General features: G+C 40.1%; 1 long non-coding RNA gene across 1 annotated transcript; it reads left to right on the top strand.

Moving 5' to 3' along the window:
* Positions 1-24,642: 24,642 nt before the first annotated feature.
* LOC308647904 lies at positions 24,643-26,681 on the top strand. Its single transcript, XR_014021726.1, has 3 exons — positions 24,643-24,901; positions 24,996-25,096; positions 26,611-26,681. It is a non-coding gene; the product is annotated as an uncharacterized lncRNA (long non-coding RNA).
* Positions 26,682-60,948: the final 34,267 nt, after the last annotated feature.

Here is a 60,948-nt window from a genome sequence, read left to right as displayed (position 1 = left end):
AGCACGATAGTCAGACCCAGGGTATCCCTCTGCTGACAACAGAGGGCCCTTGCACCAGCTACCAGGGGAGTTGCTACCTAAGGGCAAACAAATTCGCTGGGGGTCCTCAGCCCCAAGCCCTACAAACTTAGGGTCTGAGGGAGGCAAACAGAAAGGGTGTGCCCAGGCATCCATGGAAACAGGGCTCCCGGGAGCAGCAGACCCGGCGTGTAGCCAGTATTGTGGCGAGCTTCACAGGTGAGCGGGGCCTGGCTTGAGGAACCACAAGAGAAGGCCCTAGGCACTCAGGATTGGAGACCCGCACAGTCTGGGAAGAAGAGCTAAGAAACAGTGATTGGTTCCCACCCATCAAGAAGAGAAGCCTGGCCCAGTTCCCACCTACTGGAAGAGAAGTTAATTGAGCTCTATGACTGCATTTATTATTATTATTATTATTATTATTTTTTTAATGATTAGTATTGGTATTTTTTTAAATTTTATTTTCACTTTTTGTTGTTGATGTTGTTGTTGCTCTTCAACTTTCTTATTAATGGTTTCAATTTTTTAATTCTTTTTATTCTATTATTATTACTATTATTTTTTAAACTTTAATTTCCATTTGTTTATTATCATTATAATTTTTTTTGGTTTTAAATTTTTATTTTTTCATTTTTTCTTTCTTTCTTTTCACTTTTTTTCTTTTGTCTTTTCATTTCTCTTCAATTTTCTTATTCCCCCTTTCTTGAATTCTACCTGCCTACACTCACTCTCTTTAGTGACTTCTTCCCTTCCCTTCTAATACCTCTCCTCCCAAGCATCAAATAAATTTATAAGAGTAAACAGTAACTCAGCAGTCAAACAGAACAAGAAGTATCATGAGAATGAAAAAGCAAGGAAGAAAAGGAGTACAAACAATGAAGGACAGCCTAAATATTCAGGAGGACCTGGAATCATCAGAAAAATGGACATATAAAGAACTCAAGGAACACCTTAGACAGATGGAAAGGAACATTAAAGATCACATTGAAAATGAATTACATAAACAGATAAAAGAAGAAGTTAAGCATCTTTATCAGGAGATAGAGATTATGAAAAAAATCAAACAATAATTCTAGAAATGAAGGAAACGATAAACCAAATTAAAAACTCAATCGAGAGTATCACTAACAGAGTGGAGCAAGTAGAAGCCAGAACGTCAGATAATGAAGACAAAATATATCATCTTGAAAAGAGTCTAGCCAACTCAGATAGGCTGGTAAAAAATCATGAGAAAAACATCCAAGAGATTTGGGATAACTTAAAAAAACCAAACTTACGAGTCATCGGGATAGAGGAAGGCACAGAGATTCATGCCAAGGGAATGAGTAACTTTCTGAATGAAATAATTACAGAAAACTTTCCAGAAATAAAAAAGGAAACAGATATACAAATTGTAGATGCATACAGGACACTGAGCACACAAAATCACAGTAGACCAACGCCAAGACACATTGTTATGAAGATATCCAATATACAGAACAAAGAGAAAATATTAAAAGCTACAAGAGAAAAGAGGCAGATTACATTTAGGGGTAAACCAATAAGGTTAACAACAGATTGTTCATCACAGACGCTGAAAGCGAGAAGATCCTGGAACAACGTATTTCAAACACTGAAAGACAATGGATGCCAACCAAAAATTCTGTATCCAGCAAAATTAAGCTTCAGATATGACAACGAAATAAAAATCTTTCATGATAAACAAAAGCTAAAAGAATTTGTAGCCAGAAAACAAGCATTGCAAAGCATCTTGAGCAAAACTCTACACGAGGAAGAAATGAAAAACAATAACCAAAACCATCAGCGGTAAGTGCCTCGGTAAAGACAGAGGACAGGGGGAAAGCTAATCATGGAGAAACAAACTAAATTAGGAAAAAAAAGAGATAAATAATCAAACATGGCAGGAAGTACAAACCATATATCAATAGTAACTCTAAACGTTAATGGCTTAAACTCTCCAATAAAGTGACATAGCCTGGTAACATGGATTAAAAAAACAAATCCAACAATATGCTGCCTCCAGGAGACACATCTGATTGGAAAAGACATACACAGGCTCAAGGTAAAAGGTTGGGAAAAAATATACCACGCACACGGTCCTCATAAGCAAGCAGGGGTGGCCATTCTCATATCGAATAAAATCGACTTCAAGACTAAGTTAATCAAAAGGGATAAGGAAGGACATTATATACTGTTAAAAGGAACCATTCACCAACAAGACATAACAATTATCAATATTTATGCACCAAATAATGGCGCTGCGACGTTCATTAAACAAACTCTCCTCAAGTTCAAGAATCAAATAGACCACAACACAATAATCATGGGTGACTTCAACACACCTCTCTCACCATTGGACAGATCCTCCAAACAAAAGTTGAATAAAGAAACTATTGACCCCAATATCACAATCAATAACCTAGACTTAACTGACATATATAGAATATATCAACCATCATCAAGTGGATATACTTTTTTCTCAACAGCACATGGAACCTTCTCAAAAATAGATCATATATTATGCCATAGGGCAACCCTCAGTAAATATAAAGGGGTAGAGATAATACCATGCACTTTATCAGATCATAATGGAATGAAACTGGAAATCAATGATAAAAGAAGGAAGGAAAAATCCTACATCACATGGACAATGAACAATACATTACTGAATGATCAATGGGTTACAGAAGACATAAAGGAGGAAATCAAAAAATTCTTAGAGATAAATGAAAATAGAGACACAACATATCGGAATCTATGGGACACAATGAAAGCAGTTTTAAGAGGGAAATTCATCGCCTGGAGGTCATTCCTCAATAAAAGGAAAAACCAACAAATAAATGAGCTCACACTTCATCTCAAAGCCCTAGAAAAGGAAGAGCAAAACAACAGCAAATGTAGCAGAAGGCAAGAATTAATTAAAATCAGAGCAGAAATCAATGAAATTGAAACAAAAGAAACTATTGAAAAAATTAACAAAACAAAAAGTTGGTTCTTTGAAAAATAAATAAGATCGACAGACCTCTAGCCATGCTAACGAAGAGAAGAAGAGAGAGAACTCAAATTACTAACATACGGGATGAAAAAGGCAATATTACAACAGACGCTTCAGAAATACAGAAGACAATTAGAAATTATTTTGAAAACCTATATTCCAATAAAATAGAAGATAGTGAAGACATCGATAAATTCCTTAAGTCATATGATTTTCCCAGACTGAGTCAGGAGGATACACACAATTTGAACAGACCAATATCAATGAATGAAATTGAAGAAGCAATCAAAAGACTTCCAACCAAGAAAAGCCCAGGACCGGATGGGTATACAGCGGAGTTTTACAAAACCTTTAAAGAAGAATTAATACCAATACTTTTCAAGTTATTTCAGGAAATAGAAAAAGAGGGAGCTCTGCCAAATTCATTCTATGAGGCCAACATCACCCTGATTCCGAAACCAGACAAAGACACCTCAAAGAAAGAAAACTACAGACCAATATCTCTGATGAACCTAGATGCAAAAATCCTCAATAAAATTCTGGTGAATCGGATACAAAGGCACATCAAAAAAATTGTGCACCATGATCAAGTAGGATTCATCCCTGGGATGCAAGGATGGTTCAATATACGGAAATCAATAAATGTTATTCACCACATCAATAGACTTAAAGATAAGAACCATATGATCATCTCGATAGACGCAGAAAAAGCATTTGACAAAGTACAGCATCCCTTTATGTTCAAAACATTAGAAAAACTAGGGATAACAGGAACTTACCTCGACATTGTAAAAGCTATCTATGCTAAGCCTCAGGCTAGCATCATTCTGAACGGAGAAAAATTGAAAGGCATTCCCTCTAAAATCTGGAACAAGACAGGGATGCCCCCTATCACCACTTCTATTCAATATAGTTCTCGAAACACTGGCCAGAGCAATTAGACAGACGAAAGAAATTAAAGGCATAAAAATAGGAAAAGAAGAACTTAAATTATCACTATTTGCGGATGACATGATTCTATACCTAGAAGACCCAAAAGGGTCTACAAAAAAACTACTAGAACTAATAAATGAATTCAGCAAAGTGGCAGGATATAAAATCAACACACATAAATCAAAGGCATTTCTGTATATCAGCGACAAAACTTCTGAAATGGAAATGAGGAAAAACACTCCATTCACAATATCCTCAAAAAAAAAAATAAAATACTTGGGAATCAACCTAACAAAAGAGGTGAAAGACCTATACAATGAAAACTACAGAACCCTAAAGAGAGAAATAGAAGAGGATCTTAGAAGATGGAAAAATATACCTTGTTTATGGATAGGCAGAACTAACATCATCAAAATGGCAATATTACCAAAAGTTCTCTATAGGTTTAATGCGATGCCAATCAAAATCCCAATGGCATTTCTTGTAGAAATAGATAAAGCAATCATGAAATTCATATGGAAAAATAAAAGACCCAGAATAGCAAAAACAATTCTAAGCAGGAAGTGTGAATCAGGTGGTATAGCGATTCCAGATTTCAAATCATATTACAGAGCAATAGTAATAAAAACAGCATGGTACTGGTACCAGAACAGGCGGGTGGACCAATGGTACAGAATAGAGGACACAGAGACTAATCCACAAAGCTACAACTATCTTATATTTGATAAAGGAGCTAAAAACATGCAATGGAGAAAGGATAGCATCTTCAACAAATGGTGTTGGGAAAACTGGAAATCCATATGCAACAAAATGAAACTGAATCCCCTCCTCTCGCCATGCACAAAAGTCAACTCAAAGTGGATCAAGGAGCTAGATATCAAATCAGAGACTCTGCGTCTGATAGAAGAAAAAGTAGGCTCCGATCTACAGATTGTGGGGTCGGGCTCAAAATTCCTTAATAGGACACCCATAGCACAAGAGTTAATAACAAGAATCAACAAATGGGACTTTCTTAAACTGAAAAGTTTTTTCTCAGCAAGAGAAACAATAAGAGAGGTAAATAGGGAGCCTACATCCTGGGAACAAATTTTTACTCCTCACACTTCAGATAGAGCCCTAATATCCAGAGTATACAAAGAACTCAAAAAATTAGACAATAAGAAAACAAATAACCCAATCAACAAATGGGCCAAGGACATGAACAAACACTTCACAGAGGAGGACATACAATCAATCAACAAGTACATGAAAAAATGCTCACCATCTCTAGCAGTCAAGGAAATGCATATCAAAACCACCCTAAGATACCACCTCACCCCAGTAAGATTGGCAGCCATGATGAAGTCAAACAACAATGAGTGCTGGCGAGGATGTGGGGAAAAGGGTACTCTTGTACACTGCTGGTGGGACTGCAAACGGGTGCGGCCAATTTGGAAAGCAGTATGGAGATTCCTGGGAAAGCTGGGATTGGAACCACCATTTGACCCTGCTATTGCCCTTCTCGGACTATTTCCTGAAGACCTTAAAAGAGCACACTACAGGGATACTGCCACATCGATGTTCATAGCAGCACAATTCACAATTGCTAGACTGTGGAATCAACCCAGATGCCCTTCAATAGATGAATGGATAAAAAAAAATGTGGCATTTATACACCATGGAGTATTACGCAGCACTAAAAAATGACAAAATCACGGAATTTGCAGGGAAATGGATGGCACTAGAGCAGATTATGCTTAGTGAAGCTAGACAATCCCTAAAAAACAAATACCAAATGTCTTCTTTGATATAATGAGAGCAACTAAGAACAGAACAGGGAGGAAGAGCAGGAAGAAAAGATTAACATTAAACAGAGTCATGAGGTGGGAGGGAAAGGGAGAAAAAAAGGGAAATCACATGGAAATGGAGGGAGCCCCTCATTGTTATACAAAATTACATATAAGAGGTTATGGGGGGAATGGGATAACAAACATGGAGGGAAATGAATTACAGTAGATGGGGTAGAGAGAGAAGATGGGAGGGGAGGGGAAGGGGGATAGTAGAGGTTAGGAAAGGTAGCAGAATACAACAGTCACTAATATGGCAGTATGTAAAAATGTTTTGTGCAACGGATGTGATTCTGCAATCTGTATTTGGGGTAAAAATGGGAGTTCATAACCCACTTGATTCTAATGTATGAAATATGATATGTCAAGAGCTTTGTAATGTTGTGAACAACCAATAAAAAAAATGTGCTTATTTGTAGGCCCTTGGCCTTGAGTTTACTTGTGAATAAAATATGCCTCCCATCTCTCTTTCTTTCCTGCACCCATCAAGTTCCCAAGTGTCAATAAAACTCATTGTTAGGAGAAAAACAATTTTGGCAACAGAGAAGGAGAAGCCAAGCCATGGAGATGGGAAGAAAAGGAAAAATAATAATAAAATTTTTAAAAGGGCTAGTAATTGGCCATTAATCATGTGCCAAGAATTTTACAAGCAAGATCATCTTACTAAATTTTCACCACAGCCCTGCAAGAGAAAGTTTTACAAAGGAGAAAATTGCAACTCAGAGAGATTCTAAGACATTCCCGAGGTGGAAAATGAGGTTGAGTCAACTGGATAATATTGATCTTACCAAAGTGTCAACTAACTCAAAAATGGAACACTACCAAGGACTATTTGCATCTGAAAAGCAGAACACGTGACCAGAGTTTGAGATAACAAAATAAATCTCTGATGGTTTAATTAGTTCACATGACAAGCAGAGTGTGATAGATAAGTAGATATTATACTATGAGTTCTCCAAATAATTCAAGGAAAAAAGCAATCTGCACCGCAAGTCACATATATATTAGCAAGAAATAAAAACTGTAGAGGAGGATGTTATAAGAGCTAGACTGGTTTGATTAATGTAGCAGCTGGGAAATGTGCCTCTTAGACATCCTGCTTCAGAGGATCTGCTTGACCAAGACCCCAAGATACTGCAGCTGAGTTCATTGTCCTGAGAGCATGCTTCCCACAAGCTGGTTTTGCCAATGACTAAGTGGGCAATGATATGAAGGCAGGCCTGTTCCAGGAGACCTGGGCAGTTGTGTCTTAAAGACTGCCCACGGGCTGGGGATGTGGCTCAAGCGGTAGCGCACTCGCCTGGCATGTGTGCGGCCCAGGTTCGATCCTCAGCACCACATACCAACAAAGATGTTGTGTCCGCCGAGAACTAAAAAATAAATATTAAAAATTCTCTCTCTCTCTCTCTCTCTCTCTCCCCTCTCTCACTCTCTCTTAAAAAAAAAAAAAAAAAAAAAAAACCTTAAAGACTGCCCAGAAGAACTCTGGAAGCTATTTGAGAACTGCAGCACAGACTTTTCCTTTCCTTCCTCCCCCCTCCTTCCCTCACTGTCTTTATTCCCTGCCTCCTCCCCTTGGGCCCTGTATGTCAGCTGATGGGTTTGCCAGCCTCTGGCTGTCTCCCTTTTTCCTCCAATAAATCTCTTAGAAATCGAATTCCATCTTGGCATCCTTTGCTCAGAGAGCCTGGAATCATACACAATCGATAACGGGACTTTGCTAGAAGACTGTGGAGTGCTCCATAGAATCTGAGGTCCTCCTTAAGTACTGAGTGACAGGTGACCAATCCTAAGAATCCAGACACAGAGAATCAATGGACAGTCAGTCAAGGCACCCCCATCAGAATAAGCCAGTCCCGATCCCGATGCTTTTCTGCCCCAAAGGACAGGCTTGGACTGGTCTTGCTCAGGTCATGAACCCACTCTTGACCACTAAGGTTGTCTGCATGGGAGCAAAGCAGAGCTCAGAAGAGGAAGAGTGGAGAAAGAATGAAAAGGAACTGGATAGAGAAAATGATAATGTTCTTAGAGGAATAGCACCAGGTTCAGAATGTTTCTTGCTGAGTACTAAAGTATCAGTGTAGAATCTTGTTCCCTTGGCCTGTAGCAGATTATGAGAGTGCCTGCCCAGTACCCCCCACCCCAAGGCTCCTTTATCTGTCCCCACAACAGACCTAGAATTCCAGGAAATCATGCACCCTGCTCCCTTCCCAGCTGCCAATGACTGCAGGAAGCTAGGGTGTAAATGCCAGGCCCCCGTGTCCCTCCAAAGCCTCCCTATACTGTCTCCCATAGGTACCAGCTTCATGGAGCTCCACTCGCCCCCAGGGATCATCTACTTGATAACACCCTTGTTATTGGCTGTCTTCCTTTTCTTGTCTTCCACATTCATCTACCAGAGTTTCCTTCATCTCTCAATAAACTACATAAACCTAGATCCTTGTTCAGGGTTTGTTCTAGAAGAACCCAAACTACAATGTATAATGTGTCAATTTGATAAGATAATATACTGTTAGGATAATGAATGATTGCAATAATAATGATGATCTATAATGGCATGCAATAATGTGGGTAAATCTTATACACCTGAGAGGCAGTAAACAAAGCCACATGCAAAAAAGAATACAATATGTGAATACAATGTGTCATTCTATCTATATAAAGAATGAACCAACCCACCCCATCAGAGTCAGGATTGCAATCCCCTTGAGGGATGAGCATGTCTGTGCAGCATGAGGATGCCACTGGGAAATGTCTTCTTTCCGGATCCAGATGCTGGGTATAGAGGTGAGTTTAATTAGAGAAACTTCATCAAGCCACACAATAAAATACACTCACATGTCTGCACAGGTGGTAGACTAAAAATTCTTTAAAAAGACACAAAGAGGAAGAAAATGTTATTTTTCTATCCATACCAAGCTCAAACTGAATGTTTCTACCTCCAGTTTATGGTTTCAGAAGCGGGACAGACAGGTAAATACCAAAAGAGGATCATATTTTACATATTTCTGTGCTGCACAGAAAGGGATTGTGTGGAATCATACTTGTTTGTCACTTGGGAACAGAGACACAAAAATAAATTCTAGCTCAGTCCCTCCAATCCAAAGCAAGATGGGACTACAGGGGCAGAAACCCTGTGGTACTAGGAGCAATACTTCTGTCATTGGTGACTGATTTATTACCTAAGGACAGCTAATCACCCTTGAGGCACAGCCACACAGTCCCTTAGCTCAGTGTCAGGCAGGGAAATGTCAAAAGGATCCTCTCTTGGGCCTTTCCTGAGACAAGACTGAAGCAGCGTTCTCCTCCTGCCCTCTGGAGTGTCTCTGACAGCCGGTGGCTGTTCCTTTTGGGAAGGCAGCATGCTTTGGAGAGGGCACTCTCAATTCCCCACTAGAAAAGACCCCAAACTGAAAAGTACACATTTTGTCTTTAATAAAAAGTTCTAGATGTTCTCCAGCAGAGGGCGAAAGAGAAGAGCCAGCGAAGCCTGCAAACTGCGACCAAAGTCAAATTTAATAAACCACTGATACAGACTTCTTGTCCTAGGGTTTTTGACCCAACAGCTTCCAACTTTTGACCCCTTCCAACTCTCCACTTTAGAACACAACCTTCAGCCCTTCTCCACATCTGACAGAGCAGGACACAGGTCCTGAGACATGTTCCTAATAAAAAATATATATATATAAGTTGTACATAAATGATGGTTGTTGTCTGGGTGTGAGATACATTACTTGGCATCCATATAATTTTGTGGTGATCTATGGGGAGCCACACAATCTTCCATGGGTCACTAGTCTCTCTCTACATACTTCAGAGAAAACCTCCTTCCTTTACCAAGTCAGCCCATTTTTTCTTATTCTTATTTTCTTTGAGGGAAAGTTGAGAGCCCGATGGGAGGAGACAGTTATACAAGGCAATCCAAAATACTTGCACTGGAAGATTAACCCCATTCTTCACTTAATAAAGTGGGTTGTTCTGATACAACCAGATAATATCATTACTGTTATTTCAACTAGAAACGGTGTATTAATTGATAAGTTTTGCAAGAGGACAATTTGATGAATATTTTCCATTCGTCCTTCTATCTCCTCCCTTTTCCCATTCTCACCTCCCTCTCCCAGCCCTGTTTCTGTCCTCCAGCTCCCAATTGTGTTTAGTCCATGGGGCATCCTAGTAAGAGATGAAAGGGAGGGAACCCACTGGATTTACTTTCCTGTTTGCCTGGCTTCCTTCCTGTCTGTGTCCCTCCACAGAAGTTCCCATATCTTTCTGAAATGACTCTCTCCCCGTCTAGCTTCTGCCAAGTTATCCCTGCCCTTGTCTCTTCCAGCAGGGGATTGGGACAGCCCTATAATACTGATCTCAGGTTCCAGCAGTAGTAGGGCTTGTTCTTCTCCATAAATTACACCCACTCTCAACATAAGATCCTATCTTACCCCAGCTTTCCTGGAAGGCAGAGCCTCGGGCCATGAGGGAGTTCCATCTCAGAGTAGAGGAGTCAGAAAATGTGTTGGACAAGGAGGGAGAGGCATACCAGGAAACATGATGGAGCTGACTGCTACCAAGCACAGCTGATTGTTCTATTTAACAGGACTGTGCTCTGAAATGTAAGGAGGAGAGTCTACCTGGGGAGAGAAAGAGGAACAGATTAATTCACCAATGGGCTGGGGTTGTGGCTCAAGCGGTAGCGCGCTCGCCTGGCGTGTGTGCAGCCCGGGTTCGATCCTCAGCACCACATACCAACAAAGATGTTGTGTCCGCCGAGAACTGAAAAATAAATATTAAAAATTCTCTCTCTCTCTCCCCTCTCTCACTCTCTCTTTAAAAAAAAAAATAATTCACCAACTCCCACCTCTCATTTGTCAAAAATTAGCTCCACAAGGTATTAACTCCCCTGCACTTTCAGGTTGTATGTAATGGGCTCTGGGTATGATCATGTGGCATCCATAATTCAGTATCAAGCTCCAGGGCAGGAGGTAAAAGTTGTCCTGCAAAGTATGGGGGAGGTACTGGCAGATTGCACCAGTGCAGATAAACATCTGACAACTGGCTCTCCTATTTCTCTGATATAAACCACTCACTATTGACTAATTTCATGCTACCAACACCATGGCACTGAATGCAGACTTGGAAAAAGGTGAGTAACATGGTTTTTCATTCTACAGATCCAAGAGATGTAAATAGCCTCATGAACATGGATAATAGTAAAATGTTATTAAATAGAAAGAGGTAAGTTTTGAGTATTCATTACCTTCCTTTTAAAGATAATTTATTTAACTATAAATTTATGATTTAATTTTTAGTAATGGCCATGTTTAACTTTTGCAAGCCAGGAAGGACTTGTTTTACACATTACTAGTTGCACCTGCAAAAGGAAAGGGCTTAAAAAAAAGGGACAGCCCAAAGGAACTGAAGTGGCCTCCAGAGAGGAGTACCTGAAAAGAGACACTCCCCACATTATTATAAACTTGAGTATCAGGAGCCAGATGATGCAGGTGTACAAGTGTGGGGAAACTCATACACACTCTGCAGATGTCGGAATGAGGAAGGCTTTGCTTGAGAGGCACTAAGATACATCCAGGAGAACATAACCTTCCCTGTACATGTACCTTTTTTATAGGGCTTCCCAGGTTTTGATGGGGATTCCACACGTGCGAGAGAGGGACCCCAGCAAAGAGTTCTTGTGCAAACATTGCTCACTTTCAGTTACTTCAGATTCTTCCTCACTTTCCTCTCCAGCAATGGCTGGCAATTCCAAGTCAGAAGAACTTGTGCCTCTCTGTTATGTCAGTCAGCAAAATTCCCATACTTTGCATTTCCCAGAAATTTATTGCAGTCTCTTCATCAGTAACCCCTGGGTTTCTTTGGTTTTATAGGTTTATTATTTCTTTTTTGCACTATTGAACTTTTCCAGTTGGATGTTAGGAAGTATGTGGGATAAAAACACATGGAAGATCATTTGTTTTTATGTGATTTGAGTATTTTTAAGTGCTTATATGTGATTAAGTAAGACACATGAGTAAATTCCCATGAGTGTGATTACGTATGTCATTACGTTTGAGGGGAGAAAATAGAAAAATTAGTGACAATTCTTTTTTTTTTAAGAGAGAGAGAGAGAGAATCTTAATATTTTTTTTTTTTTTTTTTAGTTTTCGGCGGACAACATCTTTGTTTGTATGTGGTGCTGAGGATCGAACCCGGGCCACACGCATGCCAGGCGAGCGCGCTACCACTCAAGCCACATCCCCAGCCCAAGTGACAACTCTTGAATGCCCAAGTGATCACCTGTTTCTTGTAGATAGCATTAAAAAAAAAAAAACTTCTTGGCGAACTTAAAGTCTCAAACTTGATTTCTGACCTCAGGCAACTCACTGAACTTGATGTTTGTACTAAATACCCAGTAAATGGGCAGATGGCACTTATGATGGTAACACAAGATGCAATTACATTTTTAGTATTTTAAAATTGATTATGTAAAGTGTATTAATTTGGAAGACAGATTGAAAAGCTCATTTGTTCCCAAGAACTTATTAAGAATTTATTGTGCACATAACCCTATATTAGGATCTGACAAATTGAAGGAAAAAAAAGATTAAAAGAAAGGAGAGAGATTGCATTCCCATCTATAATTAAAAATATGCCTCATTTGAATAAAAGAGGGCATGTTAACTACTGATGAATATTATAAAGTATAATGATAAAATGGAAAAATAAGTAAAAACTTAAAGAAAACATTATGAAGGCATTATTAAAAGTATGGTCAACTTATGTTTACATCTTATTTTAAATGTCTAACTGAAAGGAAAGTGACCACAACACTCGGAGCAACCAAAAGATCTTTATTGCAGCAGTGCAACAAAGAGAAAAGAAGGAAGAAAGAGAGAGAGAGAGAGAGAGAGAGAGAGAAGAGAAGAGATGAACAGGGAGAGAGCAAGAGCAAGAGAGAGACAGAGAGTGCGCACAAGATAAAGAGAGCAAGAGAGAGAGAGAGAGAGAGAGAGAGAGAGAGAGAGAGCGCAAGAGAGAAAGCGCAAGAGAGAGAGGGGCCTGGCAGGAGGGAGTTTTTATAGCCCAAATCTAATGGGGCCTCTGGGTCTGCATGCTGCCTTGTTGGCCCAAGTGGGGTTGAGTGCTCAGCCTTGAGTGGGACTTGACACAAACAGGTGATAAAGGACCAGATAGAGGGGGGTTTGAGTGTGTGGGCTATCTTGCAGCCAACATCTGTTCAGCCTGCCCTGCAGACAACACAGTTCAGCCTGCTTTGCACCCAACACTAACCTTATCTTTGTGTTAGAGGTATTAGAGGTATTTTTAATGATCAGACTGACCTTCTTTTTTTTTCTTTCAATTTTTTAGAAAATAGAGCATTGAAGCTATAATAGTCAGTCTTCTCTAGAGAACAGAGTGAGTAGCTGATCTAGTGTAAGCCAAACAGAATAAAAGGAAATATATTATGAGAAACTGGCTCATATGGTCATGGAGGCCAAGAAGTCCCATGACCCGCTGCCTATAAGTTGTAAGTCCCATCTATGGACAGGAAAAGATGAGAAGAGGTGTCTCAGCTCAAGTAGGAAGACAGGGAAAAGGGGGAAAATCCCTCTTTCTTTTCTCTTTTGTTCTATTCAGATCCTCTGAAGATTGGATAATGCCCACCCACCTTGGGGAGGGCCTTGGCTTTATTCAGATCACCAATTTAAATGTTAATATCTTCTCTCTTCCGGAAACACCCTCAGACAGGCACAACCAGCAATAACATTATGTGGGCATCCCTTGGCCCAGTCATGTCAACACAGAGAGTGAACAAACACAGAAGCTATTCACCTGGAGTGATGCTCCCCCTTATAAATCTAAAGAAAGTGACTCTTGTCTATGGACAAGGTGTAATCTTAAAAGGTGGGAGATCAGATATGCAAAGGTCAGCAGACAGCACCTAGTGAACCCCAGAGGAATTACTTCCATAAAAATCCTGTTGTATTGGGGCTGGGGATGTGGCTCAAGTGGTAGTGCACTTGCCTAGCATGCGTGAGGCACTGAGTTTGATTCTCAACACCACATAAAAATAAAATAAAGATATTGTGTCCACCTAAATAAAAAAACTAAAAAAATAAATATTAAAAAAAGATCCTATTGTAAAAACTAAATCTTCAAATTATCGTGTCTTAGAAAATAAAGATCACATTATTGGAAGGATGTTGACAAGTCCATCTCATCCAAAAGTCCCCTCACCATAATTCAAGAGTGTAGCAGTAACTGGCCTGCACCTAGGAGCTGAGTCTCCTCCCTTCCTCCTGACCAGCACAGTGCCTACCACTTGAAGATCATTGAAGAGCTTATTAAAAGCAGTCAAATGAAAATATGTTCCTGTCTCTTACATTATCTGTTCTCATGTTAGGGCAAAGTGAGAAAATAAGCCTGAGCATTCAAATATGAAGTAGATTAGTTGGATCCTGGCAATACACACAAAGGTAGGAGCTATTTATTTTAACAGGAAAATTATAGGCTAGCATCTATGAAAGCATGTGAATTTAGGTTGTCTTATCAGTTCCTGGATGGCCTTCAGTGCATCCATAACCATGTGTTTTGCTGGGATGAATCATTTTCTAAAAATTGTAAACCACTGGGTACAGTGGCGCTCACCTATAATCCCAACTACTCAGGAAGCTGAGTCAGAAGGATGGCAAGTTCAAAGCCAGGCTGGGCAACTTAGTGAGACCCTGTCTTAAAATTTAAAAGTGGGGGATGGGGGGTGCTGAGGATATAGCTCAGTGGTAGAACACTCCTAGGTTCAATCCCCAGTACCAAAAATGTTTAAGTCATTTTAAAAAATTAAAACACTTTTTTTCCCTTCACATCATCCTCAAATCTAAATATTTGATTGCTTATTACTTTACGGACAGGAAACCCCAAGCCAAGAAATAGAGTATGTCTCCTACAACTTTTTTCAGGAAGAGCCCTAAGGTTTTGTGTGAATGGGGTTATCAGTTATCAAATTCCTCTCCTAGGTTTCTAAATTGAGACCACTGTCTGGTCTCCAAATTGAAGAATACAATTTCTTTCTGTGCAGTGAGTTTGTTGTTTATTGGTCCTATAACTTACTCAAGACCTCTCAGGCAGTAAGAATTAGAACCAAAGATTTCACCAGGGAGACAGAGTTCACCAAAGATATAACAGAACTTACATCCTTAAGCCTATGAACAAACTCAGGGTAGAAGAAGTAATTGTTCTTGATAGTAAACATTCTTTGGGAGGAAATAGAAGATGTAGCTCATTGAAATGGGCATAGTGATAAACCAGGATGATATTTTGAGATAAATACCTGCTGGTAGTACCTTGAGCTAGGACCAAGATTGCAAACAAATTTAGAAATCCCTCAATACCAACCATATCCATGAGCAACTGGGTTAGCAACTGTGACATAAATCCAAATATTGAGGCTTAAATATATTAGGGGCTTATTCTTTCATGGAAAAGAATTCAGGAAGTCAGCTCTCAAGTGCTGGTTTGGCAGCTCCCAGACTCCATCTATCTTTCTGCTTCTCCATCCTTAAGGTCACACAGTGGAAATGGGAGCTCCAGCCATCTTGTCTATGTTCTAGATCCAATCAGTGAAAGGAAAGAGCAAAAAGAAATAGGTCACATCCCTCCAGCTGAGTCAGCTCTCCTAAAAGAGCTTATTTATTATGAAAGTCCCAGTGACTTCCTCATGCATGTTCTTGGACATGCCTGGCTATAAGGGGATCTGTCAGATGTCATCTTCTAATGAGCATTGCTTCCTGGAATAAAATCCATGTTCTAAGACAAAAATGAAGAATGGATGTGGGATAAGCATATTGAGTGGCAGGCTCCATCTCCCCAGCCTAAGGAGTGTAGACTACTTTCTTAGTCCACAGGAAGTCGCTGGAGGATTCTCAGGAGAGAGGTGAGATGATGTGGTTGAGAAGGTGAAGATGGCAGCAGTGTGGAAGGGCGAGTGGAGAGGCAGGATCGGAGGGTGATGCTGTGTGGATGCACTTGGCAAAGGAAGTGAGCCAGTACTCTCGAACCCACTCACAACTGCCGGCAAACTGAGGAGTCGGACCATGTGGCTTTAAGAAATACCTTCCCTAAAGCTCTGGAAGTACTAGTCCCAGCAGTTAACTGAATGTTTTTAAATTCAATATGAAAAATGACATCTGCATGCATATAATTAGCAGTTTTAGCATTATCATACTGGGTGTCACTTTTTTTTCTTTAAAGAAAAAATAATAGTCCTTGTATAAAACTATCTTAATGCACTTTTTCTCCTGTCTTTTGCACTCATTTTTATACTAACATAGCATTTTACAATTGAATATTATTTCAAACCCTCTTAAATTTGAGCCACGTACAACTGAACTTGGATATTTTGTCACCCTTAGTGGGTTGGCACCAACTAATTTGTAGTCATCCATCCAAGAGATATTTAATATCAGTGAGATGTTTGTGAGCTTTATGGCTTGAAAAACAAAGCCCTACCAACACAAAACAAACACAGCAATAATAAATAAAGAATATGGGCTCATGTGCACATATTTTACAAGAAATCCTAGTAGAATTGTTGATCTGAAGTGACATCTGAATGCAGTCACGGTAATGCTCATTTAGTTCTTTCAACAGTTATATCTGGATTTGTAATATTGGGATTGCCAAGATATTTTTGTGTTTATGCAGACAAAGGGATGGAGTATTCAAAATTGGAATTGTTCTGCAAGTGGCATTGGCCTCCTGCCTTAGCTATTTACACCATGAATATTCAAAATTATAGGGTTTGTGTTTGAACTGCAAGAATTTTCTTTTATAAAGGGACACATAAGTGGTGTGATCTAGTTTATAATCATCAGCACCAAAAGTCAAAAGATTGGCACTATTGCAAGGAATGGCTTGCAATGTCCAGATTCAGGCCACAAAACCCTCTGAGGACTTTTGGGATAAGGTACTCCACGTTGGCTGCTTAGAGAAAGATAAAAAAATAAATTCATGAGATACCTCCTGCTTCCACTGATTCATTCCCTCACCTTAGAAGAACATATTTGCTTTAATACACACACACACACACACACACACACACACACACACACAGATGTAGTGTGTGTGTGTGTGTGTATGTATATACACATATATGTTACTTTCACATTTTAAGACTTAGTTCTCCTATGTAAAAACATGATTTCACTTCCAAAAATGCAGATGCTGAAATTTGTTTTTAAATATAATTCCCCATCTCCAAGTCTGGCTCTCTCTCAGAGAAAGGAAATCATTATACAACCTGTAATTGCACGTGACAGTAGAGTGTCAGTGAGTTCATAAGCACTTCCTTGTTTTTCAGGAATCACTTGGTAAGTTTATCTCTCACGTGATCCATGCAGGAAGAACCTGTTTTCCCTTTTACTTTGTCCCTCAACCAAGAATTTACCTTCCAAAAAAAACAAAAAACAAATTTCTTGCTGCTGTAGCAACCTTTTCTGGTACCTGAGCCCACTCCACTAATGCAGCTCAAGGCTTAGGTGAAGTCTGGTGGTTAATGACCGCAACATCCCATAATGCCAACAGTTGTTCCCTCGGTAGATAAATGTCCCAGGCATTTGGCTCATTTCTTTAGCAGCAGGTTTTTAAAATATTCTTGATAGACATCGTCTCCTTTGTCCAAATTATAATAAGTAGCTTTTCTTGGTCCATACAGAAATGTGTGTAGAGCAGATTTCAGCTCATGTCTTCAAACTATATTACCCTTACCTGTAGAGAAGAATCATAGCTTGAATTGGGCACTTGGACCTCCTTTATTTGCTGATTATCAATATTTAATGTTTCTCTCTGATGATGAATTTCTAACAAAATGTCTGTTTCCATTCAGTAAATTATAAATTTCAAAATCTGGCTGGGCAGTGGCAGAGTACTTGCCTAGTATATGTGAGTCACTGGGTTCAATCCTTATCACCATAAAAATAAACAAATAAAATAAAGGCATTCTGTTCATCTACAACTACAAAATACATATGTGTGTGTGTGTGTGTGTATAATAAAAAATATATATATATATATATATATATATATATATATATATATATATATATAATTAAAAATAAATAAATTTGGTGGTGCATGCCTGAAATCCCAGCATCTCAGGAGGCTGAGGTAGGAGGATTTCGTGTTCAAAGACAGCCTCAGCAACTTAGCGAGGCCCTAAGCAACTCAGTGAGACCCTGTCTCTAAATACAAAGTAGGGCTGGCTCAGTGGTTGAATGCCCCTGAGTTCAATCTCTGGTAACAAAATAAAATTTAAGAAATTAAAATAAATAAATAAATTCTAAAATTTCCACAGATGGATTAATGATGGGCTAACAGTTTTGCAGCTAGACAGATGGAGGTAGTTCTACAGCCACAGCAGCTGGGGAGACAAGGGTCTGGGTTGTAGGGCTTGCTCCAGGACATTTATTAGAAATAACAACAGTTAAAAAAGCAGCTCTTCATCTGAGTTCAATAGTGATTGTTATTCTAACAAAGACACAACCAGATTGGCCCATGAAAACAAGCAGAAATCAGGTGAATTTGGGGGGTCAATTTCTTGAATTCTGGTTTGGTGCTGCCCCTCCTCCATCACATTCCTGTCTGATTCTTCTATCTATAGGCTGTCTATTCATAAGGAATGCCAATGGGTGGCATCCTTTGGTTTTTCTTTAAAATCAACTAGCCCCTCCATAAAGCCATCCCAAAGTAACATACAACCCAAATAATATTGAGGTGCTTGCCATACTAAGCTAGCTCTAATATAAGTCTCCTAATTCCCTTCCAAACAGACAGTTTTCCCTAAACCCTGCCTGTTTAGAAATTTTGGATCAATGTCTGCTTAGATTAAGTTTATCCCAAGCTGAAAGAGGCTTCTCTATCACTCCAAAGTTGATGAATGAGCCTGCCTGAGGACCAGTTCCCCTGCCAGACATCTGGGTAGCAGATCTTTGGAAACCCAGAGACATCCAGCCCTTAAAAGTTTTATGATGACAAGAGCAATCGTCCAGAATGTAGGTGAAGAGCACCCTACCTGAATGTCAAGATGCCTTAAGGGAATCTTTCCTCTCTGCTAGACACCAGGCAGACCATAGATAGCCCCCTGCCTTAACCTCAAGACAGAGGACCAAGAGTACCTAATATGGGGACATTGAGTGGAATTCCTTGCCAGTCCATCCTTAGTAAGTGGTGACAGGAAACGACTGTCATCCTATCTGCAGTGTGCTATTAAGAGAACAATGAGAGTAAACTGCACAGGGAGAAAGAACCCCAAACAAGATGGTGGCATCTATTCATTTGGCAAATACTAACTGGATTCTGAGATGACCTTGGGCAGGGCAGGGAGGACCTCTAAATAGAAAAAGTCCTTGATCTTAAGGGGCTCATAGGTAGAAAGAGAGAGAACTCAGGTGTAACTGAGCAGTGTGGTAAACCAAGATAAGTAAAATTTCAGTGAGTAAAAACTGTGAATGAAGATGTGAGCCACATCTTGGCCTACCCATGTTCCACCTGCAACTGGTGGGCAAAATCATGTGATTTTTATCCTGGATTCTATTTGAAGCGAATATTAGGAGAGTTTATAAAGAACTTAGAAGGTTTATACATCTAAAGTACTTAAGATGTCACCTTTTTACCCCCAGTGGCCCATGGCACAGGTATCTTTCAGGCAGTGCCTATGGTTTTATCTGACACCTCCCAGGATCTAGGCCTCAGCAATTATATCCCCTCCCTTCCCTGAGATGTGAGCAACAGATGCATGGTCTCTTAGGCAAAGTCTTTAAGGTCAGATATGTTTTAAAATTTGAACAGTTCAGATTTTGGAAGGGTAATATGCAGCATGTACTATATGTGATCCACCAGCCCTTTTTGAGTTTGGGACCACAACCTCTAATAAAAGGGCTTAAAATTGCAGCATCTACACATTGCACACAAGTTTGTCCCAGCCCCACAATAACTTTGGTCCTCAGAATATTTAAGACTTCAAATTGCAGGAAAGGGACTGCGGAGCTATTTGATGTCCTATCTTCCCAAATTCTATCACATCACTTCAAGGCTCAATTTATTCCCCTTCTCTTTCATGACCTCTTCTCTGAATTCTGAAGGACTCGTGGGACTCATAGTCTACAACATAAAATGCAGCACTTGATACTGCTCTGTTGCTGAGGGCCATTGCCAAGTAGGAATGACGCATCAAAATTTCCTTGCTAGCGTACCCCATGTTAAATGGATTTCGCTGTTGACATTGCATGTAAAGTGACCTTGCTCAAGGACCAAGGCGGATCCGGGTTTAGAGCTGATCAGGTCTGAGGAAGTATCCCGGTGCTTGGGTTTAGGGCGTTCCCGGTTTAAGACAATAGGGGTTTTAGGGAAGTTGGAGGTTGAGGATTATTGCTGCTGGGATTAGGGTGTTCCTGCTGCCTGAGCTCCCGTTGAGTTCTCGTGAGATTCAGAAAGGATTTTGGAAAAAAAGCCTCGTGGAGTAGTTGAATTGGGCTGTGGCAGAACGGGATTGCCCCAGAGCGTGTGTGGAGGCCGGTGTGAGTTCGGGAATAAAGAATTGCTGTTTGAATCTACAAAGCTGTGTGGTGGCTCGTGATTCTGTGCCCAGCCAAGACATTGGCACTCTGTGTTGTTCCCTATTGCTTTTTCATGCATTGGTCCTGTCTTTTGTTGCAGTCTTATATAAATCTTTATGTTTCATGCCAGATGTTGCATTGGGCAAGGATTTCTTTCTTGCAGAAAAGACACATCCAAATTGAAAATTTAAGAACTAGATTTTTGCTTTCAAAAACTTAGGATTGGCCTCTGTTTCAGGATCAGCAGGATTCAGGAGCTCCATCAATCCATGAGGATTCTTTATCATTATTCTCTCTGTGTCTCTTTGTTCCATCTTTCTCCTGTTTCATTGGTGTCATTCTTAGCCAGGATCTCTCCAGATGGTAGCTTACAACAATTAGCTCAGCCATCCCCAGTGGAGACACCTTCTTTGTCTTAACAATTTCACAAAAATTCCCACTGTTTGCTCTAATCGACCAGCATGGTCCTGGACAAGTCTCCACAGCCAAAAACCAACCATGCTATCTTCGACCAACACTAAGCACCTGTTTCCCAAGGGAACAAGTGCTTTCAGACACTGTTGGTAGAATGGGAAATGGTATAGCCAGTCCCTAGGGAGGACTACATGTACATTTACTCTTTGGCAATGCAAGGTCATCTGTAGGAAGCCATCCCACCAATACAGTGGCAAAGAAACAGAATATGTATACACAAAGTTATTTATCATTCGTGATAACAAAAGATTATAAATAATCAAATATACATCAACAGGAGTTTAATATACTTTGGTATACCCATGCAGTGGAGTTGCTAAAAGGAGCAAAGACCATTATGATGGTTAATTTTATGTGACAACACAATTGGGTCATGGGATGCCCAGATATTTGGTTTGGAATAAACACGTGATTCTAGGTGATTTTCTAAGGGTGGTTTTGGTTGACTTTGACATTTCACTCAGTAGACTGAATCAACCTGATTTCCCTCTCTAGTGTGGGTGAGCCTCATCCAATCAGTTGATTGGATGCCTGCATTGAACAAAAAGGTTGATTCAGGGTGTTGGAGGATATAGTTTAGTAGTAAAGTAGTTGCCTAGCATGCACAAGACCCTGGATTTGATTCCAAGAACTGCCAAAAAAGAAAAAGAAAAAAGAAAAAAAAGTAAGAAAGATTTTCTCCTGCCTGACTGCCTTTGACATGAAACATCAACTTCTACCTTAGAGCACAAACTGAAATACTACTTCTTTATGGATCTCAAGTGTGCCAGTTTCTGAGTCTCCATCATGCTGATTTGGGGACTTGTTAGCTTCCATAAATGCCATTCCTTATAGCAAAAATAACTCTCTCTTCCTTCCTCCTCCTCCTCCTCCTCCTCTTCCTCTCCCTCCCCCATCCCTTCTACATCCAATTGGTTCTGTTTCATTGGAGAACACTAATGAATACAAATATCTACATTCACCACCTTGGAGAAGTCTCCAAGATACTTCATTAAATGAGGCAAGCAAGGTGGAAAGAGATATGCAGAATTTGTTATCATTTATCCAAGACAATGAAGGATACAAACACTTATACTATTTCATGTGTGTGTGTGTGTAGATATATATATATATATATATATATATATGAATGTTTCTCAATAATTTTCCTAAATTAAAATTAGAAAACTTTGCTTGATAAAGTATGTCAGGATCATTTCCAATTGGAAGAATTTATCTTGGAGCAACAAAAAATTTGCATTTTCTAGGATGTATTAATTCTGTTTGTGAACATTTGACATTGGGATAGTACAATAAAATATCTACTTCGTGGTTGCTGAGCTCCTTCATGTGGGTTACACAGATGCACTCAATTAGGCTTCCTGAACAATGAATGTGTCAATCACCTAACCTACCTAGGGAGTCTGATATTGTTGAAGTAATTCAGCCTGCAAAATGAGAAACTACTCAGATAGATATAAATCTATGCTATAAATTGAAAATATTGCTGGTTATAGGCAGGAGATGGGACAAGCAAGCAAAACAGTGGAAGATAATAAAACTTGGAGAGGCCGATTCAGAGGCATTTAGTTGAGGTTCAAGAAAGAATCTGTGTATTAGTGCAAGGACTTGGCAAAATTTACTCTCCATTTATTTTTGGAACAGAGTAGGCTCAGAAATCCAAATCATGCAAGTTTTGATATAAAATATCTTCTGAGAAATTGAACCATTTAAAGTTCTTCCCGCTGTTAAACTACTTTGCATCCAACTGCTTAAATTTCACTATAGACTTTCAAATTAGGAGGTTGCAAGGGATTAGTCTAGTGTTCTGCAGCAATCCATCATTCCACGTAACAAAGCATTTCATGATATATGCTTAAAAATATTTGCTGCCTCATTCGAAAATCCCTGCTGACACCTGCTCAAGATGGAAAAGTGACAGCTAATGATGGGCATCCAATCTTGCTTATCCACAGCAAAGTTGTAACAGGTGCTGCCAATGCCCCACTGGTGGGCAGAGTCCTTGAAGGCAGAATTACACCCTCTTGGTCCCTGAAAAGTGTATTTTGAAGATTATGCCCCAAGAAAAACCAGATTTGATTTACTTCAGGTATTGCTCAAGTCTGTGTGTGGATGTATGGGTATATTTATATACATATATGTATATTGTAACATATACATATTATAATATGTATATACATATTATATGTGTGTATATATGCACGAATATATGTATATTTATATACACACACACAAGTGTGTGTGTGTGTGTGTGTGTGTGTGCATACATTGTAAACATTACCTACTGTAGTGAATTTCAAAGAGGTAAATGGACTAAACCTCACTGACTGGACTAAACCCATCCACAGGGACCAGCAATTCCTTTGCAGTGATCACAGAGACCATGGAGGTAAAGACTCAATGTTATGGTTGGATGTGGAATGTTCCCCCAAAGACTCATGTATTGATGACTTGGTCCGTGATGCAGCAATGTTGAGAGGTAGGTCATTTGGGAAGTGATCGGATCCTGAAGGCTCTAACTATATCAGTGGATTAACCCATTGGTAACTGAATGTGTTGGGAGTCAACCCGGCTCCAAAGAAGAGCCGTCCAATGGTGAGCCCTGCTGGCTCACATGATCCTTACCCACCAATCAGAGCCCTGCTGGCTCACATGATCCTTACCCACCAACCAGAGCCCCACTGGCTCACCTGATCCTTACCCACCAATCAGACTAGCCCTACTGCTCACCTGATCCTTACCCACCAATAAAAAAGCACCCCATGCCAACTGTCAAACCACCCCCGGCTCTATAAATATGCAGAGCTATTCTTCAATAAACGGGCATTTTCTCCGATGGCAAGCCTTGATGGTTCTTTTTGAATGGACTACTGGGAAGTGGTAGAGGCTGTGGAATGTGAGACCTAGTTGAAGGAGTGGGTCCTCATAGGTGTGCCTTTGAGACTACAACTTATCTCTGGCCCCTTCTTCTCTTCCAGTTTTATGGTTACCAGGGGCTGAGCAGCTTTCCTCTGAAACAACTCCTGCCATGATGTTTCTGTCTTGGAACCAGGCAACCATGGACTGAAATCTCTAAAACCATGAGCCATAGTAAATCTTTCCTCCTCTACATTGTTTTTCTCAGGTATTTGTCACAGTGACAAAAAACTAACACATTTATTAAAGGAGGAAAGTAGCTCATATGTCACTCACCCAGTCCCCACAAAATTTCCATTTCTTTGCCCATTGGATGGGATAATCCTGAGGCAAGTTTCCAGGGGATATCATCCCCCTTTCCCAAAATGTTACCTAGTGTAGTGGTTTTCAAAGATGTAAATAGGAGCCTAACTGACTGGACTAAATCCATCCACAGTGATCAAAGAGACCTCAGAGGTAATAACTCAATGTTATGTTTCCCATCAACACACTGTGTTGGCTGCCTCCTCTTCCTTGTCTCACTTCTCCACTTCCCAGTTTGTAGTTCCTAGATAAACTCTGCATACTTAAATATTTGGGGGGATCTGCTATTCAGAACCCAAACCAAAACATGTCCAGAGACCTACTAACCCTTCTGCTAAATCCAGCAGCTCATAAAATGGAATCCAAGCCTTCTTTCTAGACAGTCATGCCAGAGGCAACAAAGACTGGTTAATTTTAGGTGCCAACTCAATTTGATTAAGGAATATCTAGAGAACTGGCAAAACATTATTTCTGGGTGTGTCTGTGAGGTTGTTCTCAGAAACTGGCATGTGAATGAGTGCACAGAGTCGGGAAGCCCTGCCCTCAATGTGGGAAGGCACCATCCAATCCGCTGGGAGTCTGGATGGAACAAAAAGAGAAAGAATTTTTTTCTATCTAGTCACACCTTAATTTTCCTGACTGTGGGCATCAGAGCTTCAAACTCTCTGGCCTCTGAACTTCAGGACCTAAATCAGTGACTCTTCGTACCTTTGGGACCTCTGACTGGGCTCTCCTGGTTCTGAGGCATTCAGACTTGGACTTGGCTTCACTACTGGTATCCTGCAGTCTCTGGATTGCAGATTGCCTGCCATGGGCTTCTTAGCCTCCAGCATCATGTGAGTCAATTCCTCTTACAAATGCCTTTTCTTATATCTTTATCTTATTTTGGTGTATCTCTCTGAATCCTAATATACCATATTAATGCTACAGGAATCAAACCAGAACTGTGGAGAAAGAATAGGGCCAACAGGGAAGTGGCTGCTGGATCCTATTGATTCGATTGTAGACAGAGGCTGAGATTCCCTATGACTGTGAGTATAAGCCCAATTGAGATCCACTGAGCCTAATTCAGATCATGCAGATTATAGCCTCCTGATAAGACTCTGTCCTCAGCAGAGGAGGGAAAACCAGTGGTTATGTGACTGCTACCAGGTCACCTACCAAGCCATAGCCAATCTGGCAATTTGTCTTTCTACATCCCTGTTCTGGACCTGTGTTTGTGTCACCGGATCACAGAGTTTCCCAAACCTTTCACAACTACCCAGCGTTTTCCTGGTGTTGTGATTTCCTGGTGTTGAGCACTTTCTCCAAAGTTCAGAAATGTTAAGGACGCGCTTGGAAACCAGTCCCCAGTTTCAGTGAAATTGTATTCTTCATTCTATTGTGTTCCTAGGTCACAGATAAACAGCTCTTTAGACCCCTGAGTCGCTTTGATCATTTAGCCTTTCATCCTCCATCTATACCCAGCAGCCTCGCCCCTCGGGGGCCTGCGTGAGTCCAGACTCTGTAACGTTAATCTGTGGATCTGTCTGATACACATATGCTTAGCTGGAGTCATAAATGCCTTCATTATCCCAGACCACCCAGCTAATATTTTATTTACAAGATGAATGCCCAAGCCATACAATGGCCTTGTTGTACTACACGCTTAGGCTGTGGTGAAGCCTAGCCATAATCTTCTCGTTCATAAAGGACCCACAGGGCTCAGGTTATCCTTACTACTTTTGTGAGCACTTGCAAAATCCTTTGGAAAACCAGCATAGTTTACAGCAGTATCTCATGCCACCCGTCTCCCCAGTGCCATTCATGGAGATTTCCAAACAGCCCCATGTACCACACACACACAGGGTGGCCGCCACCAGCACTGGTGCACGCCCACGTGCCAGGACTGTTTCAGGGGCCCAACCCATTGCTAGGGGAGGCTCTCCTTCTCTCCCCTACCTCCCAGACCCACTCCCCATCCCCTCTGCCTCTTCCATCTCTTTTGAAAGGAGTTTGTGCTCTGCTGCTCACTTAGAAATACAGGAAGTCTCTGTAAAATAATAGAGCCACTGGTCAAATGAAACTCCTGCAGGAATGAACACATTCTATCCTGCCTCAACATATCCTGGAGGAGAGCAAGGGGAGATGCCTGTGTGTTGTGAATGAATGCCCACCCTGGCAATTTATTTTTCCAGGGATAAAAATGCCTTTTTACTGCTCTAAACTATTGGTGAAAATTCTCAGTCTCAGGCACTGAGAATACCCTCTGTGGTATTGCCCCTGGCACAAAGATGTTCACAGTAGCCAGTGAACCAGCAAACATTGGCATCACCAGGAGCTGGTTAGAAATGAGGAATCCTGGATTCTTTCCTGTACTATTAAATCAGAATCTGTATTTTTAACAAGATCCCCAGGTGATAAGAACCTGAGAAGATCTGCTATAAAAAAATCACTGTTAAATATTCCGAAGAGAGAAAGTTAAAAGGCTGCTTGATATGGACCACCTTAGAAGGAGGAAAGGGTGGTCATTTCTATTTCTCAGGCTTTTTTTTTTCTCCCCCAGCAATTTCCAGCATTCTAGAATTCCTCAAAACAGTTGGTTCCCCCAGAAGCCTGGTGAGAATTATTCTGGAAGAAAATAAAGAATACATGAGATATGAAGCCTGTGTTTGGTGTATTCTTGACGGGGAGAATAGGAGACACAGGGAAAGCCACAGGTGACATCAACTCTCCATGACATCACTAAGAGCCACTCCAGGGTCACAAGCTCACAGAGGCCTAGAGGTGACAGCTTTAGCAATTTTAAAATACCTCAGTCACATGCCACACCGATGTTTCTATTTAAGGCATTTCCATTTTGTACAAGCACATTTCATTCCTTCTCTTTTTAGACCTGTTTTTCCAGAATATGCACGTTTTCCCAAGGAAACACATTCAGCTTGAGCTGCCAACAAAATAGAAAGGAAACCTTTCCATTCCTACGGCATCATCTCTGCCTTAGTGATACGACTCAGGAGTAGTCAAGTTCATGTCCCTACTCTGGGTTTTCTTGTTTGATCTGCTTCATTGGCTTTATTAGTTCCCTCTAGACCATGGTTCTATTCTGGGGAAGATTTTGTCCCCCAGGGGACATTTGGCAATGTTTGGGGATGTTGTTTGAGGTTTCACATCTGCAGATAAGAAGATGGTACTGGCCCATAGTGGGCAGAGGCCAGGGATGTTGGTAACTGAACTACAATTCACAGATCAGTTCCACAACCAAGGATGGTTTGGCCCAAAATGTCAAAAGTGCTAGAGCTCAGAAATCCTCTCTAGCCAGTTCTGGCTGTAACTACATTCCGTAGCCATCCTAACACTTATTCCACAAGAGGTCTCTCCACCTGACCTGTCTAGATACTGGGATTTAATAACCATCCTGTCTCATTTATTAAATGCTTCATCTATTCCAGGAATTGCTATATGTGTTTTTTTGTGAATTTTCCAAAAGCTTGTTATGCTTTATAACAACCTTGGGGGCTTCTGCTACTACCACTGTCATTATTATCATGCTCCACTCAATAGATAAGGAAACTGAGACTCAAAGGGGAATAGTTTGTATGAGGAAATGGTTGAAGCCAGGATTTGCATCCAAGCAGATTGCCTCCAGAGCCTGCTTTCTTAACACAACACAATTTCAATAACTAAATATTTGCCAATGCATTCAGGGTGACAGAAATTCCATGGCTAGAGAGTTTGTTCCAGACCTCAGGAACCATAGACCTGTGAGTGTCCCTCTCAGGACAGCATATTCTTTTACAAATATTGCTTTGTCCCCAAGATCTAGGTGAATCGTGGGAAATAGGAGTGAAAAGAACCAGTGTTCATTTGGGAAAACCTAGAGGGCAGAAACATTACAATGTCTCTGTGAGAATGTTTCCCATTCCTTTAAATCTCAATATATAGCAGTAGCCTACAAATGGGTGGGAGTAACAGAGTTGGAGCCAACACAGTTAATGTTTGCTAATGCAAAAGATAAATAGCCTTATGTGTTAGTTAGTTAGTTCTCCATCACTGTGATGAAATACCTGAGATAAATAATATTCAAGAAGGAAAGGTTTATTTTGGCTCTCACAGTTTCAGAGGTTTTAGTCCATGGTTGTTTGGCCATGTTGTTTTTCACCTGTGGGAGTGTGTGGACAAGGAAACTGCTTACATTATGGAAGCTGGGAAACAGAGAGAGGGTGAGTGAGTGGGGATTGGGTTCCAAATATCCCCTTCAAGGGCACATACCCATTTACCTAACTTCTTTCTACTAGGCCCCACCTCCTAAAGGCGCCACCATCTCCCAATAGCACCATGGGCTAGGGACTAAGCTTTTAACAAGATCCAAACCGTAACATCCAACATCTGGAAACAGGGCCTATGAAAGTGGAGGATGAGTGAGCTGTGGTAATTCTCTTCCTACTGTTTGAGGAACAAAATACAATGCCGTCTGATTTTGGCAGATCTGAGAATCCCATTATTTCTAGTAGAGCTAATCACACTTGAGGAAAAGGTGGGAGAGAAACAGTTTTCTTTAGTCATCATGAGTTACAAAAACCCCAGCTCAAGTTTCACCAGTCACACGGCTAAAGGCCCATTCCTGCCATCTCGTCCTTGCACCCCAACTATCTCCCCATCACACAGCAGCCAAGGCAGTGCTGACAACCAAATGCAGTGTGTAGTGATTCAATCATCCACCAGATTTTTTGGACAGAAATTGGAGTTCAAGTATTTAAATGATTTAATGTGACTAATTATTTTATCTATTACAGGTAGAATTTTTTTGCTAAGCCATTTTATCTGAAACTGATAAAAATGTAAGCAGCACCAATCAAATGTGAATCAGCCATCTATAGACAAATTCCAGGAACTAAGTGCTAGGCATTCTTTATATGCTTATCTTATTTAATCTTCACAACTTGCCGTTTAATGGGTGAAGAAATTGAGATTCAGAGAGTGGCAGAGCTGAACCCAAGCCTGGTCCTAACAACAAGGGCTCCTTAAAATATTGTTCTGCTCTTACCTATCAAGATAAGTTCTTGTGTTTTAGGCTTTATTGCTTAGAGATACTAAGTCTTAAAAGGATTAGAGTCTGTACCTGTTTTAAAGTCTTTTAAATGATTGCTTTGTAACTGGTTAAATAGCTGTCATTTTAGGTTACTACAATATAGGGGACACCCTGAATATACATAACCAGAGATGCATATATCTTAGAACTGTTGGGAGGACTGGGGAAGATGGCGGCGAAGGGAGTGCATCATTCCCGTGTACCGCGTCACTGTTCGGAAGAATGATGAGTTAGAACAGCTAAAAACTATCTTGTTAGGAATTTCTAGCAAAACTGGGGTGCTCCAAAACCTAGTGGAAGGATTTTCATCGCACGAGGATCAGCTACAGGGGCTCAAACGCGAGCGATTTGTCCACACGGAGGGTCACGCTGCTTATTCAGCAAATCGCCCCGTGGCTAGAATCTGCGGCACGCGCTGGGAAGCAAGAGATAGCAACGCAAAGATACAGCGCTGCGGATTCTGTGGGCTCCTGCCAGCTGTGCAATCACTGTACACAGTGCTGAATTCTGGGTTTGAGACGGGGGAAGGAAGCGGTCCAGTTCGGTTCTCCACCAGTCAGACCACAGAGGAAGCCAGCAGCCACCATCTTGGAGAGTTGACGTCATCATCCCTGTTTTCGACTGATCACAGCTCATTCAACCATAGAACAGGTAATTTCAGGCTGCCATTCGCCTGTGTCTCGCAAATTACTCAGGCGCAGTGCTAAAGAACCCGCGGAAACTGCTTCTTGGGGCCTGCTCCTATCAGAGCATGCACAGAGCCCAGAGCGGCTGGGTTCTGGCTCCCGGAACTGCTCTGGCCCAGGGCTGAAGAATCCGTGGAAACTGCTTCTTGGGGCCTGCTCCTATCAGAACATACACGGAGCCCGGGGCGGCCGAATTCTGGCTCCCGGAACTGCTCTGGCCCAGGGCTAAGGAGCCCGCGGAGGCTGCTTCTTGGAGCCTGCTCCTATCAGAGCATGCACGGAGCCCAGAGCGGCCGAGTTCTGGCTCCCGGAGCTGCTCTGACCCAAAGCTGAGGAACCCGCGGAGACTGCTTCTCGGTCCGGATCCTGCTGAGTGCTGTGGGGGCCAGAGGGGCAGAGCAGAACTGCAGCCCGCGTCCAGAACAGCCCCAGCGACCCGCCGGCGTGGTATCACTTCACCCCAACTGCGGTGGGGGCTGAGCAGAGCTGCCGCCCGAGCCCACAAGGTAGGCAGACCACCGGCTGATCAGCAGAACAGGCCCAGCAGCCTGCCAGCGTGGTAGACACGTCACACCAATGGGAGTAGGGGCAGAGCAGGGCCACTGCCCGCGCCCGGAGTGGGCCTAGTGACCCGCCGGCGTGGTATCGCTTCACCCCAACTGCAGTGGGGGCCAAGCAGAGCTGCCGCCCAAGCCCGCAAGGTAGGCAGACCTGCGACCAACCAGCGGGACAGGCCCAGCGGCCTGCTGGCGTGGTAGACACGTCACACCAATTGGAGAAGGGGCAGAGCAGGGCCGCCACCCGCGCCTGGAACAGGCCTAGCGACCCACCGGCGTGGTATCACTTCACACCAACTGTAGTAGGGGCCGAGCAGAGCCATCGCTTGAGCCCGCAAGGTAGGCAGACCTGTGACTGACCAGCGGGACAGGCCCAGCGGCCTGCCGGCGTGGTAGACACGTCACACCAATTGGAGTAGGGGCAGAGCAGAGCTGCCGCCTGCGCCCAGAACAGGCCTAGCGACCCGACGGCGTGCTAGACACGTCCCACCAATTGGAGTAGGGTCAGAGCAGAGCCGCCACCCACGCCCAGAGCAGGCCCAGCAACCCGCCAGAGTGGTAGACACGTCACACCAATTGGAGTAGGGGCAGAGCAGAGCCGCCTCCCGCGCCCGGAACAGGCCCAGTGACCCCCCGGCGTGGTAGACACATCACCCCAATTGGTGTAAGGGCAGAGCAGAGCCGCTGCCCACGCCTGCAAGGTAGGCAGACCTGCGACCGACCGGCAGAACAGCCCCAGGGGTCTGCGGGCGTGGTAGACACGTCACACCAACTGGAGGAGGAGCACAGCCGCTGCCCGCCCTGCAAGGGAGACTTTTCAAATATACAAGAGCAATATAAATATATAGGGGGAAAATTTCAAAAACACAACAGTTTCACCAAGCAGAAAGAAACGCGAGCAGTATGAAACGACAAGGAAAGAAAGGACCACAAGCAATGCAGGTCAACACAACTTTAGAAGAGGTAATAGCTGCAGCAGATGGAATGTCAGATAAAGAATTCAGGATATACACGCTTCAGATGATCTGGAGTCCCAAGGAAGACATTAGACAGCAAAATCAGTCAATGAAAGATCACTTCGACAATGAATTACATAAACAAATCCAAGAAGCAAAAGACCAACTATACAGGGAGATAGAGGTAATAAAAAACAAACAAATAGAAATCCTAGAAATGCAGGAAGCAATAAACCAACTTAAAAACTCAATTGAGAATACTACCAGCAGAGTAGAACACTTAGAAGATAGAACATCAGACAATGAAGACAAAGTATTTCAACTTGAAAAGAACATAGACAGCTAAGCAAGACTGTTAAGGAACCATGAGCAGAACATTCAAGAAATATGGGACAACATAAAGAGACCAAACTTAAGAGTCATTGGGATACAGGAAGGTATAGAGGTCCAAACCAAAAGAATGAGCAATCTATTCAATGAAATAATACGAGAAAACTTCCCAGACTTGAAGAATGAGACAGAATCCCAAATCCTAGAAGCCTACAGGACGCCGAATGTGCAAAATCATAAGAGATCCACACCTAGACACATTATAATGAAGATGCCCAGCATACAGAATAAGGAGAGAATTTTAAAAGCTACAAGAGAAAGGAAGCAGATTACATTTAGGGGTAAACCAATCAGGATAACAGCTGATCTTTCAACACAGACTCTGAAAGCTAGAAGATCCTGGAATAACATATTTCAAACTCTGAAAGAAAATGGGTTCCAACCAAGAATCGTGTATCCAGCGAAATTAAGCTTCAGGATGGAAGATGAAATTAAAATCTTCCGCGATAAACAAAAGTTAAAAGAATTTGCAGCTAGAAAACCATCTCTTCAAAACATCCTTGGCAAAACATTTCGGGAAGAGGAAATGGAAAACAACAATGAAAACCAACAGTGGGAGGTAGGAGAGTAAAGGGGGGGAAATAATCAAAGAGGAAAACAAACCATGTTTAGTAACATAAATAAACAAATATGGATGGAAGAACAAACCATATCTCAATAATAACCCTAAATGTTAATGGCTTAAACTCACCAATTAAGAGACACAGGCTAGTAGAATGGATCACAAAACAAGACCCAACAATATGCTGCCTACAGGAGACGCATTTGATAGGAAAAGATATACATAGACTGAAGGTGAAAGGTTGGGAAAAATCATATCACTCATATGGACTTCGGAAACAAGCAGGAGTGTCCATACTTATATCAAATAAAATAGATTTCAAGCCAAAGTTAATCAAAAGGGATAAAGAGGGACACTACCTACTGCTCAAGGGAACCATACACCAACAAGACATAACAATCATAAATATATATGCCCCAAACAACGGTGCAGGTATGTTCATCAAGCAAACTCTTCTCAAGTTCAAGAGTCTAATAGACCACCATACAATAATCATGGGAGACTTCAACACACCTCTCTCACCACTGGACAGATCTTCCAAACAAAAGTTGAATAAGGAAACTATAGAATTCAATAACACAATTAATAACCTAGACTTAATTGACATATATAGAATATACCACCCAACATCAAGCAGTTACACTTTTTTCTCAGCAGCACATGGATCCTTCTCAAAAATAGATCATATATTATGTCACAGGGCAACTCTTAGACAATATAAAGGAGTAGAGATAATACCATGCATCTTATCTGATCATAATGGAATGAAACTGAAAATGAACAATAAAAGAAGGAAGGAAAAATCATGCATCACTTGGAGAATGAACAATAGGTTACTGAATGATCAATGGGTTATAGAAGACATCAAGGAAGAAATTAAAAAATTCTTAGAGATAAATGAAAACACAGACACAACATATCGGAATCTATGGGACACATTGAAAGCAGTTCTAAGAGGAAAATTCATTGCTTGGAGTTCATTCCTTAAAAAAAGAAAAAACCAACAAATAAATGATCTCATATTTCATCTCAAAATCCTAGAAAAAGAAGAGCAAAACAAGAGCAAAAGAAGTAGAAGGCAAGAAATAATTAAAATCAGAGCTGAAATCAATGAAATCAAAACAAAAGAAACAATTGAAAAAATTGACAAAACTAAAAGTTGGTTCTTTGAAAAAATAAATAAAATCGACAGACCCTTACCCATGCTAACAAAGAGAAGAAGAGAGAGAACTCAAATTACTAGCATACGGGATGAAAAAGGCAACATCACAACAGACACTTCAGAAATACAGAAGATAATCAGAAATTATTTTGAATCCTTATACTCCAATAAAATAGAAGATAGTGAAGGCATCGATAAATTTCTTAAGTCATATGATCTGCCCAGATTGAGTCAGGAGGATATAGACAACCTAAACAGACCAATATCAATTGAAGAAATAGAAGAAACCATCAAAAGACTACCAACTAAGAAAAGCCCAGGACCGGATGGGTATACAGCAGAGTTTTACAAAACCTTTAAAGAGGAACTAATACCAATACTTTTCAAGCTATTTCAGGAAATAGAAAAAGAGGGAGAACTTCCAAATTCATTCTACGAGGCCAACATCACCCTGATTCCGAAACCAGACAAAGACACTTCAAAGAAAGAAAACTACAGACCAATATCTCTAATGAACCTAGATGCAAAAATCCTCAATAAAATTCTGGGGAATCTGGTTCAAAAACATATCAAAAAAATTGTGCATCATGATCAAGTAGGATTCATCCCTGGGATGCAAGGATGGTTCAATATACGGAAATCAATAAATGTTATTGACCACATCAATAGACTTAAAATTAAGAACCATATGATCATCTCGATAGATGCAGAAAAAGCATTCGACAAAGTACAGCATCCCTTTATGTTCAAAACTCTAGAAAAACTAGGGATAACAGGAACATACCTCAACATTGTAAAAGCAATCTATGCTAAGCCTCAGGCTAGCATCATTCTGAATGGAGAAAAATTGAAGGCATTCCCTCTAAAATCTGGAACAAGATAGGGATGCCCTCTCTCAATACTTCTGTTCAACATAGTTCTCGAAACACTGGCCAGAGCAATTAGACAGACGAAAGAAATTAAAGGCATAAAAATAGGAAAAGAAGAACTTAAATTATCACTATTTGCAGATGACATGATTCTATACCTAGAAGACCCAAAAGGGTCTACAAAGAAACTATTAGAGCTAATAAATGAATTTAGCAAAGTGGCAGGATATAAAATCAACACGCATAAATCAAAGGCATTCCTGTATATCAGCGACAAATCCTCTGAAATGGAAATGAGGAAAAACACTCCATTCACAATATCCTCAAAAAAAATAAAATACTTGGGAATTAACCTAACAAAAGAGGTGAAAGACTTATACAATGAAAACTACAGAACCCTAAAGAGAGAGATAGAACAAGATCTTAGAAGATGGAAAAATATACCCTGTTCATAGATAGGCAGAACTAACATCATCAAAATGGCGATATTACCAAAAGTTCTCTATAGGTTTAATGCAATGCCAATCAAAATCCCAACAGCATTTCTTGTAGAAATAGATAAAGCAATCATGAAATTCATATGAAAAAACAAAAGACCCAGAATAGCAAAAACAATTCTAAGCAGGAAGTGTGAATCAGGCGGTATAGCAATACCAGACTTCAAACTATACTACAGAGCAATAGTAACAAAAACAGCATGGTACTGGTACCAAAACAGGCGGGTGGACCAATGGTACAGAATGGAGGACACAGAAACCAATCCACAAAACTACAACTATCTCATATTTGATAAAGGGGCTAAAAGCATGCAATGGAGGAAGGATAGTATCTTCAACAAATGGTGCTGGGAAAACTGGAAATCCATATGCATCAAAATGAAACTGAATCCCTTTCTCTCGCCATGCACAAAAGTTAACTCAAAATGGATCAAGGAGCTTGATATCAAATCAGAGACACAGCGTCTGATAGAAGAAAAAGTTGGCTACGATCTACATACTGTGGGGTCGGGCCCCAAATTCCTCAATAGGACACCCATAGCACAAGAGTTAATAACTAGAATCAACAAATGGGACTTACTCAAACTAAAATGTTTTTTCTCAGCAAAAGAAACAATGAGAGAGGTAAATAGGGAGCCTATGTCCTGGGAACAAATCTTTACTTCTCACACTTCAGATAGAGCCCTAATATCCAGAAAATACAAAGAACTCAAAAAATTAGACAATAAGATAACAAATAACCCAATCAACAGATGGGCCAAGGACCTGAACAGACAATTCTCAGAGGAGGACATACTATCAATCAACAAGCACATGAAAAAATGCTCAGCATCGCTAGCAGTCAGAGAAATGCAAATCAAAACCACCCTAAGATACCATCTCACTCCAGTAAGATTGGCAGCCATTAGGAAGTCAAACAACAACAAGTGCTGGCGAGGATGTGGGGAAAAGGGTACACTTGCTCATTGTTGGTGGGACTGCAAATTGGCGCAGCCAATTTGGAAAGCAGTATGGAGATTTCTTGGAAAACTGGGAATGGAACCACCATTTGACCCAGCTATTCCCCTTCTCGGTCTATTCCCTAAAGACCTAAAAAGAGCATGCTACAGGGACACTACTATATCGATGTTCATAGCAGCGCAATTCACAATAGCAAAACTGTGGAACCAACCTAGATGCCCTTCAATAGATGAATGGATAAAAAAAAATGTAGCATGTATACACAATGGAGTATTACTCTGCATTAAAAAATGACAAAATCATAGAATTTGGAGGGAAATGGATGGCATTAGAGCAGATTATGCTAAGTGAAGCCAGCCAATCCCTAAAAAACAAATGCCAAATGTCTTCTTTGATATAAGGAGAGTAACTAAGAACAGACTAGGGACAAAGAGCATGAGAAGAAGATTAACATTAAACAGGGATAAGAGGTGGGAGGGAAAGCGAGAGTGAAGGGAAATTGCATGGAAATGGAAGGAGACCCTCATGGTTATACAAAATTACATACAAGAGGAAGTGAGGGGAAAGGGAAAAATAATACAAGGGGGAGAAATGAATTACAGTAGAGGGGGTAGAGAGAGTAGAGGGGAGGGGAGGGGAGGGGAGGGGGGATAGTAGAGGATAGGAAAGGCAGCAGAATACAACAGACACTAGTATGGCAATATGTAAATCAATGGAAGTGTAACTGATGTGATTCTGCAATCTGTATACGGGGTAAAAATGGGAGTTCATAACCCACTTGAATCAAAATGTGAAATATGATATGTCAAGAACTATGTAATGTTTTGAACAACCAACAATAAAAAAAGAACTGTTGGTCTGAGCTTTGTCTAAATGTAATGTGAAAGTTTATCAGCAAGGTAAACCAATAAGTGTTCAACATAGGAGGGCCACACTGCCATTTGAAGAACTGGCTTATGTCTGTGCCCTGACCAATTCTATTTCTGATCTTTAACACTGTTTCCTAAATGTATGACAGATTTAAGTCTATTTTTTTATTTTATTTTTGCTGGTACTACTAACAGTGTACACATGTGATTAATGTTATTATACATTAGGGATTCTGAATTTTACTAAGTTAATATTAGCTAATACAAGGACATCTATGTAATTGTGATATTAGATATATTCAAGTATATACTGTTCTTCAAGTATACATACCTTTTAAAATGTAAAGCGTACAGCATTTTACCAAATTGGTGTTCTCCAAACTAAAATCATCTATAGCAATAGTTTTCGTCCACCTTCTATAGAAATAGCCAATTTGGTTGGTATTTTTGTCATTTAATGCTTTATAACTGGATAAAAGTAACCTGTTATAAGTTACATAAAATTTCGTGTTACTTTTTTTTTTTAGCGGGGGGCGTTATCAGGGATTGACACAGGAGCACTTGATCACTGAGCCACATCCCCACCCCTATTTTGTATTTTATTTAGAGACAGAGTCTCACTGAGTTGCCTAGTGCATCACATTTTGCTGAGGCTGGCTTTGAACAAGCAATCCTCCTGCGTTAGCCTCCTAAGCTACTTGGATTACACTGTGCCCGGCTATGTTACTCTTTAACTGGGATGGAAACTTAAATATATTTTTGAAAGATAATGAGGATAGTCTGATTTGTTTAAGCTTAGAGATCTCTTACCCTTTCTGTTTGATTCATGTTTCAGACATAAAAATTATATCATGTTAACAGATATTCAGATAGACTCAAGAAATAATACATGATAACTTTGTAGAATGGTACACTTTAAAAAAGGCATAGATCAGCTTCAGAAATAAAATACTTTAAGATCTGTAGGAATTGGAGAATATCATGCTAAGTGAAGTAAACCAATCCCCAAAAAAACAAAGGCCGAATATTCCCTCTGATACGTGGTTGCCAATCCATAATGCAGGGAGGCATGGGAAGAATGGAGGAACTTTGGGAAAAGGAGGAAGGGGAGGGAAGAGGGGATGGAGAAAGGAAGAATGTGGAATGAGATGAATATCATTATTCTAGGTACATATATGACTGCACATATGTTGCACCTCTACATGGTGTACAGAGAAGTGAAAAGTTGTGCTCCATTTGTTTACAATGAATCGAAGTGCATTCTGCTGTCATGTATAGTGAATTAGAACAAATTAATTAATTAATTATTTTTTTTAAAACTAGGGGAAAAAAAAAAGTTCTGTCAACAGGCAAGCCTCACCTGAGTTAAGGCTCTGCCTCTTATCCTCTGCATGTTATGATGGCTCCATAGTAGGCTAGAATTAAGCTTATTTAAAGTTGTATTCAAGGATGGATTTTCATCGTAAAGATTACTGTGATCTCAAAATAACAGGGGGTGTGATACAAAACTTATGCAAAGGTTTGGGAAAATTGTAAAAGGTATTTGGGTTTGTAAAATATTTTAAAATGTAGAACTGGTATGTAATTGAGCTGATAAATATGGGTCTTTGTAGAGGATAAATGGATACCAAAGACACATTAGTGTTCATTTTGTATTTTTCTTTTAAAGCTTAATAACTGCTCCCTGTTAGTGTTTTTGCAGAAACACTACTTCTAACAGAACAACCTGAATTAATTTGAGACAATAAGCCATCACCTACAGAACAGATAGGATATAACGCTTACTTCCAGTGCTAATATGATGAACCCAGCCTAATTCCATCTTAAGATTGGGAGCCATCTCATCACAAAGTCATGAAAAGTTAATTTCTGTTTTACTATAAATTACTGAGATTTCTAAACTTGTTTGGAATTCCTGCCCATACCTTGAACTCACCCATGCCTGGCTTTCCCTGACCAGATAACAACCTTCTCTAAAATATTAGAGGTGCCTCATAAATGCTGACTCCCCCTGACCAGATAACAACCCTTTCTGAATCCTCAGCAATGCCTCATAAATTCTGATGTTGGAATCTCAATTTATTTCCTACCTTGAAATGTTAAGCCATCTAGTTGTAAACCTACAATCTGCCTTTGTATTATGCTTGTCAAAATCCTGTTAGCTATAAGTTCTCAAGACACCCTCCATTGCAACTTTTTGTGCTATAAAATCTTGTTCCTAGAAAGCTGAGGTGCTGATCTCTAGCCCAGGGTTGGGAGAGACAACCACTGGGCCAGCTATTTTTTGTGTACACAATATAAGCTTGCTTTAATTTGATTTAAAATTGGAGTCAGTGGTCTTTTCTTTGCATCATGGTTCAACAAATACTGACCCAAATTAAGTGAAAGAGTAAGTAAAATTATTGATATTGAAATTATAACCTGTTACTCCCACTTCAAGACTGGTGAAACTGGCTTGTTGTATGTTTAAAACCAAAAACTTGGAGATCAGAGTCAAAGAAGTGATAGGACCAAGGAAGAAGCCACCAATCTTTTGGCCCTTGCCCTCTAAGGTCATCCAGAACTCAGAGAATGATGCAACCCCTCTCTGGGGCCTGCAAATCTGGTGAGTCACTTGACTTTCTGATCAGGGAGATCAAGAGGACCCTATAGAACAGGAAGGTAACCAGTGTACATTCTGCAAAGAGGAAGGTTATTGGAAAGGGAAATGTCCCTTATACTTTCAGAGGAAGCCACATGTAGTCAGCAAATACTGACCCATCCTGGCAGATAGCACCACTGAAAGAGGAAGGCTAAAGGAGTCAAGAGGTTTCTCACACATTCTCAAGTGTGATCTCTGAGGATTCTCAGCTGACCCTAATAATAGATAGGAAAAAAAGTTTAATTTAACCAACGTGGTCTTAAACACCTGGCAGGAGAGTATACTCAAAACACAGTCATGCACAGACATTAAGAAAAAGGCAATGACTTTTTTAACATAACTTGAAATGTATGCTTGGGCCAGTCCCACAAGCAAGTAAAATTAAAAGGTTATAAAGAAAGGGTGACGAAGGACACTGCCAGAGTCAAAAGTTTGTTTAAGTCAATTTGGAACTTACAGATTTTCCTAACCTCCTATATAGGTAAACTCAATCTGTTCTTCACTGGTATGATTTTCTATCTCTAATATTTATCCTTCAGATCAGTCTACAAGATGTAATGTGGCACATAAAAACCCTAGCTGACCTTACCAAAAAGTCCTAAGTGACACAGCTAAAGGGGTCCTTCAGCTAACACAGAGTTAATGCCAATAAAAGGTTACTTTACAGAAATCAGATGTCATTCCCCAGCTCAAGGAGACACCTGTGCCATTATATAATTAAATGTTGTGTTTATACAACTCTACTGATGTTTCTAAAGCCATGAATGACCTCCACTCACAAACAAATGGTAGGTCAGACCTCGCCTTAACATTTAATAAGTCACTATCTTTGTGGCCTTCAGAGGCTGGCTGATAACACTGATTGTTTTTGTGCTAATCGTTTGTTGAAACTAAGGCTTTGCTGTATTGGTATTGTTGTCCTAGCGTGATCTTTCCCTCATGTACACCTTGTTCAGTCACCTGCAACCACCATTATGGACCTATGGACTTCCCTGATGCACGAGATGCCTACAGAGTATATTTAGCTCTAGAAGGTCGTGGAAATATGACCCTCCATGGAGCTACCTCCCAATTTTTACCAAGGCCCCCAGATAGACCCTCTGGAGGGATTCCCCAATGCCACAGCCAACACCTACCATCAGCTTGAAGAAGCCAGAATGATCATCACCCCTTCCCCTGACAGCAGTTAAGGACCTCTTCAGAGGTGGGACCGAGGCAGGAGATAGATTACCTGTAGGCAGATAGAAATTGGGATCTCAAGAATGGGATCCCACCATCCTACATTAAAATCCTAGGCTAAAGCCTTTTTCATTTGTTTTTGGCTGCCTGACTGGAAGGCCCCAGTCTTCTTCCATCACACCTGCAACTCCTGTCCTTGGCAGAAACATCCTAACAAAATTCAAGGCCTCCATTCATTTAAATTTCCACCCTAGCTCCCCACATTCCTCAGCCTCCTTCATCCCCTTATGCTGACCAGGAGCTTTTCCTTCCCTTGTAATATTCCCTTCAGCTGTAGGGATATAACAGGGGAAGGAAAAGCTCCTGAGGTGTCCACAGTGTAGGATACCTCCAAGCCCACTGTGGCCAGCTACCATGCTCGCCGTGTTAAACTTTCCCTATAAGACCCTGCTTCTGGCTAAATTGGGTTGTCTCCTATCACCTCTCTGGCTGCCTCAACTATAATCAGAGAGCCTTATTCCTACGTGGAATTAGCACATCTGTTTACCCACTAACTGGGCAGGAACTTGCCTAGCCCGTTTTCTCTTCCCAATTCTCTGTACAATTAATTGGCCTTGATGTAGGGTCCTCCCTGTTCCAGGTATTCACCTCCTTTTTTACTGAGGACCCCTACTGATTCCAATCCAGAACATCCTTCTGCCAAGCTCCATTAGAACTGCTCAATGCCAGTACTTACAAGAGGCCTCAACAGCACCCTCTCTCAGTGAGAAGTAGTTTAAGATACATTACAACCCCTTCCCCCATCACCACTTTCTCATCAAATACAAAGAAAAAGGCAGAAATGTTAGGTAGAACTTGACATAAGCAACACCATATTGAAACATATCCTCCATCTTAGAACCAGAGTCACCTCAAAGTCACTATGACTCCATCTTCCGTGAAATTCCCCTTCTCCCACCCTTTCCCTCCCACCTCTCTTCCCTATTTAGTGGTAATCTTCTTCTCATGCTCTTCCTCCCTACCCCATTTTGAGTCACCTCCCCCCCTTATATCAGAGAAGATATTCAGTATTTGTTTTTTTGGGATTGGCTAACTTCACTTAGCATAATCATGGTGGAAGGGTGTGGAAGAGGAAAGCTGCTCAGGACATGACAACCAGAAAGCGGAGAGCTCTGCTCACAGGGACAAAGTACATGCCCCGTCCTCCCTGCCTACAGTTACCACCCAGTTAATTTGTGTCAATGAAGTAACCCACCAATTAGGTTACAACTCTTAGAGTCTAATCATTTCACCTCTAAACATTCTTGCATTGTCTTATACATGAGCTTTAGGGGGATGCACATATCCAAACCATAGGAAGACCCAGGGACATAGGTTTTGTCTTGGCAGCCCTGTACAAGTCAGTGTGGATATGAGAAGAAACATGATATTCTAGGAAGGCCATCCTCTATAGGCTGGATCTTCTAAGAGGCAGAACTGGGGATGAAGTTAGGGATGCAGAATACTCACTAGGTAACACAAAAAAAGAGTGGAAACAGTTTTAGGAAAGGGAGCCACCAAACCATGGTGTAGATGTGGCAAAGTGCCTGCTCAGCTGGAGTGGAGGACAAAGACAACCCACTGCCAGAGTCCCACATGGGAATCAAGAACCTAGCATTGTCTCTCCTCCTTGCTCAGTCTTTGGCAGGATCATCCACAGAATAGCCTGTCCTCAGCCAACCACACTCCTGGGCAGCACCTTTTTTCTTAAAGAGGGAACTGAATCATGTCTCATGTCCCAGAAGCAGAACCTAAGATAGGAATTTATGTTCACACAAATGTGTGACTTTGAGGAAGGATTCCCAAGGGGGGGGGGAACTAAGGGTGAAATAATAGACCACAAAAGAAGGGTCTAAGCAAGGTGAGATAACAAAGTCCCACCAAGGGCATCTTTGGCTGAGTCCCTAGTGAAGGTCACATTCAAAGTAGACCAAGCAAAGATGGCCACTGGCAGTCTGCACCCTCACACCTGTCCTTGGAGTTGCAGGTCAAGACTGCCCTGGGGGTTGGTAAATTCCTTTGAACTTCTTATTCCCCATGCCGTAGGCTAAGTGTGTTACTGTGGCTTGGGGATAGTCCAGACAAAGAAATGTAAATGTGGACTCTGGATAGTAAAAGGGCCCACAAGTGAGTTTGCTTGAATATGGCAGAGCCCAATTACACATGGGTGGAGCTCTAGCCAAGACATAATGTCTCGGCTTGGCACAGAATCACGAGACACCACAGCTTTGTCGATTCAAACAGCAATCTTTATTCCCGAACTCACACCGGCCTCCACACAGGCTCTGGGGCCATCCCAGTTCTCCTCCGCCCAATTCACCTACTCCACGAGGCCTTTTTTCCAATATCCCATTTGAATCTCACGAGAACTCAACGGGAACAAGCAGCAGGAACACCCTAATCCCGGCAGCAATAATCTTCAACCTCCAACTTCCCTAAAACCCCTATTGTCTTAAACCGGGAACGCCTTAAAACCAAATTATCTTAAACCCGGATACTTCCTAAAACCTGGATCCACCCTGGTCATTGAGCAGGGTCACCTTTCTCAAACACACATGCAAGGTCACAGCAAATTTCCAAGGCAAGTCCATTTAACATGGGGTACGCTGGCAAGGAAATATCGATGCATCATTCCTACGTGGCAATGGCCCTCAGCAATTCTCCATAGCAGAATATAGTCGGTCCTCTTATGCAAGGTTCTGTCTCCTTGCCTTAGGTTCAATCCACTGTATTTTTAAAGTATTTTCCTTATACAGACCTTTTTCCTTGTCATTATTTCCTAAGCAATACAGTATAACAACCATTTACACAGCATTTGCATTGTATTAGGGATTATAAGTTATCTAGAGATGTTTTAAAGCATATGGGAAGATGTGCATTGGTTATGTGTAAATACTATCCATTTTATATGAGGGACATTTGTGGATTTTGCTATTTGCAGGGGTTCTTGGAATTAATCCCCCAAGGATACAGGGAGATGACTACACCACACACAGAGAGCAGTTCAAAGGAGGGATGAAGCCACTTGTTTCCCCAAACAGATTTGCTATGTTCCCTATAGTTACAATAACTTATGAATTTTTACTCAATAAGATCTTTGGGTCATGAAAAAGGAAGTTCATTAGTAACTTCAACGTGCACTGAAGGAGTTAATTAAGGTAGATCAGAAGTCATACTCAAAATGCTTTATTCAAAAGTCATATTGCACTGGGTGCATTGGTGCACACCTGCAATCCCAGAGACTCAGAAGGCTGAGGCCGGAGGATCACAAGCTCAAGGACAACATCAGCATTTAGTGAGGCCCTGAGTAACTTAGCAAGACCCTGTCTCAAAAATAAAAAAAATTAAAAGGGCTGGGGATGTAGCTCAGAGTTATAAAGCACCCGTAGTACAAAAAACAAACAAACAAAAAGTCATATTGTAGAAATTTGATTACAGGTTTATTTTCCTTCCTGTCAATATTACACTTCTTAGGACTCTGCAGAGAAATTTCCAGAAAGAAACCTCAGAGTTCTTATTTTTAAGTTCTTATAGGGATGGTAGATGAGCCAAAGGTGTATCTCCACCACAAATCGAAGATCTCTTGGAATTTCTGCAGTTAATTTGACCATGGTTAATAGCAGAACCAGGGAACTTTGACCCCAGTACTGCTAGGGGCAGCCTCTACCATCCTCATAGAAAACTTAAATTTCAAGGGCAGCAATACTGGGGTCAAACCAGGAAATTCAAGTTATCCATGAGGACAGTGGAGGTTGGGTTAGCCAGGAATTGTCAAACCTGTGTGGTTTAACATATATAAGCACACGTGGCATATAACTCACTTATTTTTCCTTCATTTTATTTTGCTTATAATTTTATCCCTTTATTTATTTATTTATTTGTTTGTTTGTTTGTTTATTTATTTATTTTGGTTTTGTAGAACAGTTTTAGGTTTACAGAAAAAATTGAGTACATTTGTATAGAGTTCCTACACAGATGTCCTTACCATTGACGTATTAGTATGGTTTGTTTCCCCCAATTAATGAACAATAGTGACACATTGTTTCTTCAGACTCCTTTAGTTTTCAGTTTAATGCCTTTTCTGTTCCAGAAATCCATCCACAATACTACATTATATTTGATTGTCACGTCTCTTGTGTTCTCTGACTGTCTATGACAGTTTCTGAGACTTTCCCTGCTTTTGATGATTTTGACAGTTTTGAGAAGCACTGATGTAGTGTACTGTAGGTTGCCCCTCTGCTGGGATTCGCCAGGTGTTTTCTCATGATTAGATTAGGATTGTGGGTTTGGGGAGGAAGCTCACAGAGATGAAATGCCATTTTCCTCCCCTTATAGTGAGGGTACATACCACCAACATGATCATGGCTGTTGAAGTTGGCCTTGACCATCTGGCTAAGGAAGTATTTTCATGTTCTCCCACTATTAAATTTCTCTGTTTCCTCACTTCATGCTGAACTCTTTGGAAGGAAGCCACTACCTGCAGCCCATACTTAGGAACAGGGAGTTGTGCTCTAATTCCTAGAGGCTGGACTAGCCACATAATTTAATTAGAATTCTTCCTGGGACGTTTATCTCTTTTCTCCTATTAATTAATTTATTCATGTTTTTGTATCAGATGGATTGACAGATATTTATTTTCAACTTTACCTCTATTGATACATCTTACTTATTTTGGTACTCACATTGTTGTAGCTTTGGTCACCTTTGACATGCGCCTATTGGTGTGTGTGTGTGTGTGTGTGTGTGTGTGTGTGTGTGAGCATTTCTTATTTTATGTTACTACAAGATGTTCCAGGTTCATCTTGGATAGCAACCTATCCATAGTGTGACTCTTATTTGGACTCTGATTCAATAAATTGAAAAAAAAAAAAAAGTCTGACTACTAGAAATTTTAAATGATATTAAGAAATCATTAATAACTTTTGCAGCCTGATAATGCTATTATTGTGATTACATTGACAACAGTTCTTATTTTAGAGTTACATATCTAAATATTTATGAGTGAAATGATATATTTAAATCTGGCATCAAAATAATATGGAAAGAGAGGTGGATGGGGAAGATGCAGTTGGTGGTTGCTAAGACTGGCCATTAGCATATTGGGTCCTGTGTACTATACTGTGAACTTTTGTGTGTGTTTCAAATTCTCTACAATGTAGAGTTAAATAAATAAGCTCATCTTCCCTAGAATTATGGACAGGATTAGTACACCTGCTTCTGATGATTTCTAGGACACTCCTCCCTGCCACACACAGATTTATAGTTTAGTCCCCATATAACCATCAAAATGCACCAATTTGGTGTTTCAATGTTGTCTTTTCTCTGATTTATCTGACAGCCAAAGAGTCTATCTGTACAAGAGCAATATGTTCCCCTGAATCTCTCCTGGGCTCAAGAGAACTCTGAACCTGGGTTATCTCTCTCCCTTCCATGGTATTCTTGGATGTCCCTAACTGACACTAATACCTGCCAATCATGATCTTGTCGAGTATCCTGATGACTGCTCTGCATACTCTCAGTGAGAGAGAAGCACAGACTCTTAAATACACACATTCATATAAACATGAAAATAAAATCAGCCCACCCATAACTTCTCAGACAGCACCCCAGGGATAAAAGCATTGCTTTACAAATTATTTAAGCTTAAGTCCTATACTATTTCATGTTCAAAAAATGCTAATGATTTTCTGATCCTTTATCAAGAAAGTCATGCTGATCAGTCAGTTGTAGGGTTCTTACCTTGAAACAATAAATATTAGTTGGAATGAAAGTTTTAATAAGAATAAGCAGGTAATTGCAGCCCAGCTCTGGGATTCTTAAAATCACAAGCTGATTCTGCATTGTAATTAATATTGACAGTCTCAGTGCTGCCATTTCCTCCAGGGTCTTTAATCTGAATGTCACAAAACATTAATCCTGTCTGATTTGCAGGCCCCATGCATGCAGTGACACAGGGGACAGAAAACCAACCTAACCTGCAGGAGAGCCCTTTTGCCTTCCACCTGGTTTCTCGAAAGTGCTGTTTCCTGACAAAGATGTGTTTTGCAAGCAATGAGAAATCAGAGGCTATGTTTACTGAGCGTGGCCTCACATGGAGCCCCTGTCAAACTGAGGGTGGCCTCACATGGAACCCAGAAGTTGGGGATCATTCTAAGTGGAAGATAAGGAGGATGAGGAGGGCTCATAGGTAGAATTTAAGCCTATAATCTTATTACTGTTGAACAGAAAGTTTAGCTGTATGCCCCTTCAACAATGGCCTGACATGGTTAGTAAAGTGTTCAGGGCTAGGAACACAGGTGTCTTTAGAATGCCGGTAATGTCTAGAGTAAACTAATCAGAGAAAATTATGCCATTCTAGGTAGGCATGCTCCATACTTCTAAAAGAAACAAGCAGTCACCCATTTTTCTTGAAACATGATTTTCTGTAGCTATATTTTTCTCATTTGGAGATGAGGGAACAATAGAAAAATTACTTATTTCTCTCTTTCCTCTAAGTGAAATAACAGAGCAAGTGAATTCACACTTGGCAACTTATATTTAGCCTAGACTCAAGGAAGGGGCAAGTTTGGGTGGGAACTCAAGTAAACCAGGGAGAGTATAGCCACTGCTCAGCTCACAGGGGACATTACCATGCAGGACTCAGCACTGCCACGTTTTCCAATTGCTGATGGAAAGCCAGAAATTTCTTAAAAGAGCGCACTACAGGGATACTGCCACATTGATTTTCATAGCAGCACAATTCACAATTGCTAGACTGTGGAACCAACCCAGATGCCCTTCAATAGATGAATGGATAAAAAAAATGTGGCATTTATACACCATGGAGTATTACGCAGCACTAAAAAATGACAAAATCATGGAATTTGCAGGGAAATGGATGGCACTAGAGCAGATTATGCTTAGTGAAGCTAGCCAATCCCTAAAAAACAAATACCAAATGTCTTCTTTGATATAATGAGAGCAACTAAGAACAGAGCAGGGAGGAAGAGCAGGAAGAAAAGATTAACATTAAACAGAGACATGAGGTGGGAGGGAAAGGGAGAGAAAAGGGAAATTGCATGGAAATGGAGGGAGACCCTCATTGTTATACAAAATTACATGTAAGAGGTTGTGAGGGGAATGGGATAATAAACAAGGAGGGAAATGAATTACAGTAGATGGGGTAGAGAGAGAAGATGGGAGGGGAGTGGAGGGGGGATAGTAGAGGATAGGAAAGGTAGCAGAATACAACAGTTACTAATATGGCAGTATGTAAAAATGTGATGTGTAACCGATGTGATTCTGCAATCTGTATTTGGGGTAAAAATGGGAGTTCATAACCCACTTGATTCTAATGTATGAAATATGATATGTCAAGAGCTTTGTAATGTTTTGAACAGCCAATAAAAAAAAAGGAAAGCCAGAAATTTGCAGATATCTGCACAAAAATCTAATTTTAAAATTTTGGGAACTTATTCAAATGTGTGTTTGTGTGCATGTGTGTAAATACACATATGTATTTAATGTAGTGCAGAACAAGCTAACAGAAGCTATCTATGGGTGAACTCCCAGACCACCAATTTTGCAGACTCTGCATAAACCAATGGGGGGGAAAAAGAAAAAAAAAAAGAAAACACTAACCCTTGACCATTGTTTCCTCATAAAAATGTCACTCTTCAGCTTTCCTGAAACTTCCATTTGTGTTTGTCTTGATTTACTAAGGCATAAGTAAAAAGAGCTTCCTGACATGTGACCTTTTACCTCCCAGATAAGGTAGAGAGCAACAATTTCCTATGTCTTTGCTGAATTCTATGCTTTCTGAATCCTTTTCCTTTAAGAACGGGCCTTCTTCTCATTCCTTTGGGCTGCAAGGCTATTTTGCTGAGAAAACTTGGCAGAGGTTATATTTAGAAAAGTGTGGAGCCAAGCAAATTCCCCTATCAGCTGCCCTGAAACCCATGACCCCACAGGAGCAGGAGACTGTGTCCTGCTATTTCTGCCTGCCCTTGGGAGGACTTCTTATTTTTTTTTTAAAAAAAGAACATAATGGAGCACTACTTACTTGCATGCCCAAGAGAAGTTTATAAGTTCTAATATAAAGGGGCATAATGAATATCTTTTTATAACAATCAAAGTTGCCTGACTTTATTGTTACCTCAATTGACAGAACATTAAAATGAAAGGTTTTATGATTAGTAAAAAGAGTTAGTTTCTTTCTTCCTACCAACCTCACATAGGCCAAGAGTTCCTTTTTATTATTATATTATTATTATTAATTTATTTTTTTGGTGGTGTTGGGGATTGAACCCAGACTTTCTGCATGATAGGCTGTTGCTCTCCTACTGATTTATATCCCCAGCTCCTAAAGTTCATTTCTTAATCCCTTCTTTCTGCATGCACCATTTGTAAATAAACAATATTTATTCTCATTCAACTTGCCTTACAATTTCAACTTCCAGAAAAAACTACTCTTTTGGATCATGCTTCGGTACCAGGGATTTATTTACCCCAAGGCAAGAAGAGGAACAAGGACAACAACATTGTTTATGAAATCACAATTGTGCTAAATAAGGCCTCATAGGAGCTGGGATTCCAAATTTGTGTTTGGAACCAAGAGGCATTCCCATATACTAGGGGCTGGGTTCCATCAAAGAGGTGTTTGTCCTCCAGATTAAAGGAGGACTTTCACTAATTCACCAACTTCATGGGAAGCAGTAGATTGCATTGTGTTTTCCTCCCATTTACATATCAATGTCCTAACCCCCAGAACCTCAGGATATGGCCTTCTTAGAAGAGGTATTGGTGTGTTTTCCATTGCTGTAACAAAATACCTGAAGCTTGGAAACTTACAAAGAAAGGAGGTTTATTTAGCTCACAGCTTTGGAGACTCTAAGTTCTATAAATTTAGACTCTTGTGAGCACATTCGTTATCACAGATGACATCATAACAGGAGTGCATACAAGGAGAGATCACATGATCAGACAGGAAGGCAGAGAGGGAGGGAGAGCCAGATTTGCTCTTTATAACTACTCACTCTTAAAAAATCTAATTCAGGGTTCCACAAGAGTTATGTTATTCTCTTCTGTGATCAGCAACCCCAGTGAACAATCACCTCCCATTAGGCTCCACTTCTTAAAGGGTCTACTACCCCTCAACATCACCAAAGTGGGAACCAAGATTTCTATACATGAATCTTGGAGGATGTACCCTAACCACATACAAACTATAGCAGGAAATAGGCCCTTTAAAGAGAGGTAACTGGGGCTGGGGCTGTAGCTCAATGGTAGAGCACTTGCTTAGCATGTGTGAGGCACTGGGTTCTATCCTCAGACCACACTTAATAAATAAATAAAGGTATTGTGTCCATCTATAGCTAAAAAATATTTTTAAAAAGTGAGGGAGGTTAACTGAGTTGAAATTAGGTCATATGGGTGAGCCCTAATCCAATATGACCTGTATCCTAATGAGAAGAGGAAATCAGAGCACAGATACATAAAAGGGAAGACCATTATCAAGACACAAGGAGAAAAATAACTATCTGCAAGCTGAGGAGAGAGGCCTCAGAAGAAACCAATGCTGGTGACGCCTGGATTTTGAGCATCTAGCCTCCAGAACTGTGAGAAATAAATTTCTGTTATTTAAGCAACTTAGCCTGTGGTACTATGCTATAGCAACTCTAGCAAATTCGTACAAGCAAACTCATCTGCTTTTGCCCCTTCCTTCTGCTGCCACCACCCACCATCCTTTCTTTGAGTATCTCTACATGGCTTGTGCTAATTCAAAATTTCTGCTTAGTTGAGTTGCCATAACCTCATTGTTCTCCTTTTGGGCAGAGTGCTCAATCCAACACTCTTTTAAGGTGCTGGGTTGGGTTCTCCACCCTATTCCAACTCTGTAACCAGAATTCAGAAGTATGCCAATAATCACTGTTATCAGCCACCTACAGCTGTTTACCTTGGTGCACAGTGATAGGAAGGGACCCTTCTTTGAATAAAGTGTGTATGGGTGCACATGCATACATTTATGCATGTGAAGCAAGTTTAGATTTGGCTCATCACCACCCTCACTTATTCAAGGTCAATTTTTTTTTTTTTTTGCTACAAGATGTAAATTAGTCTATAATGACAGTGAACTCAGGGCAAGGGACTGCAATGAGCTGGAGAAAACTTGGAGATTAAGAAAATGTTTTGCATTTTGAGTTTGGTTGTGATTTTGTGGACCTATTTATCTTCTAAAAACTCATGAAATCATACCCTTTGCAATATGGACACTATTTATTTATTAAATGAAACCTCAATAAAGTTGTTTTCCTAAGAACTTTTAAAAGTTGTTTTCTAAATATTTAACACCCTTAGGATTGACAAAGAATCCCAAAAGGCTTAGAACCAAGACAGTTCTGAATGCTTTCCTAGCTCAGTCTGTGCCTTAAATGTGTGATTTCTCCACCTTGTAAACAATGGAGTCAGTAGGCAAGAGCTGGCTGGATGTGCTGGAAAATACCTGCACCAGAGTGAGCAGGCAGAGTTAAATGAAGGTATTGAGCAACGCTGAAAGAGGAAGTCTCTGTTGATTCCCATGATTATTGCTGTACTGGTGATCTGACACCTCAGAGCCAGGAAGCAGAAGGACACACCCTCTGGCCTGAGTATTACTCTTGTTCATCCATACTTTGCTCAGGAGCTAAGTTATTTCAAAACTCAAATGCAAATATAGTTCAGTTTATACTTTGGAGTGCAGGCTTTGATATCCTGCTGTCAGTACAAGTATTGAATGAGGCAATGTTGATTACAACATCACCTGGAAGGAATTCTACTAGCATCTAGAAGGGACACATCCAGAATAAGCCCAAGGCCTATGTCATTTTTGTGCTTTACTGCACACTGAGGTAGGTGAGAATACATGGAACTACTGTATTGTTATTAACTTACAACAGTAGTTTAAAAGTACAGTCAGACTTTTTAGAAAATCAAGGCCAAAGTGTTTACCAGACACTCCTTTTGAATAACCTTTTATTAAGGCATAGCATACATACAGAAATGTGCACCAATTATAAAAGAACCACTCAAAGAATTTTCACAAATGGCACACACTCAGGAGTTCTGTCAATCTGCTTTTAGTTCCTGTAACAAAATACCCGAGTCTGTGTAATGTATATGAAAAAGAGGTTTATTTAACTGTTTTGGAGATAAGTAGTTTCGGAGGCTGAAAATCCAAGATTTGGCCTTTCAGGGTGGATTGCACCACAATGGTGAAAACATACAGTTGAGATTGCACAACAAGACGGAAAATTCCAGGGTCAGATTTGCCCTTTTATACAGCTCACTCTGGGAAAACTCGCTCTATGAGATCGGCACTAATCCCTTCCAAGTGTGCAACTCCAATAACCTAATCGCCTTCTATGAGGCTCTGCCTCTTAAAGCTTCCACCATCTTTAACATCTTTCTGTTGGGACCAAGCTTCCCACACATGAACCCTTGAGGGACAAACCACATCCAGATCATAGCAGGTGAACACTCAAGTCAAGAGAGAATATTTCTCATACCCTAGAAGTCCTCTTGTGCCACCTCCCAGTCACAGTCTCTTTGTCCTCCAAAGATAGCAATTATCTAGACTTCTAACAGGAGGGAGAAAAGAGGGCAGGAGAAAGCCAGAGAGACTTAGCTTCTGAGGCCCTTGCAATCTGCTCAGTTCAAAATGTCCAGCATGCCAAGGCAACTACTCCAGGGAATTGTGTTCTGAGCCCCAGACAGGGCTAAAGTGAATAGTGCTACCACAAACATCTTAGTACACCTTTATATGGATATTTGTCCAGAATTATGTTGAGTATATATTTTGGCTTAAATATTTAGTTTTAGTAAATTCTGTCAAATAATTTTTTGAAAGAGCTGAGCAATGGTCTGTTCTACCATTTGTGTACAAGAGTTCTTGTTGCTTCTCGTCCTTGCCAGCATTGATGATTATCATCTTTGACATCATTAGTCATTCCAGCATGTCAGAAATTCTTTTGAAAAACAATTGACAGAGTAGGAAAAAATGATAATTGTAAATATTTTCTGAATGTCAAGCAAAAAATGGTTTTTACAGAATTCAGTATATAGGAAGGTTTTCCACCTCCGACCATTGGTTGTATACTTAATTTTCAAAGACCTCCAAATGTAAATTAGGTCTAAGGCTCAACTGTATTGTGGGAACAATATTGCAATGTGATGGTAGGCATGCAAATTGGTGCAGTCAGTTGGGAGGATCATTTGGAAATATCCTTCTAAATTTTAAATGTCTGTTGACATAGTAATTCCACTTTAGGACTAACAATCTAGATATACCTAAGTATATGATGATTGTTACAGACAGGTTACTTGGACCATTTTTGTGATAGCAAAAAGAAAATGGACTCCAGTTAAACATTTATCAGCATGGAAGTGGTTTAATATATCATGATATATTCATACTGTGGAATACTGTAGAGTCATTAAAATAATGATGTATATACTTAGTACTTCATGGAAAATATTTATGATGTATTATTATGTGAAAAAAGAAAATTTAAGAATGATATGTATAGTGCGTCCTCATGTTTGTTTGAAAACATGAAACGAATATTGAAAGTGGTCCGGGGAAGACATTACAAAGTTTTACCAAGGACTTACGATGTCTTCTTTCTTGACTATGTTGTAAGTTAGTTGTATATATTGCATTTAGACTCAGAATTGGTTTTATTCCTGGAAGCACTATTGAGGTACCCTGAAAATAATCAACACAGCAAGAAAAAGTGAATTCAAAAGCAAAACTATTTGAGAGCTACCAATGGCCAAATGCCAATAGAGATAAGTAGTGACTGGGAAGCTTCCCATCATCCTAAGGAATGTTCTGACCAGTTGCTGTACTGAACAAGCCAGCATTGAACCTCCAGTTTCAGTCCGTTTACTTTTGAAGTTCAACACCTAAAATTATCTTGCTCACTACCAGTAGTATGAATACCAGTTTTAATAATGCTGCCCATAAATACCATCCTCCTGATAGCTAGAAGTTTGTATATGATTACTGAAAGATGATTTGTTACAGCTGGCAATTGGTGATGGTTAAATGATTGAGTTTATTCTTAAGAGAGATTTGCTCTTTGAGGTCTAAGCTATGGGTACCATATTTCTTGTTTATTTGTAAAGATATGTTTGAATGCATCTAGACGTTAGGCAAAATTTCTATTCCCTTTGGCTTCTAAAGAAATATATTTCCATATTTTGAACAAAAATCTTTTAAGATAAACCCATAAATGAAACCCAGTCATAGCTATGATTCCACTGGGAAAAACAACCACTGATACTCTTTTCAGAGTTAATTAAGAGAACCTGGACTTGTCTATTGAATTCTGAAGTAGGAAGAATCTTCATGATGTCATATCCTCTGATCCCTTTTCCCCATGGTCTGACAGACAACATTAAAGAATACCCCCTTTCCTCTAAGTTGGAACTGGTAGGCCATAGATTTATTGTAATTCTGGAGTTTCTAAAAGAATTCAATCTTGGGCTCTTTAGTGCCTAATTTCTCATTTTCTGGAAGTTTCCAGATACTAAATGATATATGAACTGTATATAAATTTTATCTTGCAAACAACTAAAAAATAATCCTGGGATCTCCCTCAACCTGATAAAAGATACCTATGAAAATACAGAAGCTACCAGGTACAGTGGCATATGCCTATAATTACAATGACTCGGGAGGCTAAGTCAGGAGTTCAAGGCAAGTCTCAGCAACTTAGCCAGGTTCTCAGAAACCTGATGAGATCCTGTCTCTAAATAAATAAATAGATAGATAAATACGCTTGGGGATATAGCTCAGTAGTAAAGTATCCCTGAGTTCAATCCCCAGTACAAAGAAAGAGAGAAAGAGGAGGAGGAAGAGGAGAAAAGAAAGAACAAAGAAAAAGCTAAAAGCTAACATCACACTTAATGGTAAAAGATTTTAAAGATTTCCTCCTATGACATCCTATTCAATACTATAGTAGAGATTCTAGCCTGAGCAATTAGTCAAGAAAAAAACAGCATTCAATTGAAAAGGAAAAAGTAAAATTATTTCTGTGTGTAGATGTCATGATTGTGTACATGGAAAATCCTAAGGAAATAAAAATTATATTCTAAAAACTATTAGAGCTAACAAATAAATTTGGCAGTTATAGGACAGAAGCTCAATATAGAAAAACCAACTGTAACTCCATAAACTAACAATGAACACTTCAAAATAAAAAAAAAAATTCAAGCTTCTATAATTCTAAAGAGTAATGCTATACAAAAATTTTTTGTGTGATTTCTATGTTTATTGTTTTTTATTGTTGTTGTGAGCAACTGGTATTCAACACTGTGTTTATCTCCAGAGAGAGAAGAATGTTAACCTCCTTTCCTTCAGATCTAGACAGGGTTATCAGAGACAAAATAGTGAAAAATCTAGGAGAATTCACAATAAAGTGCAATATTTTTGACTAAGTACTAAGAACATGTTCAGAGAGGTCATGAGATTTGGGGTAGGCCTGGAAGCAGTTGATACAATATTATCAACGAAGAAAATATTTTGTAACAAATTAAACAAAAATACAAGATTTATACACTAAAAATTATGAAACATTGTAGAAAAAGTAAACCCCTACAAAAAAATTGAAAGACATTCCATGCTCAGAGATTAGGAGGCTGAATATCATTAAGATGGAAAAATTCTTCAAAATGACTTACAGATTCAATAACTCTCATATAAAAATCTTAGTTGGCTTTTTTTCAAATCATAAATTCAAATTAAAAAAAAATGAAAGTGACCCAGCATAGGCAAAACAATAGGAAAAGAAAAAAATGTTGAAAGACCCACATTTTCCAATCTCAAATTTTACCATAAAGCAAGAAAAAAATCAAGACTGTGTGGTACCAGCATAAATATAAACACATAGTTCAATGGAATAAACCAGAAATGAACCTACATATTTAGCCAATTTATTTTTGACAAAGATGCCAAGATTATATTTTATTCAACAGATGGTACTGGACAACTAGATGTCTATGTGCAAAAAAAAAAAAACTGTTAACTTATAACATATACAAAAATAACCCAAATTGATCATAAATATAAATATAAGAGATTAAACTATAAAGCTATTAGAAGAAATCATATGTATAAATCTTTGTGATCTTAGATTGGGCAGTGATTTCCTCGATAAGACGAAAGCATAACAAACCAAATAAGAAATAGATAAATTACAATTTTTATCAAAATTGAAAATTTTTATCCTTCAAAAGACATTCTCAAGAGAGTGAAAAGCCAATGCACAGAATGGAAGAAAAGAAATTGTAAATCATGAAACTGATAAGGAATTTGCATCTAGGATATATAAACAATTCTTAAAATTCAATAGTAAAAAAGCAAACAAAAACTCAATTTAAAACTTGAAGGATTTGAATAGATATTTCCCCAAAGGAATGCACAACTTACCAATATACATGTTAAAAGGTGCTCAACATTTTTATGTTGTGCTGTTATGACTTGTTATGGCTAAAAATCACAACAAGTGGTGACTACATGCCCACTGGCATAGCAACAATCAAAAGACCAAAGGTAAGAATTGTTGATGATAATGTGGAGAAACTGTAACCCTCATACATTGCTGATGGAAGTGTAAAACAATATAGTCACTTAGGAGAGCAGTTTGCCATCCCTCAAAAAGTTAGTGTCACACATAACCTAGAAATTCTGTTCTTGAGCATATCCTTAGAAGCACTAAAAACATATGTCCCACATAAAATTGTATATGAGTGTTTACAGTAGCATTGGCTATAATTATCAAAAAGTGAAAGCAACCCAAATGTCCATCAACAATGAGTGGATAAGCCAAATATAGAATATCCACACAGTAGAATATTATTTAGCCAAGCACTGATATGTATTACAACAGGAATCAATCTTAAAAACTTTATACTAAGTAAAAGGATCCAGACACAAAAAGTCATATGTTCACATGAAATGAACAGAGTAGACAAATCTATAGAGACAAAAGCAGATTAGTGTTTGTCAGGGGTGGAGGTGGGGGTACAATGGGGGAGTGGTTGCTAATTCATACAGGATTTCTTTACAGGGTGGTGGAAATGTTCTGGAATTAGTGATGATAATCACACAACCTGGTGAATGTACTGAAAAATACTGAATTGTACACATTAAAGAGGTGAATTTTATATGTGAATTATATCTCAATTTTTAAAAAAGTCTCCTTCTATATTGCATCATATGTGCATGCAAAGATACATACATACTATTGGTCATTCTGATTGAAGTGAAATTTGTTGAAAAATATTGCATTGTGCATTGTAACTTAACTGGACTTTTTTAAAAGGAAATTTAAAGAAATTAGATCAAGCCAGTTCCTACTAAAGATCTGAAAGATTGTTTCTTATTTCCAAATGTTTCTCAAACTGGGTTATAGGTTGTATTAGGTCCCTCAAAAAAAGATATGATAATATCCTAATTCCCAGTACCTTGGAATGTGCCTTTATTTGAAGATAGATCTTTACAGAGATAAACAAGTTAAGAAGAGGTCATCAGGGCAGGTCCTACTCCAAGATAACTGGCATCCTGATAAAAAGGAGAAATTTGGACTCCTAGACAAACACACATGAGAGGAAGAGATAAGGGGAAAAGAGCTTGTAAAACAATGCATCTACAGGTCAAGGAAGATCAATGATTGCAGCCAACTTCCAGAAGCTAAGAAGAGGCAAGGAAGATCCCAACACCATTCCTGCCCTATTCCATGGTCAAAGCAAATCACAGGCCAGCTCAGAATCAAGCAGAGGGAAATAGACCCCAGCTCTTAATGGAAGAAACTTGAAAGGATCTGTGTTCATATTGATTTTAATACATAGAGTGTGGGACATCTTTGGAGCCCAGTTATGGTAACTAGATCTAGAGTAGATTGGACCTGGATGCTAGACTTGCTGTTGCTCCTGTCCCTGGTGAGTACAGTAGAGGTTCTGATGTGGACTGACTCACTCAAGGAGGACAAAAACTTAGGAAGGGCAACTGTGGCCAGAACTCCCATATCTCAAATGCAACCAGTGAGGATAATGTTGAGGAGATTCATATATTATCCTGTTGTCAGGATTTATAAGTACAGGATGGTAGATTTTGATGGAGTCTGAGGAAGAGTTGGGAAAACCCAGAATATGATTTATAAAATGGAGCGAGGGATCCAAGAAGGGAAGATAGCACCTGGTAGAATGTTCAGAATAACCCGAAAGTTGGCAAATAGTAGGATGAGGGCACTGCATGCCTGGTAGTGAAAGAAAGACATGGGTATTTGTCAAACAAATCTTTTCTGCTACCTTACCTTGTCATCTAGTACTGCCCCTAACAGAGTAAGTCTGAGCACAAATCAAACTGTCAGTTAAAAATTCTTTAATTCATTATATCATTTGTCTTTTAGTTTGGGGTATAATTCCACTGTGGAACAAACTTCTGGGTTTTGTGACAGCCTTAGCCTGGGTTTTAGTCACTTTTTCCACCACTGTGAACAAAAGACCCGACAAGAACAATTTTAGAGAAGCAAAGTTTATCTGATGATTATGGTTTTACAGGTCTCAGTCTATAGATGGATGAGTCCATTGCTCTGTGCCCAAGGTAAGGAAGAACATCAGGGCAGAAGAGCGTGGTGGGGAAAAGCAGCTCAAAATACGGCAATCAGGCAATAGAGAGAGAGCTCTACTCACCAGGGACAAAATATAAACCCCAAAGGCCCAAAGGTATGCCCTCAGTGATGACCCTCCTCTAGCCACGTACTACCTGCCTACGCTTAGTGCCCGGTTAACCCAAATCAGTGGATTTATACACCAATTGGATTAAGGCTCTCATAACCCAATCATTTCACCTCTAAACCTTCTTGCATTGTCTCACAGGTGAACTTTTGGGGGATACCTCATTTCTAAACCATAACACCTGCTTGCACAGGCCCAAAGCAAAGGAGTCAGACTTGCCCTGGGTGTATTAAGTTTCTCTCTCCAGAAGAGACCTTAAGACAAGGGTAAGAGTGCAGAGGCTTATTTTTTTTAGGTGACTTTAGGGAACAATGGCAGTGGGAAGGGAAGAGAGATAACAAAGGAAAATAGTCAACAGAGGCCATGTGATCGGGCAAGTCACTGCTGAGGACAACAGGGGACTTCGTGGAACATACCTCAAAGTTCTCTTAACCAACAGACAAGGTTCCTGGAGTATTTATCAATCAAGCCCTAGTAGCCAGGAGTGGAGAGCTTCTTCAAAGGACAGGGAGGCTCCAAAAGCCCAGGAGGCTATGGCAGGCTTACATCTGGAATATTTGAAGTTGACATGCCAAGAAATGGTGGCATTGCGGAGGAAAGACACCAACAATGTGTGTCTAGCCACTATCTATCCCTTTAGAAATATAGTTACGTAATCAGTATGGGGAGATCAGATCCTTACTTTTGACTTTTGAGTACCACCAGCCAATCATTTCTCTCTCTATATGTATGCCTTTCCCAACTCTGAGTCTCAGAAATTACAAATTACCAAAGAGCAGCTTTCAAAGAGCAACTAAAGCAGTGCAGTGAAGAGACAGTTAATGTTTTGCCCTGGGCAGAAATTACTTCATTCTTGTCCAACACAGAGTTTATGTAGCAGTTGGCTTGTAACCTCCCTTTATGTTGTCAAACTCCTACAAAACTTTCTGATTTAGTAATCCTAACTTCTTGTAGGCTACAGTGACAATGCAAATTGAAGCCCTAGGGCAAGAATTGCCTGGGCTCATTGGCCAGTTTGCAGGATAGTAATTTACTACCTGGGAGCAGACTTGCCCTGGGTGTATTAAGTTTCTCACTGAACTGCCACCAGGTCTGCCTTTCTAAGACTGTCTGTCTGTCTGAGAGGCTGTGCCAAGTTTCCAGAGGCTGCCTGGGCATGGCTGTCAGTGAACTAAGGGTTTCACAGGCAAAGGGATCCTATTTTATCCTGTCTAAATCTCTTCATATATACCAATCCCACGAAGCCCTCCGAATGCCTAAAGTGCACTCCATAAAAACAGCCCTCCGTTTTAGTGGCAAAAGAGTGTTTGCCATCCTCTGGGTGAGCTGTCATTTCAGAACATGAAAGAAAAGAGACAGGGAAGGGACAGAAAAAGAAGAATGTGGGTATTCAAAGAGCAGGAAAGAAAGAAAGGTATAGGATAGAGTGACAGAAAGGATAGAAAAGCGTCTCTGAATCAGAGTCTTGGCACATGTAGAATCTTGGCACATTTGAGATGGATTTTGTCTCAATCTGGATTCTGGGGGATGCTCAGGGTAAAAATTGGAACCCAGAGTTGGTGTGAGAAATGAAGGTAAGTGCTGTGCTTTGGATAAGCATTCCCTAAAGGCCCACATGTTGAAGACTTGGTCCCCAGGGTGGGGCTATTTGAAGGTAAGGAGGTGTGGCCTAGTAGAAGGTCTTTAGGTTATTAGGAGCATGCCCTGGGAGGGGATGGTGGGGCTCCAGCCCCTTCTTTCATTTGCATTTTGGCCATGAGGGGAGCAGTTTTACTCTGCTAAAACATACACTTCTGGCGTAATATGCTGCTTATCACAGGCCCAAAGCAAAGGAGCCAACTGATCATGGACTGGAACCTTTAAAACTATAGTGAAACTGTTTCATTATAAGTCTATTATCTCAGGTGTTTTGCTATAGTGACAGAAAGTTGATTAACCCAGTAAGGGAGTAGGAAAGTAATACCAAAAGAGGGAAAGCAGTAAGTCAAAAAAAGATGTGATCAAGTTAGCTTTCCTAGGGTGAAACAGTCTGCATTTTCCTATCTAAGGGAAAGGGAGTTGGCATTTTTATATACCAACTTATGGTAACTATTGTTTCTGGGATGTTCCTCAGAGAACATCTTTTGGTCTGTTGAAAGGAGACGCTAATTGGGAGTGCAGAGAGTGGCAAGAGGAAATGAGAACGATGTGAAGGAAGGAAGGAAACTGAGCAGGCAGTGGATGGGGCACTCAGTGTAAGCCACAGATATCTGCCCAACTCTTCTTTTAACCATCTCCTTAGATGGTTAAGAGATTTATGACTGGCATTTGAAAGGAAAGTGATGCCATTTCTGCTTAACTTGCATTTTATTCCAAAACTTTGTTACAATCTCTTGGACCACAACAAGGCGATCTGGTGAATTCTCTTGCTGAGGCATTATATCCCTTTTTGGAAAGTAGAGCTGATGGACATCTCTGTGTACACAGTCAACAAATTGCTTCCTATGTTCTGGTAAATGAGCCTCAGTTTCAGTTCTCCATAAGAAAAGATGAAATTGCTGTATGTATTTTATACAAGTGCTATCAGAAAAAAAGTTCTCATTGCTTGAGATGACTATTGCAGGAAGATACAGTTGACCTTAGAAAAGAAAAGCAAAAAAAAATTGGAGCTTTAGAAACTTCTATTTCTTATAGAACAGGATATGGCTT

This window comes from Spermophilus citellus (genome assembly GCF_964194105.1).
Source record: "Spermophilus citellus genome assembly, chromosome: 4".
Lineage (NCBI taxonomy): Eukaryota > Metazoa > Chordata > Mammalia > Rodentia > Sciuridae > Spermophilus > Spermophilus citellus.
This window is presented reverse-complemented; position numbering and strand designations above follow the sequence as displayed.